At 45.0% G+C, this 71,802-nt stretch overlaps 2 protein-coding genes across 4 annotated transcripts in view; one reads left to right on the top strand and one right to left on the bottom strand.

Annotated features, from left to right (window-relative positions):
* Positions 1-3,714: 3,714 nt before the first annotated feature.
* MAL (mal, T cell differentiation protein) lies at positions 3,715-32,983 on the top strand. The gene is made up of 4 exons (XM_044429368.1): positions 3,715-3,801; positions 24,644-24,811; positions 27,150-27,275; positions 32,855-32,983. The coding sequence occupies exons 1-4, from the start codon at positions 3,715-3,717 to the stop codon at positions 32,927-32,929; spliced, it is 456 nt and encodes a 151-aa protein (XP_044285303.1). The 3' UTR covers positions 32,930-32,983.
* A 14,014-nt stretch (positions 32,984-46,997) lies between these two features.
* The window catches only part of MRPS5 (mitochondrial ribosomal protein S5), a 48,905-nt gene continuing 24,100 nt past the window's right edge, over positions 46,998-71,802 (bottom strand). For all 3 annotated transcript variants that reach the window (XM_044428671.1, XM_044428673.1, XM_044428672.1), the window contains exons 6-11: positions 62,375-62,465; positions 60,031-60,077; positions 58,806-58,863; positions 56,915-56,977; positions 50,354-50,490; positions 46,998-47,558 (exon numbers count right to left, since the gene is read on the bottom strand). In XM_044428671.1, the coding sequence (XP_044284606.1) occupies positions 47,334-47,558; positions 50,354-50,490; positions 56,915-56,977; positions 58,806-58,863; positions 60,031-60,077; positions 62,375-62,465 (621 nt within the window). In that variant the 3' untranslated portion in view covers positions 46,998-47,333. The remainder of the gene's footprint in view (positions 47,559-50,353; positions 50,491-56,914; positions 56,978-58,805; positions 58,864-60,030; positions 60,078-62,374; positions 62,466-71,802) is intronic.

A 71,802-nucleotide genomic window follows, 5' to 3' on the forward strand; every position in this document is an offset into this window, starting at 1 on the left:
CAGGCATGACATCAGAATGCCAGTTTGAATTCAGCTAACAGCAACTGCCACTTACTTTTTGCAATTAAAGAAGCAACAGCCCAATTATCTAGGGTTACTGTACATGCCTCCCTGCCTTGTCTCATTTTTATTATTAATATTTTACTGTGGATTTCATAATCAAGTCCAAAGCCTTTGAAAATAAAAATATAATATTACAGATTTCTTGCATGATATTTGAATAAATGTATTACAATAAATACATATATACTATGTATCCCACTGTGCTATATTTAGGATAGAATATACTACTATGTTAAAGATAATTATGCATTGATTTCAGAAAAGGCAGTCCAGATATCCATGTATGTGTCTCTCAAGAGTTATACTTAAAAACCACATATCCAGGTATCAAAAGTTTTTCACTCATTGTATTATTGCAAGTAGCTGCTTTCCAGTGCTGCAATTTATGTATTTATTTTTAAATTTATATGCCACCTAGTCCAAAATGAATTATCTTGGTGGCTTACAATGCTGGGAACAATTGATGGCAAAAGAAACGGATGGCAGAGGTTGAGGTGGCTAGATGGGGTTACTGGGGCAGTGGGTGTGAGCTTGGGTGGTCTCCAAGGGATGGTGGAGGACAGGAAGTCCTGGAGGGATGTTGTCCATGGGGTCGCGATGGGTCAGACATACGTTTGTGACTAAACAGCAACAAGGTGGCTTACAATAAGATTGATAATTACAAATAATAAAAACAACAGCAAAACAGCTATAATGAAATCACAACAATATTAAACATAATTATATCAAGTAAGCGGGGCAACAAGGAATCATCATAAACAGCAGATCTCAAATCAATTAAAATATTCAGAGGAGAGAAACGTCTTCGCCTGGCACTGAAATGAAACTAACATTGGCGCCAGGTGGATTTCTTTGGGGACTGTATTCTGTAATTGAGCGGCAGCCACCAAGAAGGCCCTTCTTCTCTTCACCATCCCTTTCACCTCTGGATGGGATGGTTCTTATTTGTCTTTTGGCTGTCAAAAGCTTGCAGAGGATTCATTTACAGGAAACCCCAATTTTGGGGCTATATTTCCTGGAGTGAAGGAAGTAGAAGTTCATCTCTGGCTACTTTCATACAACAAGAGTTCAATGGGAGTGGTGCCTTCTGCATTAACAACAGCGGTCATTAAGAAACCTGCCCTGGACCAGCCGACAGGAACAACTTCCGACCAATTGCTAACATCCCTTTCCTGGGCAAGGTCACTGGGTGGGTTGCAGTTGGGCAGCTCCAGGCTCTCCCAGAGGAAACTGATTATCTAGACCCATTTCAGTTAGGCTTTAGGCCTGGTTTTGGAACAGGAACTGCCTTGATCGCCTGGGACTTAAGTTATGATTAAGGTAAGTCCTATTGATTTCCATGGGTCTGATCTAAGTAGGACTATACTTCTGCATCAATAAATAGGGTGTCACGTACAGAACAAAGTCTTTTTCTGCCTGATCATGTGATTAAACTGAATAGATTTTCAACTAAAGTGTAAGTGTGAGGGGCCCACAGTTTTCATTAACAGAGTTGTGCAAAATTATGAGAAGCAGTGCTTTTTTTGTAAGAAAAAAGGTGCCGGAACTCATGCAATTATTTACCTTTTGCATGTAGTCAGTCACTGTACACACACTCACACATGTCAGTTGTGTAATGAAACATAGCGGTCGCCACCCGCAGTAAGCACTCAGCGCGCGACCACACGACCAATCACAAAGCGAACAGCGCCATCACATCCAGCGTGGACGAAGTACGCATGCATTGGACTCGACACACAAGCAGCCCGCATGCACCATTTTAACGATTTTGCCGCCGACCTGCTATGCTCGACAGGGCAATTCCAATCCACATGGACCAAACATCAAATTTTCAAAAGTTACTTTTAAAACTTGGAAAATCTGTCGAAAAAAGGTGCCGGAACTCCGTTCTGGTGCGTTCTATGACAAAAAAAAGCACTGATGAGAAGAAAAGCAGAAGAAATATAAAAGTAGTCAACTTTAATCTTAATCGCATAAATGAGATCCAATTATTGTGAATCATTCTGCATTTTTCATCATGTGCCATGCACCCTAACTCTACATTGATTATCACTGAAGGCTAACCTGCATCTCCCCCTCCCCCTCGAAAGAACCAGCTCTGCTCCTACACTAATCTCAATACTTGGGCTAGAAGGAATAGGAACATGAGAGAAGCCATGCTGGATCAGACCCAAGGCATGCTCAGTGCGGCACTCCATTCACGTGATGGCAAACCAGCCGCCCAGGGGATCACTCCGGCAGAATGGCGCAAGACCTCTGCCTGACCAGCTGCTCAGCAACTGGTGTACGCAGGCATGCCACCTGTTGAAATAGGTGGCCCAGAGCCAGCGAGGCTAGTAGCCACTGATGACCTTCTCCTCCATGAATTTCTCCAATCCCCTTTTAAAGTCCTCCAAATCGTTAGCCATCAACATTTATTCAGTGAATCAAAATAATAATTAATAAAACACTCTGAAACTCGTTGGAGAGTGGGAGTTTTGCAAAATCTTCCATGGGCTGAAAGCCTAATTCTTTGCTATGGTTCATTTTACAAAAGTCATGTGCGGTTGAGAGCAGCCTTTGCCAATCTTGTGCCCCTGAGATCTGTTGCCCTATAACTGGCACAGGCCCCAACCAGCCAGCTGAGCCTGGAGTCAAGGTGCACCATGGGAAAGGGTGGACTAGTGCTGGGAAAGCAGCTGCCACTCTCTTCATCTCTGTTTTAAAACAGCACTCCACCCAGGCTGCAGATTTTCCCCTGGACACAGAGAGTTTATTCCAAGACCCGCACTTGGTGGATGCTGACAGACTCTGAGGCACATAATGGAAAAGAAGAATGGCTCACAATAATTAGATCTCACATACGTGATTAAAATCAAAATCGGCTACTGTTGTATTTCTTCTGTCTTTCTTCTTGTAATACCTCTTTCAACCCACCGCAAAGTAGGGACTGCAGGCAGAGTTAATTCCCACCAACTCCCAAGCCACTTTATAGATTATGAAAGTAAAAGTGAGGAGCAAGCATGTTAGTTTTTCCGGCACAATTAATGAGAAGTACAAGATCCTTTCATTATCCATAAGCCAGGAAATGTTCCAGTCTTTCCTTTGCGGGCCTCTCCTTGTGGCCTTGTCCCTTTGGTTACCCTTTCCCTCACTTTCAACATCTCTGAAGTCCTTTGTATCTTACAGCTGCTTCTGCGTAACCCACTGCTTTTCAACCCATGCACACACCAACGCTTGCCATTATAATTAAGTCATGTAACTCCACCAGTGTCATTGGTATTTTACCTTGTCTTGGGGCTGTTCCCTCGAAGTTTAAGTTGTTCAGATTATGAGTCAAAATCAAATTAGGTTTTGAATGACATTTGCTACACCTGCCCTCAAGATAGGATGATAACAAAGCTGCTTGCAGTGTCGTGAGGCAGTGAAAAGATGCCACCCTTTCAAAGCAGTCCCTTCACTCCTTCCAGGACACATAAACACATGAAGCAGGTACCTCAGGTTGGGTGGCCACACCTATCCTGCTGAACTCCTTCCCTGGAGGGCGGGCAACATTAACATAACTGAACAGTTAAGAACTCCCTTGCCCAAGAGGAGAGAAGGGAGACAAGAGCTTGGCGTTGCAGTGGGAGGACTTGTGTGCGTGTTGAGTTTTGGAAGGCAGCCAGGAAGATGTCTTCTACAACCACCAGTGCCACCTTGCCTAGTGGCATGAGAGTCTTGGCTTCTTTCCCTGATATTCTCATCATTCCTGAATTTGTAAGTAAGCTTTCCTTATTTTTAAGGAGGAATTCAGTTGATGGAGACACTCTGGTGGGCACCTATGAATGTTTAGTCAAAAGGAGTTCCCACGGTGTCCAAAGTGGCCTATTCCCTATTAAGAATATCCTAGGATCTGCCACTTCGCATCCTTAGGGACTTGAAGTGCTTCCAGACAAAGTTTTTTTTATATATGTGTGTGTGCATAATTGTCTGGCTTTACTCAAAGAATTTTACAGGGAGTCCAGACAAAGTAATCTTCCACTTGTAATCCTCCCATGTTTTCCCACCATTTCCCCTCTCCTTTTTCCAACCACAAAACATTTGTTAAGGTGGGAAAGAAGGAATAGATGTGCAATATCCTTTGACTGGTGGTGCTAACAGCCTTTTGTCTGGAAGCACTTTCTGCTTCCAAATCGTCCTCCTTTCTTTTATCTCTTCCCACCTCTAAAAGATCTTAGCTGCTATAAAAAGTAACTTTCTACAGAAATGTCTACCCTAAACACAACAAATTAGCCTGATTAGCATATATGTAGACTAAAGAAAGTATTTTCACTGCTTTCTCTCTGGTACCTGTGGGATTTGTGTTGTTTAAACTCCAATTCTGAACATCTTGCCTAGTAATTTTTTATTCCCAGAGTATGTGGAGTTGCTTGACCCTCAAGGTTATACTCAGCTGCTAATCCATGCATGCAGCAGCTGTACCTTGAGCAGGTGTGTGTAGCATTCAGGCAGCTAATTATTCAGCTGAACTGGTGGCCTACACAGTACGAAAGCAAATCTTTAAGGTCTGTGGAGCATGCGGCTCTCTAGAAAAGCATGGCTGGTTGCTCTCTTGTATGAAAAATGAGCAGGCACCAGACTGCTTTAATGTATATTGAAGTCTGTAGTGCATATTGGAATGGCTGCAGAAATGCGCAGCTTCTGCACAAAATGTAGGGTTGGTAGGGAGGTAATAGGACCAACAACATCTTTACCCCTGAGTTCTTCACAGTAGTGGCCTGATCTTCATTTGTGGATGATGCTTTCTTCTATCACATTATTTCCAGGCCATTCCATTCTTTATTCGCCCTTTTATCTAGCTCATCTCCCAAGGAACTAAATGTACACACAGCACATGCTCTTTCTCCTATTTATCCTTACAATAACCCTGTGAGGTGGGTTCAGCTGAAAGCGTGTAACTGATCTAAAGTCATCAAGTGAGCATCATGACTAAGTGAGGTTTTCACAGTGCATTTCCAACACTTGAACCACTACAGCAGAACAGGATTCCCAGGCCCAATGATTCCTAGGTGCTTCTGACCTCAAGTTCTATCATCCACAACAACTTGCCATGCTGGCTGGGGCTGATAGGATTGGGGGGAGGTGTCACCAGGTTGAGAAGGCCAACATAGAACATTAGGGCTCTGCTTATAACTTCAGCAGCTGAAGGTCAGCCAGAAATTCAGCAGGAGTTGTTTCCACATCACGGTGTTTCTGCCTAAAAGATTGGAAGTACTGATTTTCTATCTTTTAGGTGTGTGTCCAAGGTCAAAGACTTATGCTAAATGGCAGCCTGAGGCTTGAAGGAGTGTGAAGCACCTTTTATGTCTGTTTCAGATACTCATATTTTTACCTGTCTGTCCCCTGTTAGTGACTTTTAGTGACTGTTAGTGACTTTTTAAGGCTTACAGGCAGGTCAACTAAAAGGCTTTCCAGTTATTTCTTTCTTCAGCTGGGAAGAAACTGTGCTCTCTAAAATGTTCAAATATGCATATGGGATACAAGCCCTTGAACTTCAGTCAAGTCTGTAGCCTTTGGCACACCAGCCTGAGCTGCAGAGAAACCTTCCATGACTTCTGCACTTCTGGGGACCAGGTCAGCTACTCTTCCAACCACGAGTGCACGTAAAATCGAACATTTGGTTCAACACACCAGAATTCCATTGCAATTGATTTGGGTTCCATATGAATAGTTGTTTGTGCTGGATTGCAAAAGAGCCATCTAATGTGTGTGTCAGGAACATGTGGCCCACACAATCGGGCTAAGAATACCAATGGGTCTTGTCTTACTTCTGAAACAACAGCTGGTCTCCTGGACATGAATGTTGTATGCGAGGGAGAAATGACAGTCATCGGTCTAACTCTGATGCAGCTGTGGGGATGTGTGTGATTTGGATCAGGATCATGGTGTGACTCTCATGCCGATTCCTCAGAGTAGGATAATTTCAGGGGAGGCTTTTATTGTGCATTCATAGACCTTTTTAAGGGGTGTGTGTGATCCAGATGACATTATCTTCTACATGTAATCCTTTTGTGTTTTCCCAATGGTTCTTCTATCTTTTTTAATTTCTGCAAAAGAAAAAAAACCCATTAAGGAGGAAAAGATGGCATAGCTGCAGAATGTCTTTGGAATTGCTGTATGGATGCAACCAGATGACCAAATGGGTTGCTACAGCAATGACATAGCTATCCGCTGCGTGATTATCCTCAGGTCTAGTTTGACTCTAGAAGCGATGCTCCCCCAAACCTGCCACTGGTAACAAAGGAAAACTCAGCTAGAACTTTTCCGCATTCTGCAGTCAGTAGCAGGTGTATGTGCGTGTGTTGAGGAAGAATGAGATATATTGTACCATGGCTTGAGAAAGAAGGCAGCCTCTTGTGGAATAATACAAAGCAGTTGGCACTTCCAGCCATGGAGCTCCCATGTTTTGGCCTTAACGCTCAAGCTACACCATGATACCAGCTGTGTTTACTTATTCCCTTGACTCAGGGAGTCCCCAGCAGCCATCTAAGACCTGCTTTTTTCTTTCCATAACCGGTTAAACTCTGGGGAAATTCCAAAACCTTTGCTTGTAATACTACTGCTTGTGCACAAGGGGGTTGGGCCAGGCCACCTCGGCAGCCAGTTGAGGTTGTCCTCTCTGTTGACACAGCCTGTGCCTTTAAGCACTGGAGAACACGTGGCAATGGGGTGTTGACTTTTCTAACTGGGACCTGCCCTGTGGTACTGGGAGAACTCCACCTTGCTTTTTTTTTGTCTGAGTTGCACAATTATTAAAGGCATGGAATGTCTGTCTGTCAAAGGGTCAACCCTAATCTCCAGCAATGTTCTAAGAATTTAAGGAGAAATCTTACAACGTCTCCAAGAACAGCTTTGGGCTGCAGTCTTGCTATTAAAACCGATGAGTTGCGCGAACAATGGTGGCTTTGCTGCAGCAAAAATTGCTTCTGCTTCACACGCCAAAGCATTCAATCCATAGTGCACTGATAATGTTAGGCACTGGACTTAATGGCTTTATTCCCATCCTCCTCCTCCTGAGGGTAACATACTTCACTTCACTTGCTTTGAAGGATGGAAAGCCACTCTTGCTGTGTTTGGGGTGCTTCTGCTCATTCTGATGGGCGGAGCCTTGTGCTTCTGCTCCAAAGTCTGTCCTGATGGCACTGCTAGTCCCATCCATGTTTCACAATCCTGTAAAACCTCGTAGGCCCTGTGCCTCCTCTAAAAAAAAAAAAAATGCTCCTAAAGGCTGTAGACCCTCAAGAATAGAATGAATGCTGGTACAGAGGGCTGGAGTATGTGAGGATGGGGGATTTTCTGAACTTGCAGATGGGGGGATCCAAATCACATGAACAAAGACACTTTTTGTGAAGGCAAAGCCACTCTTTGATACAGGTCGCTGTTCTTTAGAACCAGGATTGCTCCTTCTGTGTGGTAGCCTTTGTGATGGAAAAGAATATGGGAGAGGAATGGAAGGAACTTGCCACCCGCCAGATGTTTTGGAGACAAAGGAGAGACTTTGGCTATTGGGCAGGATAGAAACATAGTGAATGAATGACTACAACTCCCATAATCTACCAGCCAGTGTAGTCTAACATATCTGGAATGCTGGGCTAAGTATTCCCCTCTTTGGAGAACATGTAAATTATCAGGCAGCCCAAAACAGCCTGCTAGTAGGAACCCATATTTTACTGGTCAACAGCTAGCTTCTTACTGGGGTCAGATCACTGAAATGAGCAACAACTGGGGGCCCAGCAAGACTAGCTTTATTTATTATTTATTTTTTTATTAAAACATTTTTATGCTGCCCCATTCGCTGAAGCCTCGGGGCGGCTTACAACAATAACTTTATGAGCTAAGAGGGCCAGCAAGACTCCTTCATTGAGAACCAAGACAATGCATGTGGCCAAAGCTCATGGCAGCTGAGGTGCATTTGGGGAAAACTCTGAAGGGCAAGAGTGATTTAGCAGCAGATGTGTCCAATGGGGTGAGATGCTTTCCTGCTGCTCCTCAGGCTGATCTAAATCACCCCATGTGGTTTCAGTGGACCAAATTGCATCTGGTCTAATTTTGGAGCGAAGCCATCCTCATCCCTTAGGACTGCCCCAACTCTTTTTAAAATGGGGTCAAATGGTGCCATTCAGAGCAAGAGGCCCATGTGGGTGAAAGAAGCTGAATCTCCTCTTCACTGACTGCTTGAATTACAACAGCCACTCTTTCACTTCCCTCAGTTTCCCCTCAGAGCCAAACTATCCCTGATGGGAAATACAGGCAGTCCCCAAGTTACAAATGTCTGAGTTATGAACAACCTGTACTTACAAACATAATGCCGTAAAACCTATGGATTAAAAAAAAAATACTGCAGAAATTCCTCATCACCATAGAGAGAAAGGAACTCAAAGGGTAGAGAGGGAGGTCTCCAAAACAACACCATAGAGAGAGGGGAAGTGAAAGTGTAGAGAGGGAGGTCTCCAAAGCTGATCTTCCTGCCTTTTCTATTTGAAGAGGGAAATCTCTCCCACATCTCCTTGCTGCAAAGAGGAGGTGTTGGTGATTTTGGGGTCTATTCATTTTTTTCCCACTGTCATAGGGGTTCTGTGCCCCTAACCCCACAAGTGTGGAGGGCTGATTATACATGATCTGACTTACATACAAATTTGCTTAAAGACAAATCCCTGTTTTCTCAGTAATAGAACTCATTTGTAACCCGGAAACTGCCTGTACTTGAAGTTTGTATTTGCATTTGTGTTTGCCTTTTGTTTTTTAATAGCTAATGGTGGAGGGAGAGGCTGAGGATTTCGGTGTGGGGACTGTGGCTTTTGCCATTCCTTTGCCTGTTCTGGTCCTCAGGAAAATCACCCCACCCAAAGCCACTGGCAGCCCCAAGGGGAAAGCTCCTCTCGCAGCAACTTCCGGAAGGGAAAAGTGCAGCTTTTCTAGGGGTTCTGGCAGTGGAGGAAAGTGTGGATTTTCCCTGCCATCTGCTCTGGGTCCTCATCCCAAATGGGTTCTGTGGCTGGAGTGGCCACTTAGGCATCCTCAGAAAGAGGATGGAAATGGATCCCAGTCTGCATAGAACTTGCATGTATATATGAAGGGGAAGTGATAATACCATACCATTTAAATCAGGAGGGGGCAAAATGTGGCCCACCAGGTGCTTTGGCCTACAATTCCCATCAGTACTAAGAAACATAGCTGATGCTGAGAGACCATGGGAGTTAGAGGCCTCAGTGTTCAGAGGGCCAAAGGTTGCCCTTCCCTGAGCAGAAATGCAGTAGGTCTCTCAACAGTGGAAAAGACTGAGTGGAAAAGACATACAGAATATCTCCTTAATCACAGCCTGCATCCAAGAGCTAATTGGATCAGCAACTTCAAGGCACCCTTCCTTGATGTTTCTTTGTCTTCAAACTGGACTTCCAACTGCTCTTCCAATGCAGGATGCCTACAAAGAGAGGACTATCCTCCTTAATAGGGAAAACATGGCCGCTCTAGCTATGTCTAAAACTCACAGTAAAACCAACAACACAGAGGTGAAGTGAGTTATTCTGCCCTTAGCCAAGGGACAGCTTTGGGTGTCAAAATGGACCTGAACAGAAAAGCTGCTGGGCAAAGATCAGGGGTGGTGAACTATTGGTGGGGAACCAACCCTCACCCACAGGCTCTAAACTTGGACTCTCCGCTCATACTTGTAGTATTAGCTAAGCAGAGAGATCCAACCTATGAATATCATGAGTCGTGTTCCTCTTGCTGTCAAACATGAGCTTTTCCAACTACTCCAACTGGGCAGCAACTCATGGGCTTAACTGTGCTTTACGGGAAGACTCCTCAAGGCTGGGTCACCACTGAAAACATACATACCATTAGCTAATCTCTCTTTAAGTCCTCTGGAAATAGTTTGCCGATTGAAAAGCTATTAACAAGGGATGGTGTGAAATTAGTTTGGCTGGCATGTAACATGAATCAACGGCTATTCACTCCTCAGCGTAAAATGAAAACAAGAACCCAACTGCCCTTTGGTGTTTTCACTTCTCTGAATGTTATGACACACTTCTCTGACGTTTTAAAAATGGTATACCGTGTAGGAAATTGTGTACAAAAAGACTTGTTTTAGGGAAAAGTGCTTGCAGAAATGTATACATTAGGGAATAATATATACGTAGGATGCATACCAACTTTTGTACACTTGTGAATACATATGATGATGCATACTAATTTTTGTGCAGACTTTTCTAAAAAATCACAAATTGATGCAGAAACAGAATAGAGCAAGTTTGTGTGCCCACATGTTTAAAAAAGTGAATATTCTAGAAAGTGAAAGATTTAGTTTTCTCCATCTTTACTGTTAGCATGACTGGAATGGAAACATAGAGGCAACTGGTAGTATTGCAATCTAGTACGGTGCAACATAGTGTAAATTCTAATGTTCTGGAAAATTTACCTAACTTTGCTGCACCTTTCCCCCAATGGACGATGGTAGTTGGACAAATATACAGTGAATGGACTTCAAGACATTATAGGAACACACATCCAGGGACCAGCTTGAAGATAGTGGCGAAAAGATGACCAGATTGTGAACCCGTTGCAACAGCCCAAAGGTTCTAGCCCGCCCAGTCTGTTTTCTTTCATTAAGCAAACTGATAATATGCTGGGGACCTGCTGGGGAGATAGCAAGAACTAAAGCTGGTAGAGGTGGCATCCACCCTTGAAAGATTAGCGAATGGGTGCAGAGTTCAAGTGCTTAAAATCAACTCCCCACCCAGCAGAGAATCTGATAGTGTGCAAAGATTAAGCAGAGGGTGGTGCAGTCAAGGAGGAAGACCAGTGCCTCTAGAGCTAGGGGGGAGGAGGAGGAAGGATTAATGGCCCATTTGATCGTAGTTACACGCAGCAGCAGGCAGAAACCTGTTAAACCAGGCTCTCTGCTAGGGAATAGCTACTCCAGCCCCCCAGCACAGCTCATTAAAAAAGAACAGTGCGACTTTTGTGGGCAGCGTTTGGAGAGCTGTGGACAGGGGTTTGGGAATGTGCCCCTAATGGACCCACCTGCATAACTTTCTCCCAGATCATTGTGAGGAAAGGGTTTGAAAAGTAAACTGCTAAGCTGACAAGGGCTTTGTACCAAGCTGTGGGATGACCACACCTGGGATGCTGCATACAGTTGTGGGTGCTGCATCTCGAAGGGCCTTAGCCCCTTGATGCTTCAAGAGGTGATTTCAACTTGTTTAGGGGGCTTGGGGGCACAGGCACTCCCTTCGGCATCCCTCGTGCGCTGGCCCTGCGTTCTCCCTGCTTCTGCCTGCTTCTAGCAAGAAAGTCTGAAGTGCGTTCCTGGGTGCATTCCACTAAATGCACTGAGGGGCCTCTGAGAAGGTGGGAACCCTGAACAAATGCAGCAGCTGCAGCTTCTGAATGTGCAGTGCTGAGACAGAGGAAGGGCTGGGAGAGTCAGCAAGTTCCAGGAGTCCCAGTATGGATGGCCAGGTCTAGGGCTAAGCATGCACACGATTTCACCTTAAGTGGATTAAGTCAGATGTGTGTAGAAACCCCATTCTGGCTTTCTTGCACCTGTGATGTGGGGTGGAGGTTTTCTCTTCAGGCAGAATGCCAGGGTGGGTTATTGTAGAACTGGGAAAGGTGCAGACAAAGGGGATCGTCATCCAAATGATCAGAAGACCAGAACAAGTGCCCTGTGAGGAAAGGTTGGGTTTATACAAATATGCATGGTGTGGAGAAAACAGACAGAGGGTTGTTTCAGGGAAGGCGAGTGATAGGAGATTCAGGACAAAGGGAAGTACTTCTTTACACAGCACAAAGTTGGTGTCCTCCAAGATGAAGTGTGTTGAATCTCAGCTCCCAGGATCCTGTCCATGCACCATGCTGGCAGGGCCTGATGGGAGTTAAAGCCCCAATCATCTGGAGGGCTCCAGGTTGGCAAAGGTTGGATAGCTAACAAAGCTAGACTCTGGGGATTTGCTACCACAGGATGTGATGACCATCAACTTAGGTGACTTTAAATAGGGATTAGGCAAATCCGTGGAAGTGAAGGCTACCATCAGGGTTTACTCGTCATTATGTCTGTGTGCTGTGTCCAGGATTGGGGCATCGTGCCCCTGAATGCCACTTCCTGGGAACAGCAATAGGCTAAGGCTGTCGCAACCATGTTTTGCTGGCAATGGTTGGCCTCTGTCAGGAACAGGATGCTGGACTAGAGTGTGGGCTGACCAGCAGGATTCTTCCTAGGTTCTTAACGTGTTCACAGGGCTCTGCCTTCATGTCTTAAGGTGGCTTCTTGGAAATTGGAGGCTGGAAGGGATGGAGAGGAGCATCAGTAGAGGCGAGTGTTGGGGAGCTGGCCTGGGAAGCACTGTTTATGGTCCTGAAACCTGGTTGCCATATGGGGGGATATTTGGCCAAATGACGTGAAGGAGGGAAACGGATAGTGGGGGGAGGGCTTAAGCATACCCCGCATTCCACTGATGCTTTCCTTCTGCTTTAACGCCACCGTCACGTGTGTTTGGGAGCCTCCCTTTGCTTCTTGCAATGGCTTTGATTGCCCTCTTCCGGAGCAGTTCTGCGTGATCGTCCAGACAGCCAGTGCATTCACAGATTTGGCCCCATTCTCCACTGAGGAAGAATGTGTCCGCAGGCCTGGGGCCGTCTCAAGGGGACTTGGTATGCCACTGCTCAGCATTCAGCAAGAGCAGGCTGAATGCCTTACACATGCTCAGGTGACTTGCCCAGCCACAGATATTTTGAAATCCCTCTTTCCTCTATACCCCAGAAAGCTGTCCTTGTGTTCAGCATCCTTCATTCTTGTCATGCTGTGTCACTCAGAGGTTTCAAAACGCAGTGCCTGGCTGGTGAAAAGCAGTCTAGTCCAGTTTGTGTCGTGAAGTCATAGCACCTTCTTGCCTAAGCAGAGGACCTGGTCTCAGGTAAGCACCAGTCCGGAACCCAAGCTGAGCAAAGCAAAGGACCGTCAACAAGCTCCACAGCACCTTAACCACTAGCATGCATTATGGCTTATAACTCTGGTGAACTGGAGGCCATCAGTAGACGCAGGAGCACTGGTAGCATCGGAGGGCAGATGCTGGGCCATGAAACTGATCCCCTAATAGATTCATTAGGCATGTAACAGGGCTGTGGCACTCCTAGTTCACTGCAGTAAAACAACAAGCTTGACCATCCCCTCCCTCGGGAGCAGCAGTATTAGAATCTGTTGCAACCTAAAACCAAGTGGTTGTAGGTCCCTGGGCAAGACGCCCTCCCTGGCCTCCCTCCTTCTATGAGTCAACCATCGCTCAGCCTTCACCACCAGCTGCTACTGCTCCTCTTCCTGTTCCTCCCCACTGCAACCATTGCCTTGCTTGGCAGGCAGAAACCTGATGAGCTAATAGGCCTAAGCATCCGCTGTGCCTCCCTACTGCTGCCATTCTTTGGACCAGAGGAGCAGGGCAGGCGAATCGGTGGACCGCAGTGGTGAGGAGGTGGAACAGCTCCAGGGCCTCCTGTCACTGGGCTTCTGGTGGACTGTGGCTTCTTGTCAGCCATGCCCACTTTTGCTCACAACAACCTGCTTAACCTTTCTAAAAACAACATCTCATCGGCTTGTCCCATTTTATCCTGGCTCTGTCATAAGTTTGCCACTCAACATGTGTCTCAACAAGCAGTGCATGCAGGGCAGAACTAGCATTCCCCAGAATGCTTCAGCTAAAGCCCAGCAGCCCACAGTCTTCCTTTTCTGATGATGGTGAATAAGCAAGCGGTTTGACGTGATAACTTTGTGCAAAGACAGCTTCCCTGTGAAGAGTGAGCCATGAACTGGAGCAGGAAAATAGGTACTCTTGGGGGACCGGCCTTGAAGCAGCCACTCTGTGCAGCTAATGTTGGGTATCCTAAAAGGCAGAAAATGATAAGCTATTTAATTTATTATTGCTTAATTGGTATGGTTAAGGAGAGATTCTTGTGGGACATTCTGTCTCAGGTGCTGAAATGACTCAGTCTTTGGTACAACAAAACAACAACAACAACACTTCTGTACTGTTCCCATAGCCCACAGGGCTTGTTGAATGGCTTACATTTCCAACAATAAAAACAGATATACATTTTCAAATACATTGGGATTCCAAACACATTTTACAATAAATTCCAAATAGATTTCCAAAATAAATATACAACAATAAAAATAGGTATAACAATAAAATAAAATACTTACCATACTAAAGAACCCAAAAGAAATAACTATGAAGTCTAATAAATTAATCCCAGGTATAACAGTCCACATTAGTCCACTGGCCAGAAATCCTAGCCCGACCCTGAGTGGGCGCCAAACAGGCACCAAATGAGCAATGTCCTTTGGCACCATCTTGCAACTGCTGCCCAGGGCTGCTTCCCTGGGCGGAAGGTCCCAGGAGGCAGAAGGGCCCTGGTGGTGAGAGGGGCTGCTTCAGAGATGACTCTCCAGAATGGGCTGCAGCTGCTGTGGGTGCTTGCCTGCCCCCCTCTCACTCTCCCAGTGCCAATGGGTGAGAAGGTGAGGCCATAGTAGGCTGTGGTGGAGGAAAGGTGAGCCTCGTTGGCAAGCACACAGGTGCAGTGGAGGGTGGGTACCATTTCTCACCTAAGCTGGAAGAGCAAACTGACTTGGGTCAGCCCTCCAAGTATAGCCTTAGATTGCAATGTCAAAATACAAAAAAGAGATCAGGACAAATGGCAAATCTTATTCACAAGTAACGACAGTATAAAGTGTTGCGACATCACCATATTTCCAGCATCTCATAGAAGGGAACAGGATCAATTTTTGATGACTATCAGACTCACTTTCTCCTGCATTCAAGTTTTTTACATCGCAAGATCTCTTCCACATATGAAGAGCTTTGTGAGTCCTGATAAATCCTTATTGAAAATAAACTGAGGTTAAATTCTCACCCATCTGCAGCAGTCAAATTCAATTTGTACAGCTGTTCCTGACATGGAGAGGGCCATGATGAACCTGTTTGCCCTGTGGCTGTAAAAAATAAGGGACCTGTCAGAAAAAACAGAGACCACAACACTTATTCTGCACTATGAGTGAATACGCAGATTCAGATCCTGTGTTAAGAGCTGAACACTCAATGCCCATCGCTCAGAGAGATGAGTCTTTCAGTCTCGGTTATTCTCACATTTGATTTTGATTTGCTCTCAGGCGCTTTTTGAGAACTTATAGAAAATGTTGCTAATTTTTGTAAACTCTTATAAAAACTGAACTGAACTTCTCATCCATTCGTATTTGCAACATCCCAATTTGCATGCTAAGGATCTGTCACAGTGCCCCTCCCTCAACCATGGTGCATTGCTTTCTGCCAAAAGTATGCATTAATGCTTCCATAGTCTACTTCATACTGGCTCCAGGTAACATGATCTCCCACACTCAAGGGCTGAGTATGAGTTGAGCGCTGGCTGCTCTTGAATTGCAGGTTGCTGCTGAATGGTGAAATGTGGATTATTTTGTTGTCTGAACCCAGATGAGATAACAAACCACGATGAACAACCCACAGTTCACAAACCAACAATAACCATGGGTTGTGTTTCTAGGTTGCTGTTGGTCAACAACCTATGGCTTGTTAGTGCAGCTGGGTTCAGACAGCAGGATAAACCACATTTCAGTAACAACCCATGGTTCAACATCAACCCACACTCAACCCATACTCAAGCTGAGTATCGTGTTACCTGAGCCCAGTTGTTGTCTCTCAAACAGAGTATTAATAATGCAAGTCTATTGCAAAACCTGTGAAACAGTAGACCAAGAACTTTCTGGTTTGGCAGTCATAGCTGGTAGGAATAATTCTGGGCAAGGAGCCATTGTGTGGCATAGAAGCGAAGGGCCAGCAAAGCAACTGCAGGCATCACAACTGGGCTTCTTTAAAGCATATGACTTTGCCAGGAAGGAAAATTAAAACCTGCCTTACCTGGGGCTGCTGGTCCAGCTTCTCTTGAGGAGCCAACTTCTGTTTACACACAAACAAGCAAGCTGTGTGAGGTTTCACTAGGGTTTCCAAAAGTAGACATGAACAGTCTGGTGCCAGGGTGGGGTCTGGAGTCATGGGGTGGGCCATGGCTTTGTGGCGATCCCGTCTCTGCATGCAAAGGTCCAAGGTTTGATCCCTGGCATCTCCAGGAAGGGCTGGAAAAACTCCTACAGAAAGCCAAGGCCAATCAGGGTTGATAATCCTGGGCTAGAGGGACCAATGGTTAGACATGGTATGAGGCAGCTTCCCGTGTGCCTACACCTGGAACAGGGCCTGGTGCCAAACTGCAGACCTCTCGCATGTTCTTCCCACTCTCTGGGGGCTCCCAGAACTTCCCACACACTCCAGACTGCCATTTATCAAAGTATGGTGGTGTAGTTGCAATTAGCCACAGGTGTCTGACTTAAAGCACCATCCAGTTTAAAGATAAAGAACCCTAAGAAAGGCAGAAACAGGCTTTGAAATTGCCCTTCAACACTGAGCCTTTGGGCAGACCCTGAGCAGGTACACAGGTCCCCTGGGGACTGTCTTTTCCCACTAAGGTGAGATTTCCGTTTGGATTACAGTAATTAGTTCTAAATTCACAAATATTCGAAATCAAACGTGCAACCTCTATGCAAATCTTTATCCTCTTTTGCCTGGGTTGTTGGAGATGCATTTCTTCTTTGGTGATTACCTGGCCAGCCCACACAGTGCAGGTCACAATGCACAACCCATCAGACAGTGCAAGCACAAGAAATGCACCCTCATGTAAGCACACCAGCAACGGCCGTCTCTTGCGCAAGTTGTCCACAGCCACATAGCATGTCACGTGGTGCCTACATGAGGCAGGATGCATTATGGGAGCAGGAAGCCTACTTTCCCCAGCCCAAGCTTGGATTTGCCCCAAGTCTTCGGGCAGCAACAGCCTAGTTAAGCATCAAATCCACATAGCAGTGCTCACCTGAAGAACGAATGCCAGAAGAGCTTTGGCAACCAGCCACAAATCCCACAACTCAGGGCCTGGGCCTGAAAACTGCATTGCTTTCTACTCCAAGAGTGAACGCTCAGAACTGCTGCTTGGCGTTCCATCGCACGAGAGGCCATGGGGTGCTTTGGGGCAGAGAAGATAGAGGGCCCTGGGTAGGCCATTCGGATCTCCTTGAATGCACTTGCCGTTTTGTGTTCCTGGGAAGACCAGTCTTCCCGCACAGGAAATCCCGCGGCTGACAAGTCCGTCTCTTACCCAGTGTCCTCTGGAGTCATCTCTGGAGCATGAGACAGGGGCCAGATCAGCTCAGTGTTGGAGCACCTGCTCGGCAGGCAGAAGGTCGTAGTTTCAAAGTCCAGCATGTCCGGATGGGAAAGACCCTTCTCTGGAACCCGTGGATGGAGGATGAGGCACCGGATGGCCACTAGCCATGTGGCACTACACTTGTGACAGCCCCTCCCTGCTCTTTGTGAGAACGAAATATTTTTCCATCTTGGCCTTAAATAAAAGATAGCCAGCTCATCTCGGAGGCTGGTGCTTTTCTCATCTCTCAGCCCTCGTTTCAAGTTAGCCTTTGTGAGGCAACCAAACTTTCCTTTTAGTTGTCAGGCTTCTCACACAGCCTGCTCTTCCCGTTTCTGCTGGTCTTGGGCAGTTTTGCGTTTTTCCCTGCTGCAGCTTGAGCTTGTTAGCTTCTTGTGGCACCCAGTCCCCAATGCTGCAATCGTTTTCAGGCAGAATATTGCACCTCAGGTACCACCTTTCATGGCACAGTTTGATGACTTGACCCCAATCTTTCTTGCAAGCAAATAACACTCGGGATCAGAAATGGACTGCCTTTGTGTTCCAGCTGCTGGGCAACACGAGGGCGAAGGTGCTTTGGTCTTCCTTGCAGGCTTCCTGTGGGCATCAGGTTGGCCGCTATGCAAAACGTGGGACTAGACAGGGTGTGATCTGGCGTGGCTCTTCTTCTGTCTGCAGCTGCTGCCAATCAAGGACCGGCCCTCCCCAACCCGGTGCCTTCCCTGTGTTTTAGTGTGCAATTCCCAGCATTTCTGACCATTGCCCTGGCTGGGTGGGGCTGATGGGGGTTGATGTCCAGAACTCCACCTTGGGGAAGGCTGTTGTAGGCAATACTGGGAAAGACGAACTGACCTGATGTTTAAGGCAGTTTCTCCGCTTTCTGGCCTCCCCATCCAGCCAGAACACTGATGCTATGCAATACACATGCCTGCACAAAAGAGAGTTCAAGGGTAAGGTAATAACAAAGCAATGGATGGTTTTAAATCTCCTCCTCTCCTCCTCTTCCTCCTCGATCCAGCCTATTCCCAGTGTTAGGACTCAAAGTTACTCACATTAAAAACTTATACAATTAAAACATTCATTTAAATACACAAAAGTTAACTCAAAATCTGTAAAATATTAGAATTATAAAAATACCCAAATTAAAAACACTGAAAACAATGTAAAAGAATATATTTTCTACTTTACTGAGAGTGATTCAGAAAGCAAAAACCTCCCCAAAGTGTTTGTTCTGCTTAGCTGGCAACATTTGGTGCTGACATGACGTACGATAACTCAATGCTCCTTTCATGGATGTGAGGTGACTTTAAACGCTACCATAATCACATTTAGTCTTGTTGCACCTCTAGAATGTGGGTCAGGCAGAGAATGTCCCCCATCCTCAGGCCTCCTTAAGACAGACGTTAATTAAAGATCTCTTCTTGCTGATGCCAGAGTGTAGGACACGGAATAATCCATTCAAGTTGTGACAACCCAGGCTGGACATCAGGAAAAGCTTCCTCACTGTCAGAGCAGTATGGCAGTGGAACCAGCTGCCAAGAAGTGGTGGGCTCTCCCACACTGGAAGCCTTCAAGATGCAGGCTTTGTCAGGGATGCTTTGACCTGGAGTCCTGTACTGAGCAGAGGGTTGGACTCAGTGGCCTTTTTGGCCTCTTCCAGCTCTTCTGTCCTGTGATTCTGTTGCCCTGCATGCTGATTCCCCTGGTAGATGCAAAGGAATGCACCTGGCCATTCCTCAGTCCTACTCCTTGTTCATTGCTTGCTCCACATGTGGTGCCCAACTAGCTCTGTCCGCTCAGGAGGACCTCCTGTTGTCACAGGGACAACTCTCTGGGCTGGCTCCAGGAGAGCCTTGGGCAAGATGCCCACAATGGGCCTCATCATCGCCATCATTACCGACTGCTTTGCTCCTCACTCTGTAACTCGTCATTGCTTGACACACTCGACCAGCAGTCGGCCGGCCAGCAGGCCTCGGAACCTGCTGCTCTTGCTCATCGCCACGGCCGTTGTCTCAGCTGAGAAGAAAGGCAAGAGAACCTGCGAGTTAAAAAGGTCAAGAGGAGGACACGCTGGGGGGACACCGTTCGGTGGGCCCCTGCTGGGGCACAGGCCCTTGGCAGAGGCACAACCATGCATGCCCTGAGTGCCAATCCCAGCGACTCTGGGCCTTTGCACAGAAGGAAGAAGAGCAGGCTTTTCACACAAGGCGTTTTCTAGGGGTTTTCCTCTCAGCCTTTCCGTATGTTCCTCCATGTTCCATGCGCACCACAAAGTGCCACTGTGGCATAGAGCAGAACTGAGAAATTATGTCTGGCTTCTGTAGTGAATGCAAGTGGCTTCCAGAAAAAAGACTGCGTTGTCCCCATGCCAGAAAGAGTTGCCAAAGTGTCCGGAAAGCGTGTCTCGGAGGAGGACAGTGTCACGGAATGACCTGCAAGTATCCGTGTGCGAGGAATCACAGGCACGCCATGAATGCCTTGCGTAGAAAAGCTGTCTGTCTCAATCGGAGCCGTGTAAACGTTCAGGCAACTTCTGCTTTAGTTGGAGGCCTCTCTTTGCTCTTCTGTGCATGCCTGTCATTGCCTACGGCGGGTTTGGAACTCTTGGCACACCTCGGTGTGTGGCGCGTGCCTGTGGGTGAATTCATGCCAGGGCTTGTCTGCTGAATTCATGCCGGGACAAACAGGTTGCGGCTACTGAAAGACCAGTCTGGAGTCGTCAGATGTGACGTGACAGATGCAACACACATCATTTTCTTTGTATCGCCAAGTAACCGAAAGCCCAGATTGTTCACAGTTTCCTGTTTTAAGCTTGCTTAAGAGTTACCTCTTTCAGCGGTTTATCAGCCTGTCACCAACCCTCCCTCCACCCCACCTGTCTTTCAGGACTGCCAAGCCCGGCTGCTCTCACACACTTGGTTTCCTGCTCTCTCTTGCTCTCTCTTGTCACTAGCTTAGGCTCAGACTTAGACAAAGCACTAATCCTGTTCCGCCTAAAGCCTGTTGGTGTTTTTTAATGGAAAGTGTTCATAGCAACCATGGATGGGATGTGTGTGAGAGATTTCCACTGCATAGCTTCAGCCATTTCCTCTTCTACCCAGTGGAAGCCTCCATCAATAAGAGCTTTCCTTCTAGGGTCAGTAATTTCTGGGCTGTAGTAGAGTTTAATTTTGTTGGAACTATAGTGGATGAAGACAGGTTAAACTTGTGTGCAGGATTCCCGAGGAATGCCATCCCTGCCCCAGTGCCTGCTATTTGCTCCCACTTAAAAATGCAGGGGTGATACCTAGGGCTGTGTTGGTGTCACCTCTAGTTTGGCCCTGAGGTTCCCTCCCTCCCTCTCTGAACGCTGTTTCGGGATGGGCAAAATGGCCAATCTAGCAATCTAGCAAAATGGCCAATCTAGCAAAAATACAGGATGGGAGGATGGGGATGGGGAGGCAAAGAGGATCCGTGCTGATCCTTCCCCTCTGCATGGGATGCTCGGAAACATCCGAGTTTGGGTGCTTATGATGCTTTTAGCAGGATGGTGTCTTAAATAAATAAATTCAAGATGCCTACAGAATGCCAGATGCTGTCCCTCAGGAATATGGGTTCGCATCTGAACGTCTGTCCATATGTATCTATCTAAATGTGCACAATGGTTCCAAGCAAGCCACTGGGCACACACAACTCTTTATGCTGTTCAGTGATCTACAGCATTTCCCCAGAAGCATTCCATGTCGTGGGGCCTTCCCGTTGGGTTTCTGCCCTGCGGATTCTGGGTCCTCCCTGGGAAGTGCCCTCCCTCTGCAAAAGCCGGTGTGTCTATCCAGCACAGCAGCACCTCTTGGTCATAGGAGTGCAGCTGCATGTACTTCCCTTTCAGGGTGGGAAGGAAAGTGCCGTAAGAAGCAGAAGCTTCAAAGGAATGTTGGTGTGAGCAAAGTGCTGGATGGCAAATATTTTAACAGTGCTGTAACACCAAGGGGTTGGCTTCAGGCCAGCTGGGCAAATGGTCCAGTGCCATTTTATAAGTGAATTCCCAGAGGTACATGATTGCACCATCTGTGTGTCTTTCCCACCCACTGGAGATGCTGACGGTTGAACAGGGCCAGTGTCCAGAGAAGGCATGGCGGGGCACCTGCTGGGGGCCCACGGCCAGCTGGGGCCCACTGACGAGGGACAGTGAGCCTGCTCCTCCCCTTCCCTTGGCAACCTGCTCGGCCACCTGCTTCTCACTGGCCCAGATGGTGGTGGCGGCGAGAAGAAGGGGCAGCAGATGCTTCTGTGGACCTGCTCAGTGCCTTTCTCCCTGCCACGGAAGGAGGTGGGTGAAGAGGAGGAGGACCTGGAGATGATGGCAGTGAGACAGCAGGTTTGCTGAAGAAGGGGGCCCATGCAGGGCCTCTTCCCACAGGCCCTCAGAAACTTGGAGCTGACACTATGCTAGTGACCCATATAGAAAGTGAGGTATTAATGACATCATTGCCTTTGCCCAGGCATGTATTAACTGGGAGATACAGACGGGGGTACAGGAGCTTGCTAGCTCACTTCTTCAGTGGCTGCAAACAGAGCAATGGCCTTGCTTGATGGCTCCATTTCACTGAAAGACAATCCCTGGAGGCTGAATCTGTTGTGGGGAGCAGCCCCAAGTATGCCCCCGAGTTGGTCCTCGATTTATGGATATCCAGACTTAGTCTCTCTTTGTCTTGTTGGCATGGCAGTCAAGGTCGCCCAACCTGGCAGCTGGATTGGCTAGAAGAGGCTTCTCATGGGAATGCAGAAAGTTGCTTCAACCAGGTCGGTCTATTGGTCCTTCCAGCCCAATATAATCCACAGTAAGTGGAAACAGTTCTCCAAGGCCCCAAACAGAGGGTCTTTTCCTTCTCCCATCAGATCCTTTTAACTGAAGGTACCAGGAGACTGAACTGGGAACTATTTGCATGCATAGCCTGTGCTTTGCTACTGAGAGGAAATCCCTCATTTTCTCGGGAAGGGAGAGGCAGAGAAGGTGAATATTTTAGAAGCAGTGATGCAACCAGAGCACAGTGGCTCTGTTAAGGTGTCTGTTGCTCAATACTGCCTTTGTTTCTTTTGCTGGTAGCGCCATTGTGAATAGCCCATCTTGGTATGCAGAAACAGCTGCACCTGGGTGTGAACATCAGTGCCTACAAAGAGGATTTGGGGATTTTGTAGGAATTTAGACTGACTTTTTTTTTAAGGATGGACATTTGTTCACTAAAAGATTGCACTTCTAATTCTTCCTTAGTGTTGCTGATAGTTCCACTAAGTCACTAAGTGTTTGTATCTCCACTATAGAAGCCCCTCCGTCCCTGCGGTTTTTGACATCAGTTATATCTTCATCTAATGCTGGGTTGATGCCTTCTGGTTTTCTAGCTGTTTTGGCATACAGTGTTCATCAGCTGTAGCCAACATAGCTGATGATGGGGGCTCATGGGAACTGTAGGCCAAAACATCTGGAGGGGCACAAGAGGTTGTTAGCCACCACTCCTGTCATTCATGAGCGTGGAACATGCTGGCTGAAATTATAGGCACTTGGCAACATCTGGGAAGCCAGGGTGAGAAATACTGATTAGAAGCATCTAGCTTGGACCATTACTAGGCAACCCAGTTGCACCTTATTTGCCAGAACAACCTGGAACAGATGTTAGCTCCTGTCCATGTGTCCTTGGCACAGGCCAGCCTTCCCCAGCCTGGCCCCCTCCAGATGTGTTGGAGTAGAGAGCCCATGCTGCTAATTGTGGATCAGAAGGCTGGCCTGGCATATTTTACTGAGACTTGGGTTGGTGAACAGGGTAGGGCTGATCTGAATACTCGGTGCAGCACCAGCCTGGGCTGGAGGACTGGTCGGGGTGAGCAGCTTCCATGTTTCCTCCTCTCTGACCACAAAACCACCCCACCTTGGAGTGGGCTTGATGGGACTGCGCCTCTTGCTGGGTCATGGAGACAGGTTGGGGATGCTCCCCAGCAGCAAGCCTGCCTGCCTGAGCTTGCAGAAGTGGTCCCAAGAGTGGTGTTGGAGGACCCAGGATGGTGGTTCTGGATGACTTCCATTCCATGATGAGGCTGCCTCTGTAGCCCCAGTACAAGACTGCATGGCCTCCTTGACAACCATGGGGCTGCCCCAGTTGGTCATTGCCCCAGCATAAGAAGTGGAGCATCCCCTTGATGTGTTCCTTACCCCAAGCTGTGAGATGAGTAATCTGAAAATTGGGGTGGAGGGGCTCCCAGGAACTCCCTTGCCCTGGCCCGTCCATTCCTCTCCTGCAGCAGAGGGTGACCATCTGGATGCGACTGAGGGAATCCAGCGGCCTTCTGAACACTCTTGGGGGTGTTCCAGTGGCAAGAGCAGCTGACCCAGCTGAGGCCCTACTCTTACTATGGAAAGGTGAGGTGCAGAGGGCTGTGGACTTGACAGTACCCAGGTGATGTGGAGTATTGGGAAGGTGCAGTCAGTGAAACAGGACACACATGGAACAGAAGCTAAAAATATTCCTCAAGCCTCATTTCCGGAGGTGGACAGGTCTGGGAGCACCAGCTACTGGAGGTGGACAGGTCTGGGAGCACCAGCTACCAGCCACCATGCCTGCCATATCTCTGTCATGAGATAAGGAGGTTTATATACTCTTTTAATGAAGAAAGCAATTGGGATAGCTGGGTCTTCTGCCCCCACTGGTAGCTTCTGGCACTTTCTAGAGTTTAAGGAGACATCTATGCATTCCTTTCCTTGTTAGTCTACGTGTTAGGTTCTGTCTTGGGAACTGGGCATGCTAGTGCCCAGGTGACCAGGGCCCCAGAAGCGGCATCTGTTCTATTGGGAACCCCTGCAGCTGAAGGGACTTCCCCCCTTTTCTTGTTTATTGATAACCTGCATCCATATTCCAACTTTATATTCAATGAATGATCTTTCACATGAGTGGTTTCTTTTCTCCTCAGCTATCCTCGAATCTGAGTTGAGGTGCTTGGTTAGACCAGGCTCCTGGCCTAGATAATACTGAGTGCTGGCCTAGAACTGCAGAGACCAAAGTTCAAATCCCCACGAAGCCGTGAAACTCATTGGGTGACCTTGGGTCAGTTGCCCAATCTTGGTCTGACCTAGTTCACAGGCTTGTTGTGATGCTCATGTGGAGACGCACATCATAAACCGGCTTGTCAAAATGAGATGGGGTGGAAATGCAGTAGCTGAACTCTCTCATGAGAGAAGAGAGTTGTCTTCCAGAAGAGAGCTGGTTCCATCCTGCAAGGGTTCTCTGTGGGCCTTTCCCAGTGGCAGACCTTGTTTCCCCTTGCCTTGCAGGTTTTTGGTGGCCTTGTTTGGATCCTGGTGGCTTCTACTAGAGTGGCTGAACCCATGAGTCAAGGCTGGGTGATGTTCGTCTCCGTGTTTTGCTTCGTGATTTCAACCTTGCTTTTGTTCCTGTATATGTGTGGTGCTCACTGTGGAAAATCTGCCTGGGTTACTCTGGTAAGTCTTTTGAGAGGGACGAAAACACCCTTAATCTCCTCCGACCCACCCAAAATGCAGGCCATGCGTTCATGCGTCAGCTGACCCCTTGACCCCACTCCTCGGCTTGTATTTATTATTTTGTGTATCATTTAAATTCATTAGGAGGATTCAAAGGCAGTGTATGTAACATGAAAGACTGACAGCAACCCCAGCATAAAAGTCCCCTAGTTTGCACTGAGCCGTAAATTAGACAAGACCTCTTCCACCACCATATGGAACAACAGCCAATTCAGTGTAAAATAACTCTGAAAGCTTTTTTAAGCTTCTAAAATAATATTTGTTTTAAAATACTAGGACAAAACAAACCATTTAAATGTGGTATTGAAAAGAAAATGAAGTTGGGACCAATCAGATCTCCTTTGGAAGGATATTCCAGTGTGGAGACGCTGGTTCTCTCCCTTGTGAATCATTTGTGTCTCCCACCGATGGTACTCAGAGAAGAGCCAGATGAACTGGCGCGATACACAAAGGAATGGTGCACCATGAAAATGGGGTGCTAAGTGCTCCAGATGATGCAGACTCAACTGCATGAAGATATAGGATTAAGACTTGCCCAGCTATCTATAAGAAGCCCATCCCTATAACTTGGCATTTACTCAGTCTAAAGAGCCAGGTGGCATTTCTTCCAAGGGCTGGGGAGAAACATGGATTAGGCAGCCATGGGTATCTAAGCATGAATTAGACACCCACGGCCTCCATGCCTTCTGGGTGTCTAAAAGTGACTGGCCAGCTTCTTCTGGAAGCACAGTGCTGGCCGGTTGGTCCTTGTTTGTTCTCATCCAGGCAGCAACAGAATCCCACAAGCCGTATGGTGCCTCTGGCTGTTTTAATGTCTCCCTCTGCCTCCAGACCAACATCTTGCTGTTGAAATGCAGTAACACAGGGAGGAAGTAGGTGGGTCTCCATCAGTGGGTCCCAGGGGACAATGTGGACCCCAGCCCACAGAAGGACTAGAAGTTTCAGAGGTGCATTTATGACATGGAAATTGGAGCAGAATTTTGCATGGTTTTCACCAGCACAAAGGGGCTGAGTTGCTTTATGATGCTGATATAAGCTGGATTCTGAATCCCTGAGCTTGGGGACTGTGGTTTGATTAAATTCAAACCAACTTAACTCACACAATGGATCCTGATCCTCCTAAGTGAACCAAGCAGAACAGCCTTTATGTGTGCAAGAGCAGAGAACTTAGTAGCTTGAGATTTTTGTAAATGTATTTTTACAAACCTGCAAAGGAGCCAGCAACTTAGTAAAATTTTTCATGGCCTTCTAACGAGTGAACTGGCTGAGAAGTCATGGACCACTATATCTTTCATCCACTAGCTTGATATATTTCCATGAAGAAATGAAGAAAGGGTCAGCCTTCATTTTCAGGCAGAAGGAAATGCAGTGATTTAGCAGAGGAAGAAACATAGAAGCAGAGCAAGTCAGAAGGGGTCTCCTGGGCGATCTAGTCTGACCCCCAGCTCCAGCCGGCTCCGCTCACAAGAAAGCAGCCTTTGGGGTCTTCCTCTGCTCCACCAGCCCACTGTGCTTCCATGCTGGTCAGAGAGGAAGGCTTTCTACTTCTTCAGAGGCCAGCATGGAAGAAAGTCAGTGGACTGGCAGAGGAGGCATTAAAAGGTCTAGCCCTCCTCTGTCCACACTCTCATGTGGACATCATTTCATTTATTTGCCTGCATGAATTCCTGTATACTTGTGGTGACCAGGGGAGTAGTTATACCAGTCTGTATTTGCGTTGAGACAAACCAATGATTCCCAAGCTTGAACATATGGGAAACAGCACTTTGTTGTAAGGTGGAAACAGATGCTTCCAGTATCCTCAGTTTGGCTATGAAAAACGAAGAGGAGAGAGTGTTCCAGTGGGTGGATGGAACTATCAGGAAGGCCCTCTTGTGTGCCATTACCTCACACCATACTATTGATAGGGAATGACTAATAAGGCCTTGGAAGACCTGGCTGGATTTTCTTCTCTGCATGTACTCCGTTCCCATGAAGAGGTATGCCCAGATCAGTGACTTCTGCAGGAACTCAACTGGTAGACTTCTCCAAAAGTGGGCAAACCTTACATGCTTTTGAAAAACACACCAGCCCCGTTTTCTTAGAAAACCACATGCATCCCCTGTCATTATTCACTTAATTTTTTACTAACAATGTCTTGTAAAACCAGCACTGTTAAATACTGATGTCCTGTCAGCCTGATGCAGGCACGTGAAATTTAGTATGGTGGAAGTATCAAGTGGGAATGCCAGACCTTCTATGGAAGCTCCTTAGATCTTTTGTGGTGGCTTTTTTCCAGGATGCATTCTACCATGTCATCGCTTCCATATTTTACTTGAGTGCAGCCGTTTTGCAAGCCTATGTGACCTATCTCATGAAGACCGGTGGAACATACAAAAACTACCAGATAGATATTGCAGCAGTGGTGAGTATACTTGACATCTTACAGCTAGGGTTGGGATTTGGGATTCCAATATGTTGGGATTCCAAGTATGTTGGAATCCTATCACCGCGCATCAGAAGCTTGTAACTCAGAGGTAGATATGCATCCACTGGCAGGAAGGAGATGCAGCGGTGGCATTCTCCACCACTGCTCCACGTGGGTTCCGCCCTTTCTCTAGGTGGCCATTTTCAGCTTTCTAGATTTAGCGTTAGGGAGAAGGAAGGAAGGAGCTGGGATTCTGAAGATTATGTTTGAGAGGCCAACTCCCTTTAAAACCCCCCTCTTTGTTATTGAAGTACCCTGATTAATCAGGCAGCTGCAGAAGATGATGACCCGAAAAAGAAGAAATAACAGAATCTGTAGCAGACAAGTAGCATTTTAGGATCAGAGGTTAAGAGTGTGGAGCTGGGATTCAGTAGTTCCAGGTTTCCCACTTTGGACCAGTCACAGGCTCTCTGCCCAACCTACTTCACAGGACTGTTGTTGTGTGGGTAAGACTGAGAGGAGGCGGATGATGTAAGCTGCCCTGAGTTCCTTGAAAGGAAAATAGGCAGGATATGAATTGGCAGCAGAAGTCTTCCTCCGGGAACCCTCTGTGAAAGATATTAAGAGACAGAGTACCTGGAGGAGGGCCTTCTCTGCAGTGGTGCCCCTCTTATGGAATGCACTCCCCAGAGAGGTCCACCTGGCACCGTTGTTATTTGTTTTTCGGTGCCAGGTTCAGACCTTTTTATTTCATCAATATTTTAATACATTTTAATATTGAATTGTATTATTGTATTTTATTAATTGCAGCCAGAGTGGGTTGTCAATGTATTTATGCTGTTAGCTGTCCAGAAATGTTAGTAATTGGACGGCATACAAAGTTAAATAAATAAATAAATATCAATAAAAATAAAGAAGAGGCATTCCATCTTATCCATGGGCCAAGGGCAGGATACCTCTTTGCTCTTTCACAGGATGAAATGCCTCTTCTAACCTTCTGTTATGACATGTATGCATGCATCACCTCATACATATATACGTGTATATGCACTTCTGAGCTGTTGTTTATATATTCTATGTGTTTAGCTGAAGGCCCTGATTGACTGCAAAGTTGCTTCTGGACAGAGAGGTCCGAGCACAATCAGTCATAGGGCGCTGGACTGCTCTTCCATCATCTCCTTGTTAAAGGATTTTCTGTGATAAGGAAAGGTGGAAGAAGCAGGGGGAAAACACGGGAGGGCTATAAATGGAAGACCTTGCCATTTGGACCTCCTGTAAAATTCTGTGAGTGAGACCATGGATTCACCCTATGAAAGCCTTGTCTGGAAGCCCCCTAAGTTTTCCCTTATGTGCTAATCAGCTATTAGTTGACTGTACCTACTTTTGGTTTCATCACAGAATTGAGATCAGAACACTCCACAGGAGCATTTCCTTTTCTGATTTCCTGTGATGCAATTTTCACAATACATACTCTGTTGTGTAGTGGAATAGTGCAAATATGCAGGAGAAGCTCACACTTTCATGCTCACAATTAACTCTTGCATTTCCCCTGCTCTAAGATAATTTGCTGGTTACCCACAGAAGAGAAAGTTCTGGGTCATGGTATTTTCAAAAAAGCCAGTACACAGCTCTGAATGGTGAGGGAAGAGCACATGACGAATGCCTCGGGTAGAGAGGCTTGTTGTTAGGAAGCGGCCCTTATACATGGTCAGGCTCTGGGCAGGTTCGCATGACATGAGAAGCCATCGTTAAAGTTTACCATTGTAGATCTTTTGTGCTGTCTAGTTTAGGGATGTGGTTGAAGCTCCATGGAATTCACCCCTCTAGCATTTGTGGACTTTCTCTTGTGTGCTGATGGATTCCTACCCTAAAACAGATTCCTCAAACATCCCTAGCCTGGACTCAGCTCTGGAGTTCCAGTTTGGTAGGATGAGTTTTCTGAAACCATGGAGATAATGAGCTCTCTCTCTCCTCCACCTCCTCCTCCATTTATTTTCTTTACTGCCCAGTGTCCAAAGATCTTTGGGCATTCCAAGGTCTCCGCACAATGCCATGGTTTCTTTGGTCCTTTTAACCAGGGATCACCATTGCGGACATGGAAACAACCGTCCCTTGCAAGAGAAGCCATGGAAGTGGCTACTTGTAGTTGTTGATGTTGATGCCCTCAGCCCTCTAGCAACAGATGTATCATTGCTAGCTTTGCTCCTTTTGGCTGAGCAATATGTCCTGGAAACAGGGAGATGGCACAAAAATACATGGAGGTAGAATGGAGGAATCACAGTGAAAAGAGTTCATTTTCATTTAATTAACATTGCTGCGTGCGCTGGAGTGACTGCAGACGTGCAGTATACCGAGGAGGGCGCAGAGGGGAAGCCCCCTCAGGACCACTCAGGAACAGGGAAAGGCTGTGAATTGTGCTCGCACAGGCTACTGGGATGCCTGGCTGGGTGAGTGCAGTGGTGCGTTCTGAAGCTGTGCTGCCTGGACAACCAGCCACCTGATTGTCTGACCAGTAAGTGCAGCCAAAAGTCTGCACACTGTGGAGACAGTGCGGGGTTGTTTGCCGGGTTGTGTGAACCCAGCCCCTGTGTTCATTTGGCCTAGTACTGTCTTCTCTGGTTAGCAGTGTGTCTCCAGGGTCCCGAGCAAGATGCCTGTCCCATCTGCTACCTAATTTCTCGGTGGAGGCACGTAAACAGTGGGGCCCCACAGGGAATTCTACTGGGAGCAATGCTTGTCATTGTGATTGGTTCATTAAAGATGGCACACAAATGTCTTAAATATAACTAACTAACTAACTGGCCAGGAATTAAAAGTGAATTCTGAGGAGGCTGGGTTTGCTGGTGGCACTCAGGGTGCTTATAAGAAACTGGGATTGTGAGGAGCATGGGAAAGTTCCCTCCAAACTGGGAGAATGGACATCGGAGTGCCAGATGAGGTTCAGTCCCAACATTCAGTCCCCAAAGGTCCCAACATTGCCTATATTCTGGCTTGCAGTGACTGACTTAAAAGGGGCTTTTAGGGTTGTGGAGGAAAGGTAGATGAACATGTTGGTCCAGTCTGTGGCTGGTGGCAAGAAAATAAATTTCATGATAGGCATAATTAGGAAAAGACTGGAACATGAGACTGCCGAGATCATGCTGTCCTTATACAAAGGTATGGTGTGGCTCCACTTGGAGTTCTGTGCATGGTTCTGGTCACCATATCTGGTAAGGGATGTGGTAGAGATGGAAAAAGTGCAGAGTTGGGCATCTAGCATGAGCAAAGGATTGGAGTAACTCCCCGAAAAGGGACGGTTATACCATCAGGGACTGTTTGGCTTAGTGGAAAGGCAAGTTGGGGTATACAAGATAGAGGAGCACAGAATTATAAATTGTCTAAAGGGAGAGGGAGACGTTTTGCTCTGTCTTCCATAACACTAGAAACCAGGATCATCCATAAGGCTGTTTGGTGGGAAATTCAGGACAATAAAAAGGATGGATTTCTTCACACTGCTTATAGTTAGATCAAGGAGATCACTTTCACAAGATACAATGGTAGCTACGAATCTGGATGGCTTTAGAAGGGGGTTATTCACATTCCTGGAGGATGAAGCTGTCAGTGGCTAGCATGCTGAAGACTGTCTGGTATCTCGATTGTGGTCGAAATGCCTAGTCAAGTCTTAAAGATGAAGATGTGGGGTGGTGACCAGGAATGTATCTGTAGAGACCAATTTCCTCACTCCACACCTCCTTTTATCTGTCTGGCATAATGGTGTCAGTTTCATTGCATAATGTTTAAAAGCCACAACTTATGCTGGGCTTGGTGAAGAATTCTGGGGTAGCCGCCCAATGCCCGCAGTGTGTCACTGCCATCGTACAAAGGGACACTTGTATTTCAGAGCACAACCCCAGAAATCAGACCTGGGAGAGGAGCTCTCTTCCACAACATCCCCTGAGCTGCTAGCTCAGGATATTTTCCATTTCCTGCCTCAAGCACATGCTTCCTGTTGCACTCGAGATCACAGCATTGGGCACAGGGAAAGAAACCTTTATCCACTTGAACCCTGTGCAGGCACTCAGACCGTGTACACTGAACTTGATGGACAGGAGTGAGTGCGCAGCATCCTGTATCTACGTGCATTCATCTGAAAGTCTGTAGGGACACCTGGTACCCATGGTGAAACCATCCCCTCCAGGTGCTTTATGCCCCATTTGGCTGGACAATCACAGGTGGTTTGGATCTCAACCCCTAGTGTTTGCTCCTTTGGCCACAGAGAGGACTTCTTGGAGTTGAAATCCAAAACACATCGGACCCAGGGGGCTTCTCTGGGTGAAGTCAGACAGTCCCACTGGTTTCAATAAGACTGTTCCTGATGAAGTTGAGGGCTCAGTGGAACCCTTAACGTCTACATTTGTGTGTAACCGTGACAGCAGCATTTAATGTTGCAATATGTATAAACAGTGTAATGGTAAAGTGTATGGGTTCTGTTGATGCATCATCGTTTGCGTGGCTGGAAGATCCTTACTAGAGAAGCATGTTCCTAGCTCAAAGGTTTGCTCATGCAGGGTTGTAGCTTTGCTTACAGTTTTGTCCCCACCATTCCCAGCAATAGGTCTCTGGCTCTCTTTCAACCATGTGAAGGTTGTGTCCTGTGAACGGGCACAACTAAGGTACTTATATTGTACCACTGGTGACCACTCTCTTTAGAAACACCTTTATTGAGTCATGATTTCAAGTTATGCCAACTGCAGTTTTGGATGGGTGATATAGCTAGGTGCTTTTTGAATGCAGATTATGTATCGATGATTTATATCACAGTGAAGACATAGTACCTATTAAACTGTCCTGCATATATTGATCCCAGAGAGAGATCCTTGAAGCCCTTGCTATCATATGGATACAGGAATGCCTTGGCAGAAACAGTTATTTTTCCTTTAGTTGTTTAATACTTATGTGACATGTAAAGTTGCTTTGTTTGCTTTGGCAGCAAAAAAGATCAGGAAGAGAGAATTAGACAAAATTGCTATAAACTTTATTGGAAATTGAGGGAGAAGTTAAAGATGAATTTCTGTTCATAGTATATTAATCCATTTATATTTATATTGTTTGAAATTCTTTATTTTGTTGTCTGTGTGCATACATTTGATGTATTTATCATGGCCTTTGACTAGTACAAACAACTTGTTTGAATAAATGCCTTTTTTAGAGCAGAGGAAATGCAGAATTTTATTTTAAAAGTGATAGAAACCTCTTTTTTAATTTGAGCATTTGTGCTTTTCCGCTGTACTACATTGCCACCTAGAGGTTATTTAGCAGAAAAAGCAGGAAAGGGAATACTTTTGTGTAGTGCTTGGATCTCAATTCTGTGATGAAACCTAAAGTGAATACTGCAGATTTAACAGCCTGGTGTGGAAAAGCTCTTTGTGAAGGGTAAGGAAAAGGAGAGATTTGAAGCAAGATGCATTGCTCAGGCAGGAAATTGGGGCATAACTGGGACTGGAGGAGGATATCTAGGAGGGAAACTAGCCCACAAATAGACACACAAACTAAACCTGCCAAATACAGAGACTAAATCTCCTTCCTTTGTTTTCTAGGTTTTCGCCTTTGCCGTTACACTGACCTATGTCATCCATATGGTATTCTCGCTAATAAGATGGAAAGCCTCTTAAAAATCCTGAACGTTCTTTTTAAAATGGATTTTGCAGGCATATTTGGTCTGTTACTATCCGTATGTGTCTAAGGACTGTCTGTCTTTGGAGATTTTGTATACCCAACCATGTGCTTTATTGTATTTTAACAGGAAAATCCATGTGTATCTATTTTTGATCAAACTCTTTTTCTCCCTACCTCTCTACTTCCCACATACACACAGACTGGGTCAGATGGTTTGCAGAATGGAGGAAGCTGGGGATCTCTCTGGCCTGTATTTGTATTAGAAGCCTTTTATGAAAAGGGAGGTCAAATTTGTATGATAAAACTTCACATAAACTTGTCAGCTGTGACCTAACGATTGTTCTTTTTGTATGCTTTCTTCACTGGAATATAACTCTTACATGTGCATAGTGAGGTGAGAATCATTTCCAGTCCACAACAAATTGTTGGGGTTAGCAAAAACCAAGCAAAGAAAACACCCAGGCATGAAGAGCTCCAACAGTTTTTCTGCAAATTGGGTAAATCAGTCTTCTGCAAACTGGCACTCTCCAGGTGCATTGAACTGCAAGCCCCATCATTCCCAGCTGTTATCCATGCTGGCTGGGAATAATGAGAATTGCTGTCCAACTCATCTGGAGGACAACAGGATGAGGAAGACAGCAGTAAATAGACACCTGGTAGAGACCTGGGAGAGTGCGATTTCTTTGCTGGTGGTCCATGTTTTAAAAAAATTATTCTTCCCTGCATTCCAAGAATGCTGATTGGCTTCCACCACAGGTTGAGCCTCACCTGATTGCTCCAGGTGTCATGAGCTGCTTCCTGTTAGTGCCCCTTCCATCACCCCAGTGGTAGATTTTTAAAAAATTGCTTCAGACATCCTTGCCTACAGTCCAGAAAACACAGAACGAAACCCTGTGGAATATCCTAGGAATACATGGAGTGCTTTAGCAAGGGTGCAGTCTTACATATGGGAAAGGGTTTAGTGCAAATTTATTTATTCGTTTGTATAAAAGTCACCTGTTAGCATCATTCACCTTTCAAATGCTGCAACTGTATGTTCAAATATTTAAAGAAAATTTATGATGGGAAGGGCAGAGGGAGGAGAAAAAATAACAAGGCAACCAAGACATACACTCCAAGTTCCAAATAAAACCAGTACCACCCATCCAGCATAGCTAGTTCTGCGTTTCCTCTTTAAGTAGAAACTTGGGTTCCTAGTTCCTTGGAGAGATGATGCTCTGAGAAGCAGTACTTGGGTCCCCTCATTCCAGGAATCCTTCAACTGGGAGGAAAGTCTCTCCTGTTCATGGGAATCTGAGATCCATGTAAGCATGTACTTGGGAGAGACAAACTGTCACTTTGTCCTGTGTAGGAAGCTCCATTTCAGTCGGTGGTGGTATATTTATTTATTACAAACATTTCTATCTCGTCCTTCCGACAAGCACTCAGGACAGCTTACACAATAATACAATATTGAAACACTAGCCTTTTAGCCTTGCGAATGGTAGTGGTATTAGTAGGCTTCCAATGTTTTAGTTATAGGAAGTAGTTCTTGACATTTCATTACACATTGTTTTGAGTAGATAAAACTGTTAAACCAAACCAGAGCGTAATAAATACTATATACACAAACACAATAAAATAATGGGGAAGGAGTATAGCCAGACAAACAGAAAAGCATTTAAAGACTGCATCTACCTGTTTTATGGCTTGGCCTCTTAAAGTATGAAAGACCCAACCAGTTTAACTAGTTATAGCACTATGAGAAAGAGCTTAACTTCTGGATGTATAGTGAAATGCAAAAACGAGAATGTGTGTGTGGGGTTTTTTTCCTTTCTTTCCAGATTTCTCAGTGGAGTTTCACAATCCTATATTAGCCTTCCCCGACCTGGCACTCTCCAGATTTTCTGGACTGCAACTCTAACAAGCCTTACTTTTGACAATGTTAGCTGGTGCTCTTGGGAATTGTAGTTCAACAACATCTGGAAGGCATCAGGTGAGGAAAGGCTGTCTTGCATGCTCTTGGAGGCACTATAAGCTACAGCAGAAGTTTGCTGGGCGTTTGGCACATCAAATGTGGTTCAGTGTAAGAAGATGTCATCCTGTAGCCCTAAAATCTAACTTTATAGTGATGGGGTCTGTGGGTTGGCAGTGACTGACTAGGAAAGAGATCTTGGGCTGCAGAGCTAATTGAAAACTCAAAGTTCAACTTCTGTGAAAAAGTGAATGCTGTATTAGATGTCAGTAGGAAAAGGATTAAAAATAAAATGACCAATATCACAAAGCCTTTATATAAATCTATGGGGCAACTGCACTTGGAAAGATCTGTATAGTTCTGGTTAGCACATCTCAGAAACATTATGGTTGATTGAAAAAAGGTCCAAAACAGGCAATCCGAATTGGGTCAAAGCAATTTCCCAATAAGGAAAGGCTTTTGTGTTGAGAGAGAATCTGTTCTCATTCTAAGTTATGAAACCATAGCTCTGTTGGGATATTCTTGTTTAGGGAGAAAGCGAGTGGGGGGCGCATGCGACTCACCTTTATACAACTATGCATGTGGTGGAGAGAGATGGATTTCTCCTTTTCTCAGAATACTAGAACTAAGGGCCATTGAACAACACTGAGTGGTGCAAGATTCCAGGGAGACAAAGGAGAGCAGCACAGAAGTTGTTCTGCCACAAGATGTGGTGATGGACACGGACCAACTCAGGTGGCTTAAAATGAGATTAGACACACTCATGGAGGGCACCAATGGCTATTAGTCGTGGCTGCCATATACTGTTTCCAGGACCAGAGGAATTATATCTGAGAATCCCTCTACCTGGGGATCAGTGTCCTGATTTGCTATGGCCTCTGTGTTCCATACTGGACTTCCCATGAGCACCTGGTTAGGCACTGGGGAACCAGGATTCTGGGCCTAGCAGGCCTTAGTCCTGCTTCGGCATGTCTTGCCATCTTTGTTTTCTGTGAGAGAAGTCCTTGCCTATGCCACACGCAGGACACAGGAAAGAAGTTCTTCCTCTACTCTAAATTTGGTACGAACAGAAGAGCCGTGGCAAATCACACCAAGGGTCCCAACGTTATCTGCATTGTTGCTAATGAGCTGCCTGTGGGTAGTGCAGAACTAAAACACAAGCGATTATTATGAAAGAGGGAGAAAATGTCTCCTTATCCATGTTCTCCACACCATGCCTAATTACGTGCATTTCTATCTTCTCTCCCTTTACTCATCGTTTTTCTTAAGCTAAATCATTCCAGGCATTGCAATCTTCCCTCACAGTGGAGTTCCTCCAGCTCCTTGATCATTTCTGCACCTTTTTCTCTCTACAGTGTCCTTTTTGGGGTCTGGTGACCCACTGTAAAGAGGACAGAAACCTTTTTGGCCATGGACACATCTGACAATTTGAGAAACTCTCCTGGGCATCATTACACCGTGGCTGCCGTGGGAGGTGTGGCAAAGGACCAATAACATGTCCCAAGGTCCGATTGTAAGGGAGAGGCAGTGAGCCAAAACCTGGACACTAAACAATTTCTTTCAACCTCAGGGTCAAACACCATCAAGAGCCCATTTCAGAGCCATTAGCTTCTGCTAAGAAGCTAAGTTACTTTAAAAAGTGGGAGGGGTGGTGGGCAGCTTGGTGGATGCCAGGGAATGTGCCCATGGGTGCGTTGGTGCCTACAGGTTCTGCCTTGCCTGCAGCAATATGCTAGGAACACTAGGCACGGACATGTGTCACAGCCCCACCTCGCCAATTCATACATGGCTATTTTTATCTTTTACAATCAACATGGCTAGGTGACTCCTTTGTACCAGCTGGGAAACCGCAAGAGGAGAAGGAACTTAGATGTTCCAAAAAATATTATCAGATGTCTGAAAAACGCTTTTCATGCCCTATGTGTTTCAGGAAGGACTTTCCTTTTCCGAGGCCCTCTTATCTTTCTCCAAATATGTCACAATATTCTTTGTGACACAGCTGAAGAAAGATAAGTGCACCCCGAGGAAGCATAATCCTTTCCAGAACACGTTGTGCAAAAGAAATGCATAAGAATATTTTCTGCAGCATACACTCCATTGTGCTACTTCAGGAGGTTCTGCTGGGAGATTCCAAAAGTACCATACATTGTGAAGACTTCTCTGCTAGCCAATGGCTTGCCTGTGCTTGCCATTCTAGAAAAATTCTAGGATCCGCTGTTTGGGAGGAACGGCCTGCCCACAATGAATATACAGAATTCCTGAACTTCTCATGACCCAGGAAAGGAAGGGCATCTGCTTGGCATTCTCTCATTTATCAGATGACAGCACAGGTATGCATGTTTGGACAATAAATTCTTAGGGAACAGGTAGAACAAAAAGATCCTGGGGCATCCAGAGGTAAGGAGAGGGCATCCTTAAATGTACTGCTTCTTTTGTGAAGAGTCCAGCCCAAGAGCCTAATAAATTCTGTGTGCTTTAAGCCTGCTTCTTGTAAACCATGAGAACTATGTGGCAAAACTGCTCGGGGGAGGAAATTCCTGATCCAGTTCTGGGCTCAGTCCCTCCAGCACACAGATGTGCACCTGTGGAGTGGCAGGTTATTAAAACACGAAGGACCTCTGCGCATTGTGCCAAGAGCCAGTTTGTGCTGGCAAAGACACACTTCTTTGGAACTTATCTCTTGATAGTTATAAAACAAGGATTTGGTTAAAAACAAGATGTGCAGTGCCTCATTCCAAACCAGACAGGACTGCTATGTAATATAACATTGATGTTATGCAGTACTTAATGTCTAAAATGATCTTTACTATCATCATCAAGGGTGCAATTCTATGCAAGCACAGGAAAAATAACTTGCAGCATTCCTCAGCTAGTTATAGTATGGGAAATGCTGGGAGTTGTAGGATATTTTCCTGCATCAATGTGCACAGGATTGTACCCACAACCAGATTGGTCCCAGAGCTATTTTATTTGTTTATTTATTTATTTGACTTGCATGCTGCCCTCTTAGCCATAAGGCCCTCTGGGCAGCTCAGAGCATGTTGCACAGCAATTGAAAAATAAAATTCATAAGACATTTAACAACTGGACCTGATGGCCTTCATGCCCCCTTCCAACTCTACTATTCTATGATTCTATGGGCTCATGATAAAATATAAAAAACTAACAATAAAAATGAAATCAGTAAGTAAAAATACGATAAGCAATAAGATAAGATAAATTGAGATGAGTTGAGATTAGATGAGATCAGTGAGACAGCAAGTCAGCATCCCTGGTTCCTTCTTGGTAGCCACACCATTGCTGGCCAGAGCGAAAGGCAGGTGGCCGGGTTGGCTGCCGTAGTGAAAGGGAGGCCCAGTTCAGGGACTGGCCCTTGGCCAGTGCTCAACTAAGCCAAGCCCCAGTGGGCTCCAGTTCCAACTTCCCAGGGTGCTACCCTCGACGTGTGTAAATGCAGCTGGCCTGTGAACGTATGTTGCAACGGGTAGCTATGCTTGAAGCGTAAGCATGCAAAAGCAGGATGTCGTGTGAAAAATAGGGAGAGTCGGGTGAGGAGAAGGCTTGGCATCTTTCCGGAGACGCGGCATTCCTTTGCTGCTGCCGTCACCGTGGCTCCCTCTGCACCATCCCTGGGCGGAGGGAGATGCCCGGCAGCTGACTCAGACGCAGGCAGAGTGTGTCGTTGTCATGGCGCATCAGCTGGCGCTGCTTCCCGAGTACTGTCTCACTAGCATAGGTCTTAAGGCTGGCACCAAGCGGGGAAAAGGCATGTAGGGGATGCTTCTGGCTGTCACTTTTTATCAAACAGCCTATGCACATTCTTCTGAGATTCAAACTATCAAATCAAAAAAAGAAGCAATAAACAAAACAAATCAAAGCCTTAACTTTGCAAATTAAGGATACCTTTTTTGTATGATTTGCGAAGACTGAACTATCACCTGCTATGTCAGCTCTGTGGACCTATGAAGATCAGGCCACGTGTGCTCCTTAGAAAAGGATGAAAATGTTTCTTTCAGATGAAGAAGTGAGATGCTTTTGACCTGGGCTCAGTGGTGTCATTCAGCCTTCACAAATGCCAGGCTGATCTCTCCCATCAGTGCCTCCCGAACGCTGCCATTCAGCAGCCCTCACTTCTTGTGTCAAGCAGTCTAGATGTTTTTTCATCTGTGGTATTGACTCTCTCTGAGGGTAAAGCTTAAAATCCCCCCTCTGCAGCAGAGAAAGAGAGAGAGCAAGGAATATGCTTGACTTTGTATGCTTCTCAGATAAGTATTTGACACGAACTCTTCTTGGACTAAGATAAAATGGAGTGGTTTCCTGAAGGGGAGTTTGTTCTGGCACTTGGGTGTCAAGCAGAAGATGGACTTCAATCTCCCTGACCCACAAACTATTTCTGTGCAGCCCAAGCAACATGCTTGGCTAGTTCACTAAGCTTTTATGAAGCCCGAGTGATGGACTCAGGACAAAACAGGTTTTGCACGCTCCCCATTCTTGAAGCCTGCAGCAAGAAGAAGGCTTGCTGGGTGACAGCTGAAGCCAAAGAGGGCACGTTCATCTCCCCGTGGCTAGCCAAGGCTGCTGATATCGATGCAGCCAATTGAGAATATGCAGCTTGGTCCAGCCTGCTCCCACCCTGACGTGCTCCAGAGGTTCCAGGCTTCGGTTTGCATCAGCCTCAGCCAGCATGGCAAAATGGTTGGTAATTCTGGGAATTGTTCTCCAAAATACATGGAGGGCTCCAGGATAGAGGCTGGTATGGATATGTCTCACCTGACATGAAGAGCCAAGCTTTATTTGACGAAAGGCCTATCCAGTGCCCAGGCCATGGGCTGGATGCAGCCCCTTCTGCCGCTATCTCCAGTCAGTGACTGAAGATAAGAGTAGTTGAAGGCAATTAAGCTTTAAATACCTTGCATATAATTGGGCTGTGCTTTGCAGGCAGGAGGGTGATTGTCTAGGTGATTCTTCCTAATTACAGTTGCTTAAAAATGAACTGGCTTTTGAAGGTCTGAAAGGAACGGCACTGGACTTACTCCTGAATCAAGCTGTGCTTTCTAGTCTGAAAGCTATTGGACTGGGGCTTATTCCTGAACAGACAAACAAAAAGCTATGCTTGTTTGATGGGAAATGGTTCAGACTGGTAAAAATTGCATCTGTTCTGGGCACCATATTGTGCTGGTGCCTAGGAATCATTTGCCACTGCTGCTTTAGAAAGCCCACAAATAGGATGTGGACAATAATGCTGTCTCCTGCTGTTGTTCCTTGGCTGCAATTCGGAAGGTTCCTCAAAGTCATGATGATTAGTAGTCACTGGTAGACCTAGTCTTCATTATTTTGTCTATTTTGTATTCACTACCACAAGATGTTCCCCTCTTGGATAAATTTGAAGGTGGGGTTTTGAGAGTGCCAGAGAAGCTGAGAGTGATGCCACTGGGAGGCCAGACTCTCTCATTAGACTGGTCCTAGCAAGATGGTCAAAGCAGAGACACCAGATTAAGATGCACCCACCCTCTCCAGGAGCAGCAGTTACATTAGAGGAGAGAATGGATGGGGGTGGAGAAACCCTTGAAGGGCAGCTGCTGGGCAGCAGTGGTAGCTGAAGGTGATCCTGATGGAGGAGCTTTCACAATGGCAGTGATGTTTACTCTAACTCTGGTTAGTACTGTGTGGAAGAAGGCAATGGTAAAACATTTCTGAATATTTTTACCTTGCGAACCCTGTGATGAAACAATCCAAAGTGAAGTAAGAGATGGTGCCAGAAGATGAGACCCTCGGGGCGAAGGCACTCAACGAGCTACTGGGGAAGAGAAAAGGACAAGTATGAATAGTGCTGTTGCTAATGATGCAACCACTTCAAAGCTGAAAGGAATCTAGCGGCTGATATGCACAGAGATCTGATGCTGCACAACTCATGCAGTTGGAACACAGAATGGCAGAAGTGTGAACCAAGGCAAACTGCAAACTATTAAGCAGGAAATGGAGCGGGTAAACATCGCAGTACCTGGTGTGAGCAAACTAAGATGAACCGGAACAGGACATTTTCAGTCAGACAAACAAAGTGTTTACTCTGAAAATTGCAAGTTCAGAAGATACGGATTGGCTCTAACACTGAGGCAATGTGTAGCACAAGCAATAAAATCCAATTAAATAATATCAATGAGAGTTTGTGGGAAACCTATCAACATAACCGTCATTCAAGCCTGTGCTTCAGCAACAGATGCGGAAGAGGAAGGGATGGAAAATTTCTATGCAGGTGTTCTAGAGGAAATCGCAGCAAAACAAGACATGCTGATAGTCCTCGGTGGGTGTAATGCAAGGGCAGGAAACAAAGCAGGATTAAACGTGGTAGGAGCATTTGGCCCAAGAGTAAGAAATGAAGCAGGAGAAAGACGCATAGAATTCATACTTCAGGCAACTGACCAGATGGTTGTATTAACTCCACTACCACAAGATGTTCCCATCTTCATTACCAAATGTCCAGTACAGAAGTCAAATAGATTATATAATTGGGTGTAAAAATGGAGATATTGTATTTATGCTGTCAAAACAAAACTGTATTCTTCTGCCATGGTAGTGTCCATGGACTTTTAATATCAAAAATCAGAGCAAAGCTGAAAAAGACAACTAGCAGAAGCATAATGCTAAAATGAAACTTAAATAATGTTGTTGGGTTTAAAGTCCACATAAAGAACAGTAATGCAAATCTGAACTTAACTGTGAATCAGAAGAGCTGTGGACTGAAACCAGAAACATTATAAGGGAAGAGTGCCAGTAGACAATACCTGTAGCAAGAAGAAAGTAAAAGCCTAGATGAATGTCAGAAGAAATCTGGTTGGTAAGGACAGGCAAGAAGCAAAAGCAAAAGGGGGACAGAAATAGGGACAGCATCCTGAATGCAACTTTTCAGCAATTATCGTGTAGAAAGAAAAATAATTATTATAATGACAAGTGCAAAGAAATAGAAAAACAACATGGCAAAAACAAAAGATCTCTTCCAGAGATCCAAGAAATGAACAGGAACTTTAAAGCTAGATTAGGAATGGTGAAAGCTCAATAGGGGAATATGCTATATGAGCAAGATAAAATAAAGAAAACGTGGAGACTGTATATGGAAGAAATATGCAGAAAAGATAAAAAAGAGAACAGACTCCTTCAAGGATTCCTATGAAGCACAACATCCATTATTAGAATATGGAGTGAAATCTGCTCTGAAAGCACTTGGAAGGAATAAAGCACCCAGAGAAAATAGGGTACCAATAGAACTATTCCGAGCTACAGAGACTAAATTGATCCAAAGCCTAACAAGAATATGCCAACAAATATGGAAAACAAAACAATAGCCCACAGACCAGAAGCGTTCAATACACATTCCAGTCCACAAGAGATGCTAAGGAGTGCAGCAACTATAGAATCATTGCATTACTTTCCCATGCAAGTAAAGTGAAGCTCAAAGAGGTGCAAAAAAAGAATTGTACCTTACATGGAGTGAGAAATGCCTGACAGTCAAATTGGATTCTGAAAAGGAAGAGGGCCCTTGAGATCATACCACAAATATACGCTGGCTCCTGGAGCATGCCAACGAATTTCAAAAGAAACCCAGTCTGTGCTTCGGAGAGTACAGCACAGCAACGTCTTTGTGGACCATGAAAAGCTGTGGATGGTCCTGCAAGAAAAGAGCATGTGCCCTCTGGGATGACGGAGAAGAGATCCTGTCCTTCCTCTTTGGGACAGTCTTCCAGTTACTTGTAGAGTGTTATCATATCACCCCGTCCTGCCCCACGCAGTCTTCTCTTCTTGAGGCTGAGTGTGCCCAGTTCTCTCAATCTCTCACCAAGTGTGGGCTGACATTAAAAATGGTCAGCTATGAAAATTAAAATAAATTTTAAATTCTGCTTTACAACTAAGTTGTTGAAAGGAATTAGCTGAGCACAATATTCAGCATTTTTTAAAAGATCGGACATACAGACTTTAAAAAAAAACAGGCATATTCCTAACAAGGCATTTCATTCGATTCAGAATCATTTCTATGACGTTTCATTTCACATCATCACAGTGAATGATCTGATGGTTCACAATGAGGGACTGAAGCAGTACAGGCCCTATGGCCAGCAAAGAGGGTGTGCATTTGCTTAACATTTGCATGTGCTAGTGAGACTCTCCTCACCCTTCACAGAGTGCAGCTCCAGGATCCCAACCCGCTACCTAACAGTCAGCACAGGTTACGGGTGAGCCAGGTTTAGCCTGCTCTGTAGCCTTTGCCAACATCCTTCAGCAACCATCGCTCCCATGTCGATATGGATTATGCCAAAAAGGCAAAGGAGAAGCCTGCCATCTGGTGGCTGTGCTGGGTCCTAACCGTTGCTGTGCTTCTCAACCCGAATTGTTTGGGGAGCCCATAAAGGGATGCCTCCTTTGTGTCGCTCTATTTGGCACTGATCAGGCCCCACTGGGAGCACTGCGTTCACTTCTGGGCACCACATTTCAAGAAAGATGCAGACAAGCCGGAAAGGGTTCAGAGAAGGGCAACAAGGATGATCAGGGAACTGGAATGGCCTAGGGAGATCGTGGGCTCTCCCACACTGGAGGCATTCAGGAGGCAGCTGGACAGCCACCTGTCAGGATTGCTTTAACTTGGAGTCTGGCACTGAGGAGAGAGTTGGACCTGACGGACTTTTGGCCCCTTCCAACTCTACTATTCCATGAACCTATGATTCCTTCTCCTTGATGTTCATTCATTTGTTGGTACAGTTGCTTCCAAATGGATATATTACCAAGGTGGATGAGCTTGGCCTGGTTTGTAGAAGGAAGCCATTGTCCATAGACAATTGAGTAATCCCCTACTGACTCCTGGCTGGACAGTCTCGAGTTTGTCTTGCGGGGAGAGTTCTTGGGCAACGCACCCTCTTCGGTGCCTCCCCGTCCACTCATGAGCCTGTGCCCTCACTACCATTTTCACCAGCTTTCTGCTACTTTCTTGCCACTGCTTTCTGGGCCACAGCAAGAGGTGCGTGAATAAGTAGGTTGCAGTGATGAAGAGCAGATGTTACAGAGGGCTCTGGTTTTCCCCTCCTGCATCTTGTGGAAGTTCCTACCGTTGTTGTTGGAGTAGCAATGGCAAGGGAACCCCCATCCCAAATAGTGAAAGCTGAGGTTTCATTTGCTCTTGGGAGCTTTTTTTTAAAAAGCAGTTACTAGGTGGAATAGCAAGGATCACTTAGGGTACGTGGCTAATCAGCAGCTCTGAACGCACTTGACAACTTTGGATGCAAGCAGGGGTCAGAAGTGTGTGTAAATGCGTGGCAGTGCAGGGAGGACAATGTTGACTTGCCCCCTGCCAGAGAAGTGCCTTCTTAGCTTGTTTTTCTTGTGTATAAAGCAATGCTTTCCGTGTTCAGTGTGTTCTGCAGTAGCACTGGATTCATTCTCTTAGAAGTCTGGCCTGTATTGCTTGGCTTAGCCTGGAGATGTTGCCTGTGAACCGTTGCTGTTTCAGATCTGTTCAGTGTATACACTTACAACATATAAAGTTTACTAAGCCTTTCACTTTCTGGATCTAGCTTCCTTTATCCAGTCACTTCTAAATATAGTTATTGCTTTTATTGTAGAACACATTAAAATGTATTACATGTTGTGTATGGCCCTGGTATCTGTCTGTCTAATCTCTATCAGAAGATGAAAAATAAAATCTACAAAAGCAGACATCATGACTGATGCAGCAATCACACCTTACACAGAATACTTATTTGATGGTACATAATACAGTTGAACAAAATGTTTCTCAGAATACATATCCAAGATGAAGTAGTTAAGATCTGGTTGTCTGGGTAGCAGCACCTCAATAGGTCCGTAATAGAGCTGCCAGGTTATTAACAGGGACTGACAGATATTCCCATATCACACCAGTCCTATATCACTTATACTGGCTGCCAATTGAAGGTCAGGCCCAATTTAAGGTGTTAGTAATAACCTATAAGGCCCTAAATGGCTTGGGTCCTGGATACCTGGAGGAGTGCCTTCTTCCCCATGTGCCGGTCTGCCCCCTGAGATCGGAGGCAGAGGCCCTTCTCTGGGAACCCTCTTTGAAGGAAATTAGGAGGGTAGTTACTCAGAGAGGGGCCTTTTCAGTGGTGGTGCCCTGACTGTGGAACACGCTCCTCAGGGAAGTTCGGTTCCTCTGGTGTCGTCGCTCTATTCTTTTTGGTGTCAGGTGAAGACCTTTTTATTCTCCTGGTATTTTAACAATTAATTGGTTTTAGCCTTGTTTTTACTACTATTTTGGATGCGGTATGCTGTGTGTTATGGTTTTGTTCTTGGTTTTCTGTTCCCTGTAAGCCGTCCAGACTTTTTAGTAATGGACAACATAGAAACATTTTAAATAAATAAATATCAGGGGCTGTGGCAGCTATAAATCTGGCTTGGCCAAAGGACTACTAAGCCATCTCCAACTTTGTTACCGTGCAGACTGAGCTTCTTTCGTTGGTTTCTCATGTGATCTTGGACCAAATTCAACAGTATAGCCTTGCTATGACTAGCAGCTCCTTTCTATACTAAACATGCATGATGGTTACCGTACATGCTGGGAACTGCCCTTGGAGTTTTCTGCCTGAAATCTATGCACTCTGCCACTGCACTATGGGCCTTTTCCGTAAATCGCTCACACATTGGAAAGAACAAAAGGGTACTCAGAGCTAGGAAGAGTGGCACCCTTTCTGGCTCCAGCCACTGGGAATCCCGCCTCCACCATCATGCGCCTGCACTTCTCCTGGGCTCTTTTCCTTGGACACACTATGGTGTGCCAGGCTTGAGATACGGCTTTTAACATATTAAGTAATTTTGCAAATAGATTTGAAACAAGTATGTTGTAATATTAGGTATTAAAACACTAAAATGGCAGCAGCTGACATGGAACTATTTTTCATCTCCTGAGCATGCTCTCAGTGCATCTTCTTAATCAGAAAATGTCTTTTTATTGCAGTTTTAAAAAATTTGCTGATCCCAAGTGGCCACACAATGGGAGCCATAATTTCGTTGTACTAAAAAGCTAACGGAGTATTTGAAATTCCTTCAGGGAACAATATGAGGCTGTTAAAAGCATCAGGGTTCTTCTGCATCAATAAGGTTGAACTTGGGGAGATTGTGCAGACAAGTAGATTGAAATTTCAGCATCCTGCTGCGTATATTTCTTGAATCTCATTTTGAAGCTAACTTTACACATATATCTCATTTTTGTGTTATACACTAGACAATGTAACTAAAGTTATGGGGAACAGAAATGTCATCTGTAGAGCAAGGCAGAAATTATTTCTCTTAAGCACTTCTTAAGGGCACTATAGCACTGAAAGTATTCTGCATCTCTCTTGCATGTTTGCAGAAAGCAGCAAACTTTTGTTTCGAGTCACAGAGTCTCCTCCTCTCACTTTATCTTCTTCCAATATATACATTCCCCTCTGCACACTCTCTTAAACCGGCTGCACCTCTATGGAAGTTTGGCCAGCCACTCAACAATGGTCTGGGTGCTGGTTTTTAAGGGACAGTCCAGGAAAGTTTGCCATGACATGGCTGGGCTTATAATCTCAGAAGCACCATTTGGATTAGCTGCACTCTTGGAACACAGACAGGAAAGTGTGCCAGAAGGGTCCCATTGCTTTAGGCAAGGCAGGCTGCACCCAGTGTTGACGTGGTTGCAAGGGACCTGGGAATGCACACCTTCAACTGCCTGCTGAGGCCACTTGAATTGGCAACACATACAAAGCAGTTTGATACCAGGTCAAGGTGCTTGACCCAGCTAACCTGATGTTACCTATTTCAGGGTTTTTTGGACTCCAGCTCCATGTGAGCTGTTCAAATTGCAGAAACCAGAAACCGTGAGAATGCCTTCTGCCACTGCGCATGGCCTTCCCATATGGGGGCTTCCCCAAGTGTTTTGGCACTGCCAGAATTCCTGCCCACTGTCTCCTGTGGTTATAGTCATACATGGTTTCCTTCATTGCACAGAAAATATGCTTATCATACCTTCCTGCCCAAGTGCTAACTTGGTCAAGTGCTAACTCAAGTCACTGTGCCAAACTACCCATTTCTTGGCGATAGTAAGAAGCCGTTTCAAACATGAGAACAATTGATTACAGCTTTATTTCTGCCACATGGTTGGACAGTTTCTCAAGTTATTCCTTTCCCCGTGGAACAGAGTAGATGGCATTCGCAAAATAAAATCATTTCTGCTTCATGGCCTGTGGCAACATCAGCCAACTGCACTGAGAGCAGAATTCAGAATTGTCAGCTGAAGACAGATGGCCAAGATGTTCTGAATGGCTAGTTACAATGGTTGAAATCCCCAAGAGAAGCCTGTAGGACCTTCACCCCCTTTGCCCATCTTGCAAAACATTTGGGTACCCTGGCACTCTGCTGGCTCTCCTTCGCATCATACATCCAAGAGGTGAGCTGCCAGGCTACCAAATTGTCCTTTTGACGCTAGCCCAGCGACTCTTCTTCATCCCCTGTGCGATCTTCACTTCATTCCAGTCCAGTTTGACATCAGGAACTTCATCCACAGGCTCCGGATCTTCTCTGACCGCCCCATGGGGCTTTGCAACAACGATAGGCAGGGGGCCACACTCCTCGCGGAATTCTACTACATAAAGCCTTTTCTTATCTGCTAGGTCTTGGTGAGTTTCCTGATGGGAAAAACGGGAGAGGGTTCTAAGCCACATGAAATCCAGTTTTATCTTACTTCAAGCCCACATTGAACATTCAGTTCTTGGCTTTACTATAAGCAAGAAGATAGATACGTGTTCTTTCTCTAAACTGATGAAATGAAGTTTTAGGGTCTAGTATGACTTGTGCAGGATTCTCAAAGCATGGCAGGCATCAGCTGTAACTCTGATAATCCTAGATTTTTAAAATGTTTAGGTCAAATGTCTTGCAACAATGAAGACAAAATACTTAACAGACAGATTGTCAACCCACATGGATGCAAGGGTAAAATTAAACATGGGCAGGTGCTACAAACTCAGACAGTAACAGTAAATGTCGAAATAATTGCATTTTGGTTTGTCAAGTCTCATGACTCTAGGGTGACAGCAGCACAATACCACATAATGAGACAGAAGCCATTAATTTCTGGAAAAAACAACCAGATATAAGAAACCATTATCAATTCTTGTGATTCCACAGAAATAGCTTGGTTGTCACTCCTTCCTCGATTTCCTTATTTAGAAGGCTCTCGATATTGCAGGGATGAGGAATGGTGGTTGACCCTCCAGATGTTGTTGGACTTCAACTCACATCATCTCAAAGCACTGGTTATACTGGTTGGGGTACATGGGAGTTGCAATCCAACATCTGGATTGTTGCACATACTCCAGACCTGGTGTTATGTTTTGGTTTTTTACAATGCCAGATGACTTCTAATCAAGTCTATTTTTATTGTCACACAAACATAGGGGTTAGAAGCTATTTCAAAGTAAAAGTTGAGATTTCAGGAAACTGTGTACTTTTATCTTTTTTTCTGGTATCTTGTGCACACAACCTTGGCTGTACCCCACTGGTTTTAATGGCTATATTTTAAACATTAGAACTGAATGCATTCTCCTCTCATTTCCATCTGCTTTGGAAGCTTTTCACAGCATTGCACCAGCAGTCAAACTAACAAATGAAGAGTTTTCCAAGTTCCATTGAGAAGCCTGACTCCCATCTGGGTGTCAAAGAAACTCTCTTCAAACCCACAGTAAATTTCCCTTCAATGCTAATTTGACTTGCCACAGATTTGAGCAGAATCTGTTCAGTACTTTCCCCACTGTTGCAACATTCCTTCGAACACAAATTGGATAGGTCAGATGAAGATTAGCTTATTTCTCAGACCTGTTAGAAATACTGATGATGAGGGCAAGCGATCCATTCAGTGCACCAGCTTTGCAGAACCATGTGGCAACATCATCAAGGCTAAGATCTATCTATTTTATGGCTTCTCTAATGGCTTTTGGATTAGGAAGGATGGAAGAGAGGGGAGACAGGTAAGCTCTGTGGTAGAGCACATGACATGTGTAGACAATTTCAAGTGAGACGCAGGAGAGTTGCTAGCAGTCAGAACAGACAATACTGGGCCAGAATTCATGGCTCATGGGCTACCTGCTCCTCCAATTGACTCAACTGCCCCCAAATTGGCTATGAGCCTGCATTCTACAGCCAGCATGGTCTATTGTGGTGTGCCACTAAATTCTGGCAACCCATGGCTGATTCCTCCCCTCCCCATTGACACGCTGCAGATTGTGCGGCCCTCCATGGTGGCTATGAGTGAAACTGGTCTCCGACATCCTTCCTGAAGTTGTTTATACCTGGGCTTTAATGGACAAGTATGGTGGATCTGGAGGAAATCAAGCTTAAGAGCAGGGTCATCAAAACTGCTGAAGCTTCAGCTGGTCATAATTAACTGGTGCCCCACTTATTTCAAGAGGTTTAATTCCCTCTGGATCCAGCAGACCAGGAAGAAGGCAGCTTTCAGTGCTCCCCTCCCTCCATTTCCCCGCTCAGTTCTTGCAGGACTATTCATCAAGGGAGAGGGAGGGTAGTCACTAGGACAATAGTGCCTGAGCACGCTTCACCTGGGAGGGGAAAGAGCTGGCGGAGAGGGAAGCCTTTCATCAGGACAGGTGGGGTGGCCCCACTTCCCTGTCTCTTTCCCCCCAGTACACTATTCCAACTCCTCTGCGAAGTTTCTCCCTGGCTACTGTTTTGCCTTTTTAGGGTCTGGCACAAACTTAATATATTAATGTATATAAATCGTCTTCTTCCCCAATTTCTCTTGTAGGTCACACACAATCATTTTTATGGCTGGCTGCAGACTTAATCATGATCCATGCTAATCAGTTTTTGCTATTATGCTTTAGAAACCAATTTCAAAGCCTGGTAAGTAGCAAAGCTTGGTGGGTGAATTTGGACTAATGAAATGCATAATCTCACAGTCCATTCATGATACCTTAAATTAGGTTAAGGGACTGGAAATATTACGCTGATCTTGCATTCTTCTTCCTTTCAAGAAACCATTTTATCTTATGGTGTGAACATTTAAAAAAATAACATCCCTTTCCCCTGCCTCTGACTCCCATCTTTTGGCAGAATATTTAAAAGTATAAAGTATTTAAAACTGTTATACTCTGGACAGCAAGACTCACTGGGGAAGACCATGATGGTAGGGAAGTCTGAAAGCAGGAGGGGAAAAGGAAGACCAAGCATGAACTGGGTTGCTTCCATAAAGGAAGCCACAGCCTTGAGTTTACAAGAGCTGAGCAGGGCTGCCATGAACAGGACAATCTGGAAGGCTTTCATCCATAGGGTCGCTGTAAGTTGGAGAAGACGTGACGGCACGTGGCGACACAAACACCAGCTAAGTAACTAAAAGCGAAGACTGCTGAGTAAAAGCAAGTCTTATGTACCTGACCAACAGGTCTTAAATCATCCACTGTGTTTTTACCTGCGTTGATAATCCCTGGAAGAGTGCTCTGGTGAGGTTCCGTACATTCCTGGCTCCAGAAGTTTTGGCATACATATCTTTAATCCCAATTAGTTTACAGAGGGTGATAATTGCTCGGTGACAATGAAGACCATATCCTGGAAAAAGCAGTTGATCATTGTTAAAAAGCAATTTAGGGAAATAAATACTGTAAGCAACTGCTATTAGGGTGGAGTAACAGCCTATGAAACTTGGTGTCTGCAATCTCAGACTGTTTATCAGTGTCTTCAGTGAAGCACAGAACAGGTTCAGCTTGCGAAGGGTTCCAAAACTGGATGAATCTCCTGCACGAGGGCATCTGGTCGACTGAGGATGCATCACAAGACATCCAGTAACAATCAATCACCCTTACTGCATTCCAGCTCATCTTGAAGCCATTCTTTGCTCTTACAGCCACTCTAATACGATTGCTTTAGAAGGGGAAGTGGCAGCTGGCTGCAGAAGCAAGAAAACCTTCCAGAAGGAGTGGTGTGTTTATGATGGGTAGTGGTGGTCCACCTTGGGGGATGAAAACTCTGGCTTGCCACCTCCATCTGTCTTCAGTGTGGCATTCTATAAAAGCCAGTGGTGGAAGCCACGCTGTGCATGCAGGAGGTCCCAAGGTGCACCCGGATGCGTTCGTGTCTAAGGAAGCAAGGGACAGCGAAGCCATCTCTGCCTGAGATCCTGGAGAGAAGCAGCAACCGTAGCCACAATATTTGGGCTAGATCAGGGGCAGGCAACCTGGTGCTGCTCAAAGCTTGTGGTTTGCAAGCCCGTTTGACCCAGCCAGCGTGGCCGGGGATCATAGTCCAAATCACCTGCAAAGCACCATGTTGCCTACCCAAAAGCCAGGTGGGGGTGTTGTTTGACTCATTATTAGGCAGCTTCTTAGGCTACCAAGTTGCTGACCCAGTGTTTTTTTAAATCAGAAGCTTTATTATTTAAATTAGTGAGAGTTATGGGTTAATTTATAAATTAACCATCTTTTAGCCACTGCTGCAGGGAGCCAAATGTGCCCCCATGCAGAGGCAGCTGGTGCCTCGTCCCAATTCTGCAACTCTTGCGATTCCATTCCCAGCTCCACCCACTCCACCTCCTGTTTACATGTCCAGCCTCAAGCTCCCTGAGCAACTCCTGGGCCTCCAGCCTGCTCTGCTATTCTCATTCATTGGAGTCCTTGACAAGGGGAGGGGGCTACAAATGTAGCTGGACTCCAGCTCTCATGGCCTTTATCAGTGGCTTCAAGGACTATTGCTTTAGAGGAAGAGGTGCAGCGTTTAATGGCAGCAGTGGAAGTGAAGGAAGGGACTACCCCATGGAGAATGGTCAGTTTGCCCAGGGGAGAGGCCCTCTCCCCAAGGCCAAATCCTTTACCAGTTGTGCAAGCAGAGGGGGGCTACTAAGATGTATGTCCCATTGGATGCTGCCCCCCACACTACAAAAGTGTTTCTAATTGTGCTCTGCTGTATAAAAACTCAAACTACTGACCATGACATCAGCAGGTATGCTTCTGTCTAAATATGCATAGGAATGCACCTGAGGTCATACCAAACCAATTTCCAGATTATTTGTAAAGCGACCAAGACTTCCTGCACAGCAAAGGATCTGACAACAATCAGAGATTTATGCACTACCTGGGAGTAAGTTGAATAGACCTGAGGGGGTGGCAGCGGGGAGAGAACTTGTCTATGCTTCCTTAGTGCCTGCCCCAGCCTGAATGGATGCTTCTGGAACTTGCTTCTGGTCCTGCAGAAGGTGATGGTGCACCCTGGTGCCTCCAGAGTCAGATCAGTGATCAAAGGGAGGTACTCTTCTGTGCAGAAAGATCCCCACTTTGGTGAAGGGTGGGAAATCCCACCCAGTGATTGCCAAGGACGGAGAAGAAACACTCACACTCATCTCTCCCGTCTCTGCTGCCTTTATACCAGTGGCAGAGCCACAGTGTGGTTCTGCAGATGGCTGGTCAAGGGCACCACTCAAAGCCATCTGCCACAAATGAATCAAAAAGAGGGCTGCCCTTTCGAAATAACTGAGCTGTGGTGGAAACTCCCCCCACCCTTCCAAGTAGGCTGGAGAGAACAAGGGGAGTCCTTGGCACTCCTAGGAGGGACCGTGCCTTGACAGTGCAAAAAGAAGACTTGCCATGACATCATTGCAAAAATGACAAGTTCTGAATGACGGGCGTTTCTAGAGCTTGGTGTGCGTGTGTGCGTGCGTGCACGCATGTGTGCATGCACGCACTGAAAGAATGAGAGAGAGAGAGGACCGTGTCTGTTACGCAAACAGGCTGCCGTGTCTTGAAAGGATTGGTTGCGGCTCAGTTGCTAAGCAAACCCCCGAACTGCTTCCCTTTGCCACGCAGAGACACCATTTGCTCAAAGCATTCATCCTCTGCAAAATCGACCTGAGCAGCGCCCCGTGCACAGGGAGCGCGGTCAAGCCTGGGTCCTTCAGGCTTGCTTTGCAGGAAAGCAGCTCAGTGCCTCCCTGCCTCTTTGAGGCCACCGCAACAGCCGTGTTACAAAGTGCAGTGACTCTTTGTCCCTTGTGAAACGTGATGTGTGGCTAGGCACTGCAATATTGTGAATGGGAGACTGCAGGGGCATACACACAAGCTGCCCTGGGATTACTGAAGGAAAAGCAGGATAAAACAACCGACTGATCGTGATTGTCAGTTTCCCCTTCAGCTACTGAGGCATCAATGGAAAACAAAACAGACTTGATAATGGGGCCCAGAAGGTCTGAGCACATGGAAACAGCTCTAGCCTATTGAACTGGCTGCCTGTGAGTAGCTGAGCCCTATTCAAGACACTGGTCTGGACCGATAAAGTGTTACGCAGTTTAGGATTGCAACACTTTCCCATACACTACAAACAACCCCTTAGGATCTCCTCCATGAGAGTCTGGAGGACGGCAACAAGGAAAACGGCCTTCCTGGTGGTAGACTGCTTGGCACCAACATGATCGTCTTTCTGGCATCAGAACAAGCCTTTCTTCTACATCCAAACATTTGACAGCATAGGGTTTTTTTTTTAATTTTGTCAATCAGTTTACAGTCTTTTATCAATCGGTCTTTTGTCTATTACGACTGTTTGGTAATCTGACTGTCAATGTTTTAAGCTTGTTGCAATTTCTTTACATGCTTGAATGCTAAAGGTTTTATATTGTTTTATCATATTATAAAAAACTTAGTCACTTTTGGCTACTGGGTAGGACAGAAATGTAACCAAGGGATTGAAAACGTATATATATGTTTAATATGTTGTAAGCCGCCTAGGAAGGCCTTCTGGCAGTTATAAATATGTGCATAAATAAATAAATAAAATCAATATGCAAGACAACCTAGTCCGTATTAGTGTTGATCTCAGTTCTCCAAGTGCTGGATCCTCTATGGCTCAAATGGAACTATCCATGTACCTGTAAGCAATACTGACTCGCTTGGAAGAACATCAACATTTGCGCAAGTACAAGATGTCGAGGAGCATCCGCCCTTGCCAAAAAGAAAAAAGGGCTCTTTGAGTACTGAGCCCGCTCCACATGTGCAGAATGCTGACGGCTTGTTTGGTGGCAGCAGAAAACAGACATGGACCGAGAGGAGCCGCAGGAGCAGTCCTTGTGGGAAGAGTACTGCACCCTGCCACGTGATTTTGCAGGCCACCCACACGCCCACCCCGGGTCATGGATGCTTCGGTCAGCACTCTTCCCAAATAATGCCACTGAACCTCCCACCAGTGCTCACCTCGGCCCATATTTGCCATGGCATGGCAAAACCATCGGGGACAAAAGGGTTAACATGAGCTGGGGTGCAAGCTAAGCGACTGCTGAAGCCTCTTGAAATGGCTGAAGGCTGCGCAGATCCATGGTCGTGACACGCAGATGTCAACTGCATTGAGCAGCCCTTGGAGGAAGGCACAGACCCAGCTCTGGGGTGGTGCAGACCTTGCCCTGGGCTAGGAAAGGCCCCCCAAAGCAGAGAGGCCTCTTTCTGCCCAAAATGGCCCACATGCACTTGAGGTTACCATTCCCTAGACACAACTCCAGCAGCGTGGGAAAAAAATCTGTGTGTCGCCTCTAGCCACACGTCTCTCTCTGACTGAGAGTAACATTTTCACTCAGTTCACATTCCAAAGAAATCTGGGGCAGCGGAGGATGGTTTCCCATGTAAACACAACGACATCCACCTGTTAGAAATAACCTACAGAAATTCAGGGTTGGAGTCAAGGTGGAAAAACAGTTCTTCCAAAATGGCATATTTGGGGCTGCTACCAAAGGAAACGCTTGATAAATAGCCTTTACAGGGATCAGTCTGACATAATTATGTTGAAAATCCGATCCCATCTCCAAGCATGAAATCGATACTTTCTCAAAATGGCAGAACAAATGGCCTGAGATGGCAATCACTTGCTTTTCAATTATGGGCAAGGGTTGGGGAGAACCCTTGGCCTGCTAATAGATTCCCTTTTCTCCATTTGCTGAGCACCAAGCTTGCACTGCAGATGGGAATAATCTTGAAGAGCTGCCTTAATGGCTTTTTAATAAAAATGCATTAAATTGCACTTAGGTTTTTAAAAGATTTATAGGCCTGAGTTACATGAAGCAAGTCTTCTTCGTTGGGTAACTTAAGAGATCTGTTTCATTCTAAGTAAAAGCCTTAGTAAAATATTTTCATTTAAGAAGTAATAGATGGCAATTCCACAGGAAAAAAATCAGTATAATACTCTGGAAAGAAAAAGGCTTGCACTTTCTCTTACATCCTAACCTTTCCAAGTACAGCTCAGGATTGCAAGCTCTCATTGCGCTCAACCGTGAAGGCAGGCAGTGTTATATAACAGTATAGTTGGGAGGGACCAAGAAGGTCTACTAAATGCAGAACACTGAATTAAACCATCCCTCTCAGATGGCTCTCCAGCCATTATGTTCCCCATGTTCACAAGTAAAAGCCCTTGACAGGCAATCCAAATGTTGTGCCAAGAAACTTTGCAGCTCCCATAAATTATGCCAGTCGAAAAACCTGAGTGTTCTCTCATTCTGCGTAAGGCATTCTTCTCTCCACATCCTTATGAGGAAGAGCAAGGACGTGGCAGTTCACCTACCAACTGCTGAAAATCTGGCTCACCACCCCTCTTGAGTCTAAGGTTTCAGGAAGGGGTGCAGACACATTTTCAGTGTTTAACTCTATAGTTAGAATCCTGCTTTCTTTTGTGTTCCCACACTCAGTACGACGACTCTGGACACTTCCTCCTCCTAGAAGTCAGATTTTGCATATTGTGTTCTTGTGTTAGGAGTGTGCATGTGTGTGTTACCACCATCACCTTCACAATCAGTGTGATATAGCTATGGTCTATGTGGCCACCCACCTGCCTGACTCTCTTCCTGAACTTTATTCTTCAGATTCTTGCATTTGGTGCTTCCCTTCTTACCTACTTCTGCGTGACCTTTTGCAAGGGCTACCTGGGTGTTCAAGGGACCTCAGTGGATGAACTGCAGTTCCCTGCATGGAGTGCTTAGCCTACTGAACAATACCTGTGTTATCAGCAATAATGCCAGTAATGATGAAATCTACGCTATTCCACAATCCAGTGCCTCATCTATCATTCCACTTATGCAAATCTATGGTGATACTTAAAATATTGTATATACTTCTGGTCACTACACCTAAATAAGCATACTGGTTTTAAGTGATCAAGGGCCTGAAGCAACTGCTCTAGGAGGAAAGGCTGCAACATTGGGGGCCATTTAAGCTTAGAGAAAAGGCAAGTTAAGTGGAGACATAACAGTGATGGGTGAAATTATGCATGGTATAGAGAAAGTAGATAGGAGCACATTCCCCCACTCCTTAATATCTGAACCCAAGTTCATCCCAACAAGCTTAGTGGTGGGAGATTTAGCACAGATAAAAAGAAGAACTTCTTTACACAGGAATCAGTAAAAACAGACTTCCCCAACCTTGTGCCTTCCAGACACATTTGGACTGCAAGACCCAGAATTCCCAGTCAATGCCCTGCTGGATAGGAATTCTGGGAGTTGAGGTCCAAATGCTTCTGAAGGCTGGGGAAAGCTGAGTTAAAATATGGAAGTCTTTTCCACAAGATGTAGAGGTGGCCATCAGTGTGGATGGTTTTCGAAACGGACTGGCCACATTCATGAGGAAAAGGTTATTGGCACCAGGAGCTATGATCATATGCTACCTCAAGTATCAGAGGCAATAAGCCAAGGTATACCAGTTGCTAGGGAAGGTAGCACTGACTGGCATTGTGCTTGATAACAGAATGCTGTTGGTCTGATGTAGCTGGGCCCTCTTCTGTTCTTCCCATTTGCAACTGCAGCAGATTGATAAAAATTCAATGCATTCTGCCCATCAAATGTAATGGGGAGTTTTTAGCCATGTGTGCTGATGTGTAATCCAAACTGAATAAATTTGAATATTAGTCAACTTCCCCTCCACATTACATGGAAGACGATGCTAAGAAGAAAACATGGATCACACTGATTAGGAAGAAAACACATCTAAATTCTACATCAGTTGTATCCTTTGCTTACCCCTATTTTGCTTCTTCATCCGGATGGTGGTTTTTTGGAAAGTAGTTGCAATATCATGATAAACTAGAAGAAAAGGAAAGTGTTATAGAAAGTAGGTGCTAACTAAGCTGTGTCTTGCTTAGCATAGCTTGGAGTTATCATTACTGGGAGCACTTAGAAAAAAAAATAAGCATGCTGAAATCCCACCAATTTCATCATAACAAGCACACTTATGTCTTTTTCACACATTACAAGTTTCCTACATGGAAAGTACTTAGAAGCAGGAAATAGATGCATTTTACTTGTTACTGTGCACTGTTCAGAAACCTGCTAAAACAGTTTATTTATAACGATAAATATATTTTTAAAAATAAATGAACTAAAATGAAGTCTCCAGTTTGTAGCCACCCCAATAAAAAGAATATCAATATAAATACTAATACAAACAGCATAAAATGAACCAGGTTAAAAGTCCTGGGAAAATGTAATGGTTCAGGGTGTTTTATTGGTGTCACAACAATCCTGTGGTTCCTGGGCAAACATCAGAGACCACAGGATGGCTCAGGAAACCCCATCACGGTTGGAGACAGTGCTGCAGGGGTCAGAAATCCAACCCTTCTCAGGTGCCCATACTAGATGGACTTAAAAGCCCACCTCAAGAAAGCACACGAGACAAAGGACAGGGGTGCAAAGATCATCTCTGCAGCATTTCCTGCACTGCTCACTCGGGTCCGGCAGGGCAGGGCAGAGGCGATGGAAGCCTCCAAATGTGAGGGGTTCCAAGGGATGTAGGTGTAACTGATAGGGCTGCATGTGACAGAACATTATTGTAGGCAGAGAGTTCTGAATGGGGTGCCACAAACCAGCTCTCACCTCTCTCTAGGCTGACCTGAAACTTTGCTCTAACATATTTTAACTGTGTGCCGCTTCACAAAGATAGCATGCACCTATCAAGTGCCAAAAACAAAGTCCTGCAAGAGGCATTATTTTAGGGTGTGCTTTATAACAATGGACAGATTGCCAGAAATTTAAACAAGTCCTCACTGCCCCTCAGTCAAATAGCGCTAATAAGATGGCAACTGATAAAATAGTATTATTGCAATGGATGTGGGTAAGTCGAATCATAAAATGTGAATACTGAGCTATCAGACTGCACAGGTGATGATCAAAATTGATGCATAGCTTTAACATAAGTTTCACATATTAGAGAGGATTTATTTGGTCTCTGAGATTTATTTTGCAGTGCAGTTTAATTTATGATTCACTGAATTCCACCATGGTAGAATGGCAAGCTATAAACAAAATGAAAAGACAGTCATGTATGCATGAACCAACCCTCTCAGAGATGATAACTGCTTTTATAAAACAAGAGACAAGGCATTCCAGTGGCCCACTTCAGAAATTACTGGAAAACATGGTTCCCTGCTATGCAAAGGAGCTGAGCTGAGTTTTGGCTTGCAAACCTCCCTTCCTCCTTTTTCACATCTGTGAGATCAGAAGCTTCTTCTTTTACTTAAAATCGAACTATGACATCTGAAATGAAGCAACTGTGAACTGTTTAAACTATGGTTTGAAAACAAACCAGGATCAGAAACACATTTTGATCCTGGCCTGCCCATAGCTTAAAACAACTTCAGTATTCCAAACTTGGTTGCCATGGGGAACTGTGGTTTCTGTAAAATCAGAAGCTTCTAATCTGCTAATTGTAGGAGTGAAAAGGGAAATTACACAAGCAGCTCATTCATGTACTACAAAACCACAATTTTCTCATTATGTCTGAATTGGGTCAATTTCTCATATTCATCAAATTTTTGATCAAGAAGGATAAATAGCTAGAAAGATAGAGAAACATATTAATATACAGAATAGCAGTATCACCCATTGAAAAAAAGTTTAACATTCTAATACTTACTTGTGTGATCGTCGTATCTTTCGATATAATGCAAATTGTGCATAGCTCTGTTCTTTGCCTGGGGTGGAAGTGGGGGCGGGGTAAGGGATAGGATTTTTTTTTTATTATGAAATGGTTACATAAATATACAACTTCAATTTTAGAGCTAAATCAAATTATATATAAAAATGAGGAAACATTAACCTTTTGTTATTTTTTCCACTTTTGTATTGCACCAAAATAAAATTAAGTCAGTAAGTTAAAAGGAGGGGAAAGTGACATTATGAAGTACCATCTAACTATGCTTAAGGAAAGATTACCAGCCCACATATGTAATGTGAGGCACTTGGAACTGAAGAAACAAATTTTGCAGGGCCTTTTTAAGTGAAATACAAAAAGCTCTCTTATACTGAGTTCCCTCTTACCAACACTGATTTGTAGCAGCTTTCCAGGGTTTGAAGCTGAAAGCTTTCCATCCTTGCATGGAAAGGTTGGGGATTTTATCTCATATCTTCTGTGTATAAAATATGTCCTCTACCACTGGGACAGGTCCCCTACCTGTAGTCACCTAGAGGCAATGCTTTCCTCGCCACATGTGACCAGTGAGAACTATTTGCAACACCTGGCTTAGATTGGCAACAACAAACCTCTAGCCTTATTTGATTAACATTACTTCAGTGGATGAAATGTAATTGGATAATCAGATTTGAGCTGGAGGAAAAATGGTTTTTCAGGTCTAGAACTCCTAGAGAGAGTGGAAGGCAATTATGATTTTGAAAAACAAAATTTTATATGTTTTATTTGCCCAACATTTTAATAGTTAATTCTTATTCTCCTTGTTTATATTGTAGTTTATTGTTGCTTACCTTTGGACTAATCTGAGTGCAGCTGTTGTGGGTCTATTGCTGTTTTTACTGAAGTATTATTCATGTTTGTTTCTATTGGTACAATGGCTATTGTGATTATTGTATATTTTTAACCTTGTGCACCACCCGGAAAGCCTGTTCTGGTTAATGGGCAGTATATAAATTATATATATACACACACATACATACATACATATATAGCTGAAACATCTGAGTAGTGACTTGGCTGGCAACCTGCAGTTTTTTTTCACAGCATTTACTTTTTTAAAGGGGGGGGGGGTTAAAAGAAAAAAAGTTCTTCTACTAGAAGAGAACCACAAAACTATTATAAATGTATGTTTTAATTTTAACAGATTATGTTTATTTTTCAGACTACATACTTTTCTTAAGGCGACTGTCCTGTCGGCTGCTTTCCCCAGTGCGAAGCCTAATGGAGGCAAGCAGATCAGTCAGTCACAAACAGATACCCACAAAACTAGCAACCACCGGCCACGGATCTCTGTGCTCCTCTCACTTGCACCATTTGCCAGTGTAGTACTGAGGTGTTCTTCAATAGTCAGTTTGGTTTCCCCCAGTGATGCTCCAACTATGATCAGCTGGGGATGAACCTGAAGGAATTAGAAGGCACATGTGAAATCCTTCACCTCTCCTGTCCTTCCATGGAAAGACTCACCAGTTTTCAGTTGAAATAAGAAAACCTTACTAAAAGTGCACTTTTCTTAATTTAAGGACCACTTAGAGAAAGTGCAGAGAAAGTCTAAATGCCACAAGGCCTTATTTGCATCTAATACACTGCCACTGGCTACCACAGAGCAATTAATGGCAAAGGAACCTCTATGAAAGCGTGCCTTGAAAATCCAGCTTATGGCGTCGGCCTTCTGGCTTGTTTAAAGTGGAGCAAGTGTATTTGATTTTTACTCGGAAGAAGAGCTGGTGTTTGACACTGAGCTCAGGAAGCTGATTTACATTCCAGCTGCAAGAGATGTGCTTGTCCTTGATAACTTAAGAATATTTCCAAGTAAACTGCTGACAGTGGAGAAATAGCCCCCTTATCAGCAAATCTTTGAAACAGGACTAGTCAAACTTTATGTGCTCCAAAGGCCGAAATGTCCTCCCAAGTTTAAAGGATGGAAATCAGTCTTGCTACTAGGGCAAATGTATCTCTCTTAGTCCACTCCTTTGGTCTTTCCCAGCTTTAGGCAAAGATATGTCTTCTTTCTACTTGTAGCCTTATAGAGAATCTCATACTTCTGGCCCTTGGGTGAACGACATGTAAAATAACTTGAAACATGGATGACAAGAGAAAAGATGACCCGCTTAGCTGCTATGGTCAATACAGACTGAAACTGGGCAAGAGAAAACACAAAGGACTACGGTCAGACGGCGAGAGAAGCACAGGAACAAAAACACAACAGGAACAGCTCAAGAATTCCTGGAAAAAGTGGCATTCCTGGAAAAACAAGCATGCAGCACGCTTAAGAGCACCTAACCGGATTAGCTATTCTTTAACAGTGTCCACCAGAGCGGCACAGTCACAGTGAAAGCCGATCAAGAGAGTCCATTTCTGTCCCCCTCTCAGCACATGCCTGTGTTAGAAGGGTCTTAAAAAGCAGACCCTTCTATGGCCTTTGGGCCACACTGCTGCTGTACAGTAGCTTGCACACAGTTATAGTCAGCTCTCCCTAGATGTCCTTTAGCCAGCTTGGACTACATCTCCCAGCTGGCTGGAGAGGATGCTGGGAGTTGCAGTCCAACTCCCCTGGAGGGTCTCATGCTGCGGAATGGCAAGAGGTCATTTAAAAAATCTGGAACATGCATCTATTTAATGTTGTTAAACTATGACTGACATAGGATACTTAACCCATTTAAATGACTGTTAAAGCCTATATATACACACCCAGTAAAAAACAGGGCCAAAGCCAGTCAGCATTAGCCGGGTCTCCATGACTTTTCTGTACACACTGCTCTGCAAGTGCACATTTCCTGCCTCCAACCCACTTTCCCCATTATCAGCCCTTCCACAGGTGGAAAGTTGAGCTAATAGGGGCAGTGAAAGTGAGCTAATGGCTTGTTCAAGCACTGAAAACAAGAGCAGAATCACATATGCCAGTGTGGAAGACCAGCACAGCCTAGAGAAACAGAATGGAGGAGTCAGGGCCTTCTAAGTACGAACACAAGACAGGCATCCCTTGTGTGTAAGCATTTAGCAGATATTGAATCCGTAGCTGTTGGCTAACTCTATTATTCCCATATTACAGACAAATGTTGTGACAATACACCAGCATTGTATTAAGGTGACAAATCTGCATCAAACTGCTTCCTGAGGATAAGTATTTGAAGAATCACATAATTTTGGAGGGCCTCAGAGGCCATCTAGCTCACCAGATGTTTTGGACTTCAGCTTCTAGCATTCCTCAACTGGCCATGCCTGTAGGGGCTTATGGAGCCGAAGTCCAAACCATCTGGAGAGGTATGTTCTGCCCACTCGTGATCTAGGCTACCCCCTTCTCAAATGAAGGAATCTTGTTATTGCATTCCTCACAGGCGGTTGTCCAGCCTTTGCTTAACGTCCTCCCAGCAAAGGGACACCCACCATGTCCCAAGGCAGTCTGTTTCACCATGAAACAGTTCTTGCTGTTAGGATGTTTCACCTGATGTTTAGCCAAAGCCTGGCTTCCCACTGTTCTGATTTTAGTCCTGCTTCTCTGGGGCAAATTTACTTACCAGCAAGTCCGTTTCCATTCCCAACAGCCACCAGGGCGCTAACAGTTTTTTTTCTTCCTTCTTTTGCGGTCATGTTAAATACATTTTTAAGCTGAAAGGAAAAACAACAGGAAAACTAAGACTTGCTGCAGTGCCCTATCATTTGAACTTTTTTGTCATAAGAAAATTTGGACCAATTTGCAAACTGGCAGCACCATATTCACAATTTTTTAGCTCTTTCAGCCTAGAAAGCTATTGGAATTAGGGATTTTTAGTCTGTGTCTATGTGTATACAATAAGCGTGTGTGTGTGTGGGGGGGGGCGAATGTATGGGGGACCTCCATTCTAGAGATCTACTTAGCATTATATGAATTGATTTCTGCATCAGGCTTTACCCTTTCTTTTGATTGTATTTAAGATACTGGATTTGGTAGGTTTATTTGTAGAGTGACATATCGGTTCTTCTGAGATTAACTGATGTTATGCACTGACTTACTGGCTCTAGGTTGAAATTTGTAATTGTTCATATTATGAGTTGCAAGGTTTACTATTAGCAACAAATCAACAAGATTTTACTGAAGGATTTCCTTCATTTATATAAATAAACTATTCCCCAGTCTCCTCTTCCCTGTCTCTCCCCACATTACAACCAATTTTTATTATATCCAGTCATAAAAGTCAACAATATATTACTATTTAAAAGATTTATATATATACGATCCATATTCTGGGCATAGGGATTTCAGAGCTGTGAACAAAATACAAGAAAACAAATAAAAGAATAAAATATGTAAACACAGAACCAATTAAAGGGTGTGGCTGGCAAGTGCAGGAAAGTTTCTTGAAAGGAAAGGGTTTTCCAGAGGCCCTGAATGCAACATTGCACCAACACCTTCCTGACCTCCAGAGGCAGGGAATTCTCAGAAATGGGGCCACTACCCTGAAGGCTGTTCTCTAGTTGGGCTCCAACTGGGCCACAGGTCCATATGGAACCACCCGGGAGGTGCCAATAACGTCAGTGTAATACATATTTGGTTACACTGACCAAGAACATGGAAAAAGCAATAGCCTGTCCAGCCCCTGCCTCCCCGCACAAGTGTTCAGCCAGTACTGGATATCCAAAAAGGGAAAGGAAATGATTGTACAGAGTGATGGGGAATTATAGATTACTAACAATAAATTGGAATGCATATATTATATACTCTGCTCACCCTTAGTTGTAAGCAAGTTTTTATATGTATGGACAGAGTTTCTCTAAGTCCAGAGAAGTTCAAATCCAGCTCACTCTTGGGGCTGAAAGAGGTTCAACACCCCTGGTTCAGAGGGTGTGTAATCCATATATAGCCCCAGAAACCTGAATCTATCTGGGCTCCCCTTTCTTGCAAAGGCCAAATGGTTTAAAGGGCACCTCTAGCATTTCTGCCGCCCAACTCTGCGTGGTATGTCTGCTTCTCCAGTGGTACACAATTATGCAATTCACAGCTATCGATGCTCACATGCCACCTGACTGAATCCTACTTGTCGACCTCGATTATGAAGGACCCATATTCACTTAAGAAAGCATTTCTGCCTCCAAAAAGGATAATGACTTGACAGTGTGCTATGTGGATGCCTGGGGATCTGCACCCTCAACCACACGTAAAAAGAAGGTGGGGTCCAACATGACAGTGGGATAAGGGTTTGTTTGTTTGTTTTTTGGCCAAGTCACAACTCTTAAATCAAGTAAAGACCTTTCTTGCAGCATTTTTGAACCAGTAAGACACTTTTGGTTCTGTTTTCCATTTTTAGCTTCTTGCATTCAAGTCTGTAAGTCCTCTTCCATGTTAGTAATTCTATCTAATTAGAAAATGCTAATTCTATCTCTTAGAAAATGCTCACTGTTGCTGTTCACCTGATGTGTTGTGAGCATCTTTGGGCACTATCTTGTTGAATAGTAGCACAAAAATAAACCAATGAAAGAAATCATCTGGGTTCCCACCACAGATTTCTCTGTGCACTCACAACCCATCCTGTCTCTTTGTCTACACATTTCTTATTCATGGTGAGAAACAGGCTGATTTGCATACAGGTTGTAGACTTCAGCTTTTCTTATGCAGTTTATAAGGGTAGAGAATTGGCCTGTTTAAGGCACACTTTTGTACCAGTGGTTATGCAGGCAGCCACAATTCCTCCACAACCAATTCAGTGCCTAGTTAGAGCCTTGATTGTTCAGGCATGCATGTGGTTACAAAGATACAAGGTGTTTGATGTTATCTCCTCTGTCAAACGTAGAGCATTTCACTTAATTTGTTATCAGGCTGAAGAAATATCACGGTACTGGGTGGGGTAAGGGTGAGGAATGACATCAAACCCTTGCTTTATTCCAGTCACTCTGCTGACCCTTTGAAGGAGAAAACACATAGATTTCAGCTACTGCTTAAAACAGCAGTGGGAAGAACATGCTCACATACACAAGGCAGAGGACAAGACACCTGCAACAAGCACTCCTCCTGCTGCACACAGTTCATGGGGCTTCCTGGGAGGGAATCTGCAGGTAACCCATTTCTGTTATGAGAGTATTATACCTTTGCAAGGCTAGCTGCACCATGGTGTCTTTCACAGGTGTCCACACACAATTCAATTCTACTGTTAGCTGCCTTGCATTTATTTCTGAGGGATACTGGCTGGGCAATGCTGGGAACTGCAGTCCAACATCTGGAGGGCAGCAGGCTGGGAAAGGCACTATCTAGGGGATGCTGAGAATGGCATCGTAACACAACTGTGGGGCATCCTATAGTATGGCTTTGTAGAAGGCCAGCTGTGGGATCCAGCAGAATAGAGGAAGAATGCCAGGCTGAAATCTGTGCTGAAATCCATCATGCAGGGAGGAAAAAAAATACTCTAAGAGAGGATTCAGACAGCAGGGCAACACCTGAGTGAAAGCTCTTCCCATGATGGTTGTAACTGCACAGGATGGATATTGCTGCACATGTCGTGGGCAAAGGAAGATGCCAAGTGGTAAAAGCAGAACTCCTTGAGCGGGGCACACACCACAACAACTCACACAAACCCTAAAGAATATACATTTCTTACTATGTTTTCAAGCAGCTGTCTTTCATGGCTTGATAACAAATTGGTCAGGAAATATTTTGCCACTGGATGACATTGGGTAAGGCCATTAGCAAAGGCAGGTAAAATCAGCTCGTAGAAAATATGTGGTTCCAGAACTACCAAAGCACGTGGACCATGCTTTAGATAGAGATTACCAAAGCTACTCCTGCTTTAGATAAAGGAAAGCATCTTGTTTCTGGGCTGCCTTCCCCAGCCAGGCACCTTCCAAATACATTGTACCACAACATCAGCCTGGCGGGTGCCAGATGGTGAGGATGGGTGCTGTAGTCTAACACATTTGGGGAGTGTCAACCTGGCTGTTTTGGAGCATAAAATCTGACCTAATAGCCCACTAGCATCTTCCATCAGGTGCTTTCACAAGAGACTCACTCCTTGCTGTCTGAATTTCCTGTACCTCCCACAGTGGCCTATGGCACATATTGAACTGGTAATGTCTTGAGCCTCATACAAGTATCTCTTTCATTTATATTAAAATGCAAGGCAAGCCCGACTTCATGCAGACCTCAATGCTACCTGCTTCTGTGGCAGAAATCATAATCTGTCACTAGCTGTGCCCGATTGTCAAGAGCTGAGCCTGTTCACAGGAACTAAGTGTCCGCATTTCTCAAATCACATCAGATCAAACAGGCATGTCTCCAGTTTGATCTAAACTGGCCACACTCAGAGCTTTGTCCGGCAGCAAACCTATCCGTAAGGCAAACCCTGCTCCACCCAAACATCACAAAAGCGGCAAGTGCTCTGTGAGTCTCTGTCTCTAGGATTATATGCTGCCCACGACACAATCTTTGAATGTACGCAAGGATATAAAAAAGGTTCTATGTGCATTTTTGATTGTACAGGAGGGAGGGAGCCTTTTACAAGAAGAGAGAGGAAAGTTCAACATGAAGTGGGATTTCAGCAGATATCACTGGCTAACCTTTACCAGAGAAGTCCACTGTAAAACCACTGTTGTTTCAACAGGAGCACAGCTGAGTCAACAAATACTCTGCTACTGCAGAGCCTGCATTTAGCTTTCTCTGATAAGCTATCTGTAGCACCTAGATCCATGGGAAGTCTGGCTTTTATTACTCCTAAATCCTTCTGCCTCTATTTGCTGGTAGGTATCCAAAGTTCATATGCTGATTTATGGCAAGAAAACATTCCTCGAAGACTTGAAAAGCTAGTCTTAAAAATCCCTTGCATTCTAAAGATATGCACGTGGGTTAGTGACAAAATGTCCTCGAATGTCTTAACCATGGCCAAGGCTGCAAACTGACAGACGTGCACCTGGGAGTAAGTCAGTGGGACCTCTTAGACTTCCAGGGGACCGCAGGTCCAGCATGTTATGGTCCCCAGCACAAATCACCACCCACAAACTACCTTAACATCAACACTGATGTTAACTGCAGGTAACCCAGCTTTCTCGAGCAGATCAGGAACTGATGGTTAAGAGAAAATTTGGCCATTATCAACCACAGTTAGGGCTGATGAAAAATAATCACTTAATGAGGTTTGGCACATGTCATCACATCCCTGGCTTTTGATCAAGGGGTAAGTGTATTTCTGCAGCAAGCGGCCAACAGAGAGATGATTCCACCCCCACCCCCACCCCACAATTCCAAGGTGGTGAGAATGGCAGGGAACGGAGGCTTCCTTCCCTGATTTCCAGAAGGTGGCAACAGCAGCACATGAAAACAAGCCAGCCAAGAAGAGCTGATCCAAGGGGAAAAAAGGAGCAAAACCACCCGTGTCAGCCGTTTCTGTGCGGCTCTGAAGGGAAATGTGCCCAGTCACCCATCACACTCAGAGCTATCACATCTCTCTTAAAACTCTTTAAAGGCCTTTCAAGCTTGATAATGTGCAGAGGCAGCTACAGACTCTGACTACATCAAGTGTCCTGACCCAATGCATTTTTTTCCATCTATTGAGCATATTCCCGCATCCCCCTCTCATTTTGGAATAGGAAAAAGCAGCTAAAATCCATCATTTCTGTGCAAAGCAATGCAGAATCTACACATTTTACTTCCTAATTCAGTGCCACCCATTTTAAACCTGTGCTTGAGAATGCAGAGAGCTTGGTCTTAAACATATTTACTCAGAAGTAAGAAGCTTGCTACTTGGCAAATCACAGAATAGGAGAGTTGAAAGGGGGCAAAAAGGCCAAATCAGTTTAAGGTGATACCTTAAAGGTAGGGGAAGAGGCGGAGAAGAGGGGAAATAGGCTGAAGTGCAGAACTAAGCAACTGTTATCATCTTTAGGCCCATGTGTAGAACAAACCATAGCAGCAAAGGGTGCAATTCTGAGGCATGTAGTTTACAGTTAAGGGGAAAAGAGCAAAATTCAGGGCATGGAGGCTGTGAATAAAAGTGGAGGCATGCAGGACAGATCTGCCAAACGCTCCTTGTTCAAGGAGCCATAGTACATGCCTTCTTTATTTTATTCATTTATTTAAAACATTTCTATCCCGTCCTTTGCACAGCCTCAGGACAGCTTACAACAGTTAAATAATCATATAAAATACAATTAAAACATTCAGTAATAACAACTGTTCAAAATTTTAAAAGGAAGGAAGGAAAAGAAGAAGAAAAAGCTTTTTTTTAGCTTCTCCATGGATTCTCCACAGCATTAAGTGCTCACTACCAACTCGTATCTTTATTAGTGCCATCACACTGCTCTTGGACAACTATCTGAGATAAAGAAAGGGCCAAAGCCGACACAGGGAGCAGAACCATGATCAGATCTCTTGCTTTGCTCTTTAACAGGTGTAGGCAGCTGAGAAGGGCAGGACACACAGTTTAACCATTTCCCTCAAGGCTTCCATGCCACCAGCACATGGTCTTGCTTTGGTAGATCTGCAGGAGGCTGGGGATGCAGTGGGTGCTGAAGAAAGGATGAAATGCTCTGCATTTCCATCAGCAGTTCACTGGTTTTCAAGCTAGGTGGAGACAGCTTCTTCAATTCTCTACATAGTGCTGAAAAAAGTGGGCTGCTAAGGGAATGGCTAGGTGGTCCATCCCTTCCCCAAAAGCCCATTTAGTTTCTACACTGGGTAGAAGGACAAAACACCTTCCTTGTCCAGCAAAAAATTCAGCATGCTGTGGGAGAAAAGGCTGAGTGTTCCATCCCTCTTCTAGAGACCTTCATAGTCACTGTGAAGTTTACTTACATTCAGTACGGGTAGGTCAAAATCTCTCTTGCCAACTCTAGTTTGAATGGCTTTTACATCACCACCACCACCAGCACCGCCATCAAATACAAATGAATGAACACTGACGTTTCTGTTACAGATCTCCTGAGATCAAGCCTGGTTTAGCCCTTGATTGTGTAACTCAGATACTGAGTTTTTGTGTTTTGTCCCTGTGCACTGTGAATCCCTTTCATAGTTCTGAAAACAAAGGTGCACTTGAAATATTCTGTTCAAGTAACTGTATTCATATCTTTAAGCTCTTACGCCTACCTACAGAAGTGTGGGTACAACAGATGTATTCCCGTCACCAAGTGAGCTCCACAGAGTGCACACAAGTGATCCTTTCCTTTGATGGAAGGAGCTTCCTCTAGAAGAACAGAGCCTGTGGATACAACCCCCTAGTTTCAATCCAGTCCCAGTGAAGCAATGGAACTTAATATTAGTTGCAACCTGTTCTGAGGAACTTAGTCATTACCAGCACACCTGTATGACATTTTGTGAGCTGTGCATCCACATACCGAGAGTACATTTATATGCTGCCCCCAAACAACCCATAAGGGATGTATATATCTCACAAAGCCATTGGGATTTTGTACATTATGGCTGCCCTAGATGCTTAAATTAGGAAAAGAAAAGAGAGGGTTACCTATACGCTAGCTGCATCAAAGCTGCCCTACAGTCTGTCAATAAAAGGGAAAACAAACTGGATGTCTTTCTCTGGCAAGAGCAGCAGCAACAGAAGAGATACAAGCCATATTAATACTGACACTTAATCACACTGCACCTGCTAACCTGTCAACCAAAAAGGAAATAGACAGAAATTATTTTCTATTTTGACAGGGCAAGCCATAAATCAGGAAGACACTGCTAGTTTGCTTTGTAGTTTTGTTTGGCTTTGATCCCCCCAAAACAACTCCAAAGTCAATCGCATATAATGCTTCTTGGTGACTCTTTTTTGACCATGGCCAGCATTTTGTATGAATGTTACCAAAGGAAAGATGGTGAAGGGATAGTTTATACTAGAGGATTTGGGCAGGAGCATCTTGCAAGGATGCCAGTTTTGGTGTTGTTTCCATGTCTCCCATAACATGCCATTTTGCCTTTCAAATGTTGCCACCAAGTGTGACCTTTCAGAGTGAAGTGAATCAAAGAAAATGCAAAAAAGATACAAAACACAAATGAGCTTTTGTTACAGAGAAGACCTGTAATCTCCTCCCCAATCCACCCCACCCCACCAAAAAAGGGCTACAAAGGGAGGAAGTTCCTTGAAGCACTTTGTGTTTTTATGGTACAGGACAGGAACCTTGAGTGCTAAGGAATGCCAACCTCGTGTTTATCATTAGTACAAGAACAGTTGTTCAACAGCCAAGCATGCCTTACGGCTTTAGGAAATAACCTTCATTTGCCTTTGAACAAAATCCTGAGGGACTTTGTACCAGCTTTCATTAGGGCTGGTTTACTTACTATTCATTAAGCCTGGTTCTCTCACTGAGTTGGTGTTTAAATAGCTAATTCTGCAATTTTTATACACCAGCAATAAGCACTGTTTCACAGCACAAGCAAGTGGGTCAGAACAACATTTCTGGAAAAAGACGTATGTTGGGGACTCAAGGGCAGGCCAAGTACTCTTTGCCACAGAATACCTATATGAAGAGAAAATTCTGAGGGTGCAAATTAGAGAAGAGTTAGTACAGCTATTTAAAATACTGCAGCTCTACACACAGTATTAATACCTTGTTGCATCAGCACGACATATTAATCAGTGTTTACAGAAGGATAACATTAGGATTCATTGTTCATAATGCACGCGTACTGCTGCTTTGGCATCTATGTTCACAAAGGGGTTTTTCTTCCACAGTATAATTAATTTTCAGGGAAATGCTCATTAGTGCAGACCATAATTCAAGCACTCTTATGCGACCCTTTTCCTTGCTAACAGAAATACAAAAAAGGATAACTGCACGCTTATACAGAGACGCAGAGATAATCACATGCGATTCTCCACCTGCCGATATTAACTAGCCCAGCCTTCCCTAAGCTGGTGTCCTTTAGATATGTTGGACAATTTCTACCCACTGCAGCCAGCAAGGCAAATGATGGGAATTGTAATCCAACACATCTTAGCGGCACCAACTGCAGAAGACTAAACTAGATTTTAATAAGAATAGGTATTTCTGATAAAAGACCTGGATTCCTAATTACTTGCTGTAGCCGGTGGCCATCTTTTTGTTAGTGAAAGGCACTTGAGAAATGTTGTTCTGCTCTTCAGTACTGCAGAAGCCCAAGGAAAATCACCTGCTGCTCTTAAGAGCAGTGCACTTATTAAAATCTAATGAACTCTCCATGGAGCGCTGTGTCCAGGGGGCACAGGGTCATAGAATACAGCCATCTGTACTGCTTAATATAATCTGTTAGTTTCTTCTTCACTGAGAAGAAGTAAACTTAAGAACTCTGCAGCAAAGACGAAAGGAACACTCTTGCAGGTATACTTTGTAGCTGGCCAAGAGTGGAAAGCAACACTTGTACAGTTTGCCGCAAGATTATTCTATTAGAGGCACGGTCATCTCGCATCCATGAAAATCCAGTAGAAAGAAACGTGTGTGTTTTTCTCCATATTATCCCTCAAGCTTCTGGCTAGGGGAATGCCTACACTACACATTTAGTCTCATTTCAATCTGGTTTGACTGCCGAGTCTCCCAATCAAGATTACAGGGAGTGTAATTCTGTGAAGTGTCTGGGCTTTACTTAACACAGAATTCTCACAATCCTCTTCATGTTACAAATTGCTTGGTTCTTTGGAGGATGTGCTGGCAGTTACCAGCATCAAGCTGTTTGATATCTGCCAACTTAGATGTGTTCTCTCGCCCTGAACTGAAATGCCCTTAAGGATACCCCTTCAAGATATGCTTGGCTCTCTTCTTGATGTCCAAACTGCCCGTTGAAAATGCAGGCACGTGGCTATGCAATCCAAACTTACAACACAGTGAAGACCCCATAAACCTAAAGCTGGTGGGTAGAGGAGTGGGGGCAGGAAGAGGCTTGCAACATTATCCTCTACCCCTATGCAGACTTTACAATGTCTTCACTCCTGGGCTGGTCGCTGAAGAGATGCTTTGCTTCCAAAATCACTGAGACTGCAGATTCCTCTGAGACCGTTTTAGAGGAGCACAG

Source organism: Varanus komodoensis, unplaced genomic scaffold (genome assembly GCF_004798865.1).
Source record: "Varanus komodoensis strain SLA01 unplaced genomic scaffold, ASM479886v1 scaffold2, whole genome shotgun sequence".
NCBI classification, from domain to species: domain Eukaryota; kingdom Metazoa; phylum Chordata; class Lepidosauria; order Squamata; family Varanidae; genus Varanus; species Varanus komodoensis.

Bases quoted from the DNA above. Each gene is read 5' to 3' on its own strand.
- MAL (XM_044429368.1), top strand. From the start codon at position 3,715: ATGTCTTCTACAACCACCAGTGCCACCTTGCCTAGTGGCATGAGAGTC. The intron at 3,802-24,643 runs GTAAGTAAGCTT...CTTGCCTTGCAG, and splicing joins TTCTCATCATTCCTGAATTT to GTTTTTGGTGGCCTTGTTTG. The intron at 27,276-32,854 runs GTGAGTATACTT...TTTGTTTTCTAG, and splicing joins AGATAGATATTGCAGCAGTG to GTTTTCGCCTTTGCCGTTAC.